At 37.4% G+C, this 72,089-nt stretch overlaps 4 protein-coding genes and 3 non-coding genes across 9 annotated transcripts in view; 6 read left to right on the top strand and 1 right to left on the bottom strand.

Annotated features, from left to right (window-relative positions):
- The window catches only part of LOC121426421 (proteinase-activated receptor 2-like), a 27,821-nt gene extending 1,808 nt beyond the window's left edge, over positions 1-26,013 (top strand). The window contains exons 2-3 of the mRNA XM_041622720.1: positions 23,201-23,584; positions 25,667-26,013. Of these exons, the coding sequence (XP_041478654.1) occupies positions 23,201-23,584; positions 25,667-26,011 (729 nt within the window). The 3' untranslated portion in view covers positions 26,012-26,013. The remainder of the gene's footprint in view (positions 1-23,200; positions 23,585-25,666) is intronic.
- Positions 26,014-37,347: 11,334 nt separating this feature from the next.
- Positions 37,348-47,782, top strand: LOC121426136 (60S ribosomal protein L27-like). Of its 3 annotated transcripts, none has more exons than XM_041622307.1 (5): positions 37,348-37,429; positions 39,965-40,053; positions 40,609-40,778; positions 41,436-41,546; positions 47,614-47,782. In XM_041622307.1, exons 2-5 carry the CDS (start codon positions 39,973-39,975, stop codon positions 47,660-47,662), a joined length of 411 nt encoding a protein of 136 aa, XP_041478241.1. In that variant the 5' UTR covers positions 37,348-37,429; positions 39,965-39,972; the 3' UTR covers positions 47,663-47,782. The 3 variants fall into 3 exon arrangements, with proteins under 3 accessions (XP_041478241.1, XP_041478238.1, XP_041478239.1); XM_041622304.1 differs by having other exon boundaries at positions 37,417-37,462; XM_041622305.1 differs by lacking the exon at positions 37,348-37,429 and adding an exon at positions 37,662-37,685.
- On the top strand, positions 42,549-46,799 carry LOC121426135. Its single transcript, XM_041622303.1, has 2 exons — positions 42,549-44,172; positions 46,125-46,799. The coding sequence occupies exon 1, from the start codon at positions 42,797-42,799 to the stop codon at positions 44,150-44,152; it is 1,356 nt and encodes a 451-aa protein (XP_041478237.1). The 5' UTR covers positions 42,549-42,796; the 3' UTR covers positions 44,153-44,172; positions 46,125-46,799.
- A 5,651-nt stretch (positions 47,783-53,433) lies between the features above and the next one.
- LOC121426716 (dynactin subunit 2-like) lies at positions 53,434-66,815 on the bottom strand. Its single transcript, XM_041623090.1, has 13 exons — positions 66,711-66,815; positions 65,776-65,838; positions 65,019-65,115; positions 64,138-64,205; positions 61,811-61,909; positions 60,717-60,877; positions 59,703-59,853; positions 59,055-59,120; positions 58,084-58,122; positions 57,266-57,415; positions 56,895-56,997; positions 54,851-54,942; positions 53,434-53,892 (listed from the first exon to the last, which is right to left on the bottom strand). Exons 1-13 carry the CDS (start codon positions 66,744-66,746, stop codon positions 53,806-53,808), a joined length of 1,212 nt encoding a protein of 403 aa, XP_041479024.1. The 5' UTR covers positions 66,747-66,815; the 3' UTR covers positions 53,434-53,805.
- A 739-nt stretch (positions 66,816-67,554) lies between these two features.
- On the top strand, positions 67,555-67,626 carry TRNAQ-CUG. The gene has a single exon. It is a non-coding gene; the product is annotated as a tRNA-Gln (tRNA).
- Positions 67,627-69,401: 1,775 nt separating this feature from the next.
- On the top strand, positions 69,402-69,473 carry TRNAQ-CUG. Its single transcript has one exon. It is a non-coding gene; the product is annotated as a tRNA-Gln (tRNA).
- A 1,699-nt stretch (positions 69,474-71,172) lies between these two features.
- TRNAQ-CUG lies at positions 71,173-71,244 on the top strand. The gene has a single exon. It is a non-coding gene; the product is annotated as a tRNA-Gln (tRNA).
- Positions 71,245-72,089: the final 845 nt, after the last annotated feature.

The raw sequence follows: 72,089 nt of genomic DNA, 5'->3' as shown, positions 1-72,089 counted from the left end.
TCTAATGCATATATCCATAATCATTAATTTTGTATGTAAATTTCTTCGAATCAGTGTATATACAGAGGTATGACGCATCCCCACATGCATTGCATGGATAACTGGTATAAAATAGTAACACCGTAAAAAATATTAGGTGATAATACAGAATCTGTCAATATTAATGGTGACCTTCTTTGGGGCTCACAGGCCTAATTCATTTCCCATAGACTCGTGTGTTAAAGTGGCACTAATGGAAAAGAATTCATAAAAAATAAGGAGGAAATGCGAGGGTTGAATGTTTACTACCAATGGATAGGATAAATGACTGACATTCCATATCTCACCAGAAAAGGGTACCTCGACCGGCTCATTTTTAAAATAAATCAGCATTTATGGAGACTACACCCGACGGGATCAAATTCATCATTTGAGAGAGTAAAATGGCCCTAATTCTTCCGCCAGAAAAAAAATAGTTCCACAGTGGTGATATATCTTTCCAATTTGGAAAAAGGAAGTTCAGTAGGTACCCTCCCTAGAATCAGTGTTAGAGTGTCAGTCATATTCATTCATTTTTGTCAATCAGCAATATCAAATTTAAAAATTGAGCAATGGGTTGGGTCGAATGAATATCTTTTGCCTGCCAGTTGTGATTAGGCCCGTGCAACCTGGCCAGGGGCCCGTTGCAGAAAGAGTTGCGTTTAAACGCAAGTCAAAAAATCAATCGCAAGTCCAAAATGCGCGCTGTTGATTGGTTAAAAATCAAGTTGCGCTTGATTTTTAGAGTTGCGATTGATTGCAACTCTTTCTGCAACGGGCCTCAGATCATAGAGCGTCCGGAAATAACGAAAAGCGAATTATTCACATGTGACATTTGGAGACCAATATAAGCCACAAAGCAGCCAAAATGTATTTAGCAGTAATTAGGTGAGGGGTTGTGTGTAGATCAATAATATAAGCAAAGCACCATATGCCAATTACCACCTCAGACGACATCAAGACATCTCCTTAAAGTAAACAAATAAAATCTTTCTTAAAAAAATCATTATCAAAATGCTATTATTTGGGATTTGTCATAAAATATTTTTTTTCGGCATTCATCTTTAAGACCAGGAGATGAAAATTGGTCAATTTCTAATAGTGTGTGATTTGATTAAAAGCATATGTGAATCTTGCTTTTTGCTCGCATTAAGGATATGTTGGGGGTTCACATGGTCCCACTTCTATTTGTGTAATGTATGTTATTGTACATTGAATTACCCTTCAGTAAACATCCAACACGTCCGATATTTCTTTGAAAATTGTCAAAGTAAAAATTATAGAAGTGACGGATAAGGTAAGTGTTTGTATGGTGTGATGACGACTTGACACAATTTTTTTTCTCTCTCTCTCCTTTTTTAACTGTATGTAGCAATTTCATGGCAGGTCTTTCTAATTTTATTACACCGATTTTTTTTTTTATAACAGTTCATTGAAAGAAAAAAATCAAGCAATTTCATAATTTTGAAGAAATTTTAATTTCCATTGGACTTCTTGAGGTAGATCAGTTGCTTGGTTATTATCTAGTTTTCAAGTGCAACCTTTTCCTTTTTTATCGCCCTTTTCTTTCTTTCATTTTTTTGTTGGCTAAAAAAATGAAATGTTAAAATCAACATTTGAAAGGTTAAAGGGGTGACAACCTTTAATTTTCCAGTCAGTTCGGATTAGATTTGTGTAGCTTAAGAATCTAGAGCAAGTGCGAAGGGCAAATGGCGCAGACGAAATTAGATTATGAAAATGAAAAATCGAAATCTGCTTAGCAGTTCAAAACGCGATGAAATCCAAATGGAAAAGGAAAGAAAGATCCGATATAAATGACTCCAAACTAGACGAAGCTGGCAACGTCTAAGTGCCTTTTCACACGTGAATTTTGAATCACCATTTAATGATAATAGCAGGCGTTCGTGATTCTAATTATGTTCTAGTTTGATTTCACACGTGCTTAAAGTTCGTAATCAACCTCATTTTTTTTACTGGAATCATCGCAATACTGTGAAAGGGCGGTAAGTCGTATCAGGGAATAATAATGGATACTTGTTTTATTGCTATGATTTTTCTCAGGGAATGATGTTTTTGTTATTCATATGGCTCTATAATGAAGATGATGATGATTGTAGATGAAGATGATGAAGATTGTAGAGGTGTTGTGGCTCAGTGGATAAGTCTCCGGACTGTGAACCACAAGGACCGGGGTTCAAATCCCACCGCAGCACTAGCGTCCTTTGACAAGGCGTTTATCTACATTTGTCACTCTCGACCCAGGTGTAGTAAATGGGTACCCGGTAGGAAGAAATTCCTTGGAATGCTCGATGCGCCCGATCAGGGTAGCCGTGCTAAAGCCGGGGTAATAGTATGCAGCGCTTAGAAACATTTGTATTAAGCGCTATATAAATGTTGCATATTATCATTATTATTATGATTGGTCTTCATAATGAAAGCGTAGGATGACATCATTTAAGTTATCTAATTATGTGCAAATTAAAAAAAATCACATCAATAACACACAGAGAAATGCACAAGCAGAAAAGCGATATGACGATGGTGATTATAATCTGAAAGACGTTATATATTGCACTTAAGGGAGAAAGAAAAGAATGTCAGAGTAGTGAAAATACAGAGAAAGAGATGAGTCACATCAGAGATTGAAAGAGAGATAAGAATAAATCCATGGGCGTATATTGAGTGGTAATGAGTAAGGGGTGGTGGTGATTTTTTTTACCTGATTGCTAAGAAAGCATGAATGCTTGTAAGCAAGCAACCAGAGGACCGACGGCTTAAAGTCCCCTCCGAAGGACCTGGTACGGAGGATAAATGCCTTACCAAAGGGCACTAGCGCACCAAGAGTGGGAATCGAACCCGGGTCACCGGAATACGAATTCCCGCTCTACCGACTGAGCTATCGCGCCTCATCAACTTTGAATGTAGGTTCCTTGTCAGAGGGGCATGTAATATCGATCATGTCAGTTAAAAAAATACAACAATCTTGTCATTTTTATCCAATTTGCCTTCCTGTTGAAAGGAATCTACTGATTTTCAGAGAAATTCTGTTAAGTACCCCTTGTGACAAGGTATCTCTTCAAATCTGAAAAGATGGACTTTTCGAGCGTGAAGGAGAAATGAGATTAATTACCAACTTCTTGGAGGGGATGCCGGGAAATCAACAAAATATATGAGATTGCATTGGTATGTTGTGTGTGTTTGAGTGGGGGTGTGCGAGGGTGTGTGTGTGTGTGACTGTGTGTGAGAGAGAAACAGAAGGGGCAGAGAGGGGAGAGAAATAGTTCGATAGATAGCGTTGAAAAAAATAAGTTTGGAGCACTCAGCCCATTTATACAATCGTTATTCAACTGTAATTACAAATCCACAAGCTCAGTCTTGAATGCATAATATATTTTTACCCTGAAATCGGTGTACTTGTTTTTAAATTGATTTCCATATTTACGGTTTATTAATGCCACAATCGGCTTACCTGTAATACAGTTTTTTAATTGCATGTAAGTTAACAAAGATATAACTATAGCAAAAGAAAAGAACACATACAAATTGATGGTTTCTGGCCCGGTCACATTATTTTCCAAATAAGCCAAAATATATGTTTTTGGTTCTTGCCTAACTGCAAAGTTTTCACTGATTTTGTTAAATGTAGTTCTAATTGAATTGTACAAGACAAAAAACATATCGAGCGCAATGATGAGAAATTTTCAATGTGCAACAGTCAAAATCTTACTTGGTCAACGTATTAAAAAATGTTTAAAGGTCAAGTCCATCCAGAAAAATGTTAATTTGAATAAATAGAGAAAAATCAAACAAGTGTACCGCTGAAAATTTCATCAAAATCGGATGCAAAATGAATAAGGTTTGGCATTTTAAAGTTTTTCTCGTTTTTCACAAAGCAGTGATAAACAAAACTCAGTGACATGCAAATGAAACAGTCGATGATGTCCCTCACTCACTATTTCTTTTAATTTTTTATTTATTGAATTATACAATATTTCATATTTTATAGATTTGACAATAAACACCAACTTGACTGAACCATATTGTATTAACAATGCCACATGTTCAGGGAGGAATTAATTGTTGTTTCACTTGACAATGGAAGAAAATCAGAATATTTCATATTTCATATACATGTAATTAAATACAAAAGAAATAGTGAGTGGATGACGTCATCAGTCTCCTCATTTGCAAACCGATATTACCGACCAGGATATGCATATAACTGTTGTGTGAAGTTAAGCAAAACTTTAAAATACCATAACTTTCTTATTTTACATCCGATTTTTATAAGATTTTCAATCTTATGCTTGTTCGATTTTTCTCTTTTAATTCTAATCAACTTTCTGTTGGGGTGGAATCATCCTTTAAAGGTGTTCCCTTTGTTGTCCCTCTCATTGCTCGTTGGAATTTATGACATATTTTTCCCCCGACGCGCCGTGTCATACTTCAACATTGCTGTAAGAGAGTTATATAGCAAAAATGAAGTCAATTCATCATTCTTTCTCTCGCGTATGATGAAAAAAAAAGTCAGCATCTTGAAAAATTAAGTTATATTTTCAGCATTGATTTTGAGCCTCTTTTCAACACTTGCATGGCGAAAGCGATGCCATTATACTGGACCTCTTTAGCAAAAAGGAATCAAGTCGCATTCCATTTTTGAAGGGGGCGATTTATTTTACCGGGGTAGTGTGTTACAAAGAGTTGCCTTAGATTCAATTCAAACATAAATTGCGATTTATCAATATTTGTTGAGTTAAAGCGCTATTGTATTGCTGCCAGTGTTATGGAATGCATTGGATTTTTGCTCCCTCATAATTATATGGGAAATGTCACCACTAGCTCTTATTTCCTTTTATTTCATAGTCCTATGGTTTTTCCTGACGGCTTTCATTTCTCAAATGGTTATTCATTGGTTGGCTGACGTTCCGATTTCGTGTTCAATTTAGATTATTGCTTGATGCACATTTTGTTGAGTAGCTAACAATTAATCAAAATTGCTCTTTCATTTTTGCAATCCAGCGTAAACCTTTTGTTTCACCATTTCCTTACCCTCTACTGTAATTTAGTATGTTTTTGGTAGTTATGTCTTTATATTTCATGAGTAATAGTCAGACGAATGATAGGGAATTATAAGTGATTGAAATGGGGAGAATGTTATTCAAAAGAAAAAAAGTCAGTTCCCCTTTTTTCTGTATAATATAGGATATTAATAATACAGGATATTTATATTGCGCACATTTCCACCTTGTTAGGTGCTCAAGGCGCTCCTATTACCCGGCTAAGCTAGGCGTTCATAGCGCACACAGCTTCTTAAGGAATTACTTCCTACCGGTACCCATTTACCTCACCTGGGTCGAGTGCAGCACATCGTGGATCAGTTTCTAGCTGAAGGAAATTACGCCATGGCTGGGATTCGAACCCACGACCCTCTGTTTCAAAGTCCGAAGACTAATCCACTGGGCCACAACGCTCCACATACCAAGAATCCATGCAGCTCTAATCCAAATTTCTCAAGGTCGATAATTTGTGACATTTGTGAAATGAAAGAAAATAAATGTCTATACACTAAAAAAAATGAAGTGCTAATTACAGTGCTTGTATAGTGACTGCACTACGAGTGCTGATTTTTTAGTTTAAATTTGAACTAGAAAAATCACCACTCGTAGTGCAGTCATTACACAAGCACTGTAAGTGCTAAATTAGCACTTAATTTTTTTTTACAGTGTATGCATGAGAGCAAAGTAGTGAAAACAGTGTGTTTCTCTGTAATTGCCTGTATGTGGTCTGTATTCTTTGGCGATTAGCCATGATTTTTTTTAAATATAGAAATAGCAATGACGATGATGGTGATGATGATGATGGCGATGGTGATGGTGGTAATGATGATGATGATAATGATGATAGTTATTTTGGCCATTACTGTCAATATTATTATAATTTTTATACAGGCAACACATACTGATTAACGAGCCCAATATGTTTCCATCTATCTAACCATGTTAATTCACATCATTTTTTTTTTACAAAATTGAACTATTTAGAAAAGCATTAGTAGTTTTTCTCTAAATGTTATTTGATATGTTATATTTCCCGATAGAAATCAAATAATAACATCCAAACTAAAGGCTGTCACTTCCGAAATTGTAGGCCTATATTAATTCGAATTTAATTGGATATTATTATCAAAATAGTATTCTCCAATGCAATCAGATAATGAAAACACCAGAATTCAATAACTGAAATGCGAGAAGCATAATATTCTAGATCTGAATGAAGACTGAAAGTGTAAAAAAGTTTTGTAATAATAGCGATCACTGGTGGATCCAGGGGGGGCACAGCCGGCCCGTGCCCCCCCCCCCCCCCCTTGAGAAGCAAATTTAAAATTTGTAATGTAAAAATGCCATTAAAATGGAGGTGTGCCCCCTCTTTTGAAATTTACGGAATACTTTTTCTTTTCTTTTTGCTTTTCATTTTTGAGAAGCAAATTTAAAATTTGTAATGTAAAAATGCCATTAAGACAGAGGTATGCCCCTTCTTTTGAAATTTACGGAAGACTTTTTCTTTTTTTTTGCTTGTCATTTTTCGGGTACGAAATATCCTTAATTTGTGGTTAAAAACATTTTTTTTTTGGGGGGGGCTTGTCAAAATTTCCCCTCTTAAAAAATCTTGGATCCGCCCCTGATAGCGATGAAAATAAAAATGAATCGGTGCAAACAATAATCAAAGCAAGGTTCTGTAATAAATGCTAGACTTCACTGCGACACTTTGGTGTACTGGTGGATTTGTTAGGGAAATGGGTAACATTTTCACCAAAATATAGTATTTTTTCGATTCAAATCTTTACAGCAGTATACATCATCACTTATTGCGATTGAATTTCCTTCGTTTCGGGAACAATTATACCATGTTTCATGACAAAACCATGGATACTTGTCGGTTTTCACACGAAATGTTGAGCCTCGTCCATAAAATCATATTGTAAAATCACTACTCCAGTTTTACGAAAATATACAGTACTTTTTTTCCTCGGATCGCTTATGAAATATTTGCGGGTACATTTTGAACAGTTGAATAAGAAATAACAGATGCTACTTTCTATGAATATATAATCATAATTTATTGATATGACGTGGTAGAGGAAATAGAGACACCATCCAACTTTTTGTCCTAAATACCTCTGCAATGATTACAATTTAAAATTTACAGTAATTCTAGTTTGTATTCATTTAAAGATTCCATGATTATGATCAGCCGCGAATCCAGAAATTTTTGAAGGGCATTCTTTTTACTTCCAGAAAATTTTAGAAAGAAAAAAGGGAAGGAGTCATTAATACCAAATGAATTTTTGGTGTCCAGACTAAAATATAATTTCACAAGCAAAATAGGAGGTCATTACTCCCAAATGAAGGGATCTACGGGTTCTTTTTTGTTTGTGGATTCCATGGAGTGCGCGCGCACCTTCCACGCCCCCCGCCCCCTTCCTCCCTGGATATGCGCCTGAGTTTGCATATCTTCATACAAAACAGTAATTCAAGTTTACTTTAATCAGCGAACAATCACACCAAATCAACAACACAAACGACAGACATGAGCAGGTAGCTTAACCATGTGTCCTCAATGGTAACTTTTAATAATAAAGATGATATATATATACATATAATGCCAAAGATAATGCTTTGATTGCCAATATTGTTCACTCTAATTTTCGACAGTCCTCCGTCTTCTTCAGGATTTTTCAATGAAAAATTCGAGTGAACAATAAAAACTTTATTGGCAATCAAAGCATTATTTTCAGCATTATTTTGTTATCTTACAGAAGCCAGTAGTGAAACTTTAAGATATATATATAAATGTGTGAAATTATACATGTACAATAGCTTTGGCAATTCGTTTATTTTAATATATTGTGAAAGAAATGTATGAAGAGAACAATCGTAGACGTAGGTTAAATATATATATATTTCTTTCTTTATTTCGTTTCATTCATTCATTGACTTATCGATTTCGTTTTATCTCAGCAGGGTAGCCCCATCAGTAATTATTGAAATACCGTTTTACATTGGGGCCTTGCATAACAAATGAATTAGAAGTTTATATATTTACATGGAAAAAAAATACCACATGACTTTAATTTAGGCGCGCCAGACCAAAAACAAAACATATTTTGATCGAGCTCGTGATTAGCTCGACAGTGAGAACCAGTCCTGCAACGAGGATTATCAATTAAAAGACAAGTCCACCCCAACAAAAAATGAATTGGAAAAAAAAAGAGAAAAATCCAACGAGCATAACACTGAAAATTTCATCAAAATCGGATGTAAAATAAGAAAGTTATGACATTTTTAAGTTTTTCTTAATTTCACAAAACAGTTATATGCACATCCTGGTGGACTTTACCTTTAAGGGGTTCGATTTTATACCCCCTTTGCCTGAAAAATTTGTCGAGCAAAAAAAAGTCATGAAATTGTTGGGCATTTCGTTCCCGTTAAATTGTTACCCCCCCCCCCCCCCTCCTCTGCTACGGACTTGGTAATCTTAGAATGCGCGTATACATGATCCGAAATTCTCTTATTCGCCACCAGTAAATACAAGCATTTGCTAGCGGGTTAAACGTTTGTACTAGCAACCACGTTGAAAAGAAACAATTATTATAAGGACTTAGATGAAAAAGATGAACCAAGAACGCAATATCGGGAACCAAAATAAAAAGCATATTCGTCAGCAAAATGAGAGAGTAATTATTGAGGACTCGCTTAGTTCTTTCTCTACGCACTTGCAACTGAGAATCAGCAATGCCAAGAGGTGTCTTTGCAATATGAATGTATGCCAGGATGTAGCACAATCCCGTGACAATGATGAACAAGTCGCACATGACAACTCTCACAACACAGACGAGGTCCAATAGTAAACCAAAAATATAGACTCCTGTCATGATCACCCAAGTCACAAAGCACATGAAGATTCGAGTGAACTTGGTAAGGAGATTCCTTCTACCGAACGGGTCGAACTTGAATGTAATGACTTGATCGACGGCAACGAAGAAGACACTGCAGGTTGATACCAAACTTGGAACTTGCCATATCATCCATGCTGACCAATAAGGGGGTGGAACGTCTTTCTGCAGAGATAAAGAAATAACTCATTATCATACAGTATCATGATTTTTAATGGCATTTCAAAGGGATGGGACATGTGCCCCCTTTCATCAATTTCGGCGTGCGAAAAGGTGCCATAAGAATTAGTTATTCTTATATCTTATTATCTATAAAATAATTATCAGTATCAATGGTGTATGAATGAAATCGTAATTCACAGAAAATAACATGAAATTGTCGTATTGCTCCTACGATTAATCTAGCGTGCAAAGAGTTAATTTCAGGGACGATTTTTTTTTCCCGTCAGTACTAATTGTGCATCCGGCTATTTTGGAGGCTTTGAACAAGACTACAAATCTTGCATGGACTTGTATTTTTCAGAGTCTTGACTAAGTTTTGTATTTTTTTTTTGGGGGGGTGGGCCTTGAAAAATCGTTCTAGGCGAGACTCGAACCTTCGTCCAAGAACTCGACTGCATGATATGCTTACTTATCAAGCCACGGGGGGTTAATATCATGTAGGACCATGCACCAAAACAATCTGCATGTACCTACCAGCATTTGTCTCACATACTGGGCCAGGACGATGGCATCGAGCACTAAGTCAGCGAGAATGATGTTAAAGGCGAAGATAAAGCGTTTCTTCCAAAATCGACGCCGGCAGGCGATAGAAAGTAGCAGGAAAGTAGTGACGATGGTGCCAACGATCGATGTGATCCCGTAGACATGGTTGAGTCCTTTGGTTACATATCCCGTGCTATCTGTCCACCAACCATACTCAGGGCCGCAGGCTGTCTCATTGAGTGTGTTTGTCCACGAATAACTACTATTATGCATAACGATTGGGAATTTAGTAGTATTAATGACGGTCACCATCTTCTAAATGATATTCTTAATGATATTCCACTGCAGTGCGTAAATGAGGAGCGACGTCACCGACCACTCTACAGTTACCACTTCGCTGGATCCTGGCTTGTCCACACAATATATATGCGCTTTCTCCACTCCCTGTGGAGTATTCAAACAGGAATGTTCCAAACGCGATTAACCGTTTATCTGAAAATCATATCGTGCTCTTGCTCCCGAAGAGCGAAAATCTGGTATCCGGCATGGATTGCCGGTTCTATGAACAAAGTAATATCAATCCCTATATTACTGGGTGCAAGAAGAAAATGATTGGAAATTATACTAATGGTGCTAAATTACAGTTCATAATACCCTTTATTTTGCTGGTACATATTTTCCTTGTATATTGCAATCACTAAAAATGCATCAATCATGTCAATATAGGACATACATGCAGTTTGAAATTGATATTAACCATATAAGATTTGATATGATAAATATATATATATTATAAATGCCTCCCAGTGTTGCCATATAGTCAAGCTATTAAAGCTTGTTATGGCAACTCTTGCAACCTTGTTTAATCGCTATACATCATAGAAAATACAACTTTCTTCTTTATTCATTTTTCACATATTTTAATACATCCTCTGTTTGTTGTTTGTTTGCTTGTTGATGGAAAAGTTGAAGAAATCATTAAATGAAACTAAAATTGTACAGAGTTCCGGTTAAACACTCTCACTCCAACAGAAATGTACCCACCGACTTGGGTGTAGCTTATGTGGAACTTTATTAATCCGCCATCCCACTGTCCAAAATCCGAGATAAAATACTGAAAACAAAACAGATATAATAAATTTTGAGTTACACTACACATTCAAACAATCCACGAAAGGTTATACTCTACTTGTAAAAACTATCCAAAGATTAGAACCATATAATTATTTGAATAATGACTAGAAATACATTATTATTATCATCATCATCATCATTTTTAGTATTATTACATTTCACTATTAATCGTATAATTAATTTGAACCAAGAATAAATGCGATAAACGATGCTTTTCTCTCCTAATTTCAGAAAACCAGCGAAATGTTATTTGTTCCAAAATCAGATCTTGGTCCGGACATCCCGGACGTAAGGTGTGCGGTGGCCTTTAATATTTGAACATACGTATTTCTACGATGATCTAGAACATTACACAGTAAGATAGTCTATGCCTCAATATTAACATCAAACTCTATTACAATTTATGGAACATTTGCCGCTAGCAGCTGCAGATCACCAACGCATGTAAGACAGTGACTTCAGCCTCTAAGATTGTGTCACATAAAGGTCTATCAGCTCGGCCCCGTTCTCTTCATTATTTACATTTATGATCTCCCCGAGGTTATATCTGGTAACTCATCGACAGTCAAAATGTTTGCAGATGATACCAAACTCTACTCTTCTGTTAACAATAACAATGATGGTGAGGTGTTGCAGCAAGACTTGGACAGTCTTTCAAAGTTGTCCAAAACATGGCAACTCCCCTTTAATACATCAAAATGTAAAGAAATGCACCTAGGTAGAAAAAGTTCAGACAGGATTTATAAAGTGCAGAAAGATGGTATGATTTCCGACATTGCATCAGTATCGGAGGAGAAGGACTTGGGAGTTACTTTCGATGATAAACTCAAGTTTAATCAGCAAGTCGGAAGAGTTGTCGCTGCAGCAAACAGGAAACTTGGAATGATCAGACGTGCCTTTTCATCTTTTGATCGATTCCTACTTCTGTACAAGACACTAATAAGGCCTGTCTTAGAATATTCCTCATGTGTATGGCATCCTATCTACAAAAAAAGATATTGAGAAGCTTGAAAAGGTGCAACGAAGAGCAACTAAACTTCTGACTTCATTAAGGGACCTCATATGCTACCCTGCACGCCTCCAAAGCCTGAAACTGCCTACACTTGCCTATAGGAGACACCGATCAGACATGTTGCAGATCTTCAAATTACTGACTGGTATTGACGACTTCTGTGCATACCAATTCTTTACACTGTCTAGATCAGAGAGAACACGTGGACACAAATTGAAAAAATTCAGAAGAATCGGGTTCGTTCAAGGCTGAGACAAGGTGTATTCTCTCAGAGAGTTGTCACACAATGGAACAATCTACCAGATGAAGTTGTGAACAGTCAAACTGTCAACATGTTCAAATCACGTTTGGAAAAGGTGTGGAAAAGGTCCCTGAACATGTACAATCTAGATGAATTTTTTTTTTGTCCATGCTCTACCCATGCCACTCAACGCCAAATAAGTTTTAGGTACCAACGTTTGGATACAGAGGGGCAAATAAGTTGTGTATAACTTTATGCCTACTTCCAAGGTAAATTCCAAGGTAAAAACTCTCCAGAATTGGTGTTTCGATGTGGGCCAAGTCCTGGGGACCGTTTCATCAACATTTTTGTCTGATAAGTTGTCAGATCTGACATCTTTCCTTGATTCTGTTGGCTGGGAGCCACTGTTACTATGATAACTGTTGGATAAAATGGGACTAGTTAACTTTGAAACTGTCTAAGCATCCTCGGCTATATGCCTCGAGCGTGTTAACCTATCCAAGAGTACCTCGATTCATGTAAATATTACTCTAACGAACGAGCAAGATGATATGCTTGATAACGTTTGATAAGACTGTGATGTGGATCCAAGCTATTTGATAAACCATCCCAATCTCGAATTAAGGATCAGTCAATATAATCATTATTGCCAGCCGTAAACAAATTTTCCTGTCAGCCGAAATACATAATTGGTCATGTGATAGCTTTCAGCCAATCATTCGATTAGAATCCATATGCATATCTCCATTTTACCATACACCCCCGGTGGTTGTTTCATAAAGCTGCTCGTAAAGTTACGCACAACTTTACGAACGACTGGAACATGTTCTTCTGTCCTAAATAAATGACATAGGGTATATCATTTAGCTCAAGAAGGGGTCACCAGTCGTGCTTAAAGGTCAAGTCCGCCCCAGAAAAATGTTGAATTGAATAAATAGAGAAAAATCAAACGAGCATAATTCTGAAAAATTCATCAAAATCGGATGTAAAATAAGGTTATGACATTTTAAAGTTTCACTTATTTTTCACAAAACTGTGATACGCACAACTTTAAAAATCTGTAATACATGCCCTCCTATAGAAAGAACAAAATGATCTACTGATAGGTGTGATAAAATAGGCAATTTAAGTCAAGTAATGGGGAAAGTTGTTCACAAGTGATATCACACATCTTTGTCACATTGCCAATTGGAGGATCTCCATAACATTAGTGATCGCAATAATCAAATGCTCATAATTTTCTCATTATTTGTCCGATTTTTTTAAAACTTTCGTTGATCTCCTTCTTTGACTTTTCTGTTTTCACACAAGCTATCTTGTTCCAAATGAAACTAAATGAAAAAGGGAGAACACAAGTGATTATGTTGACTGGTTTGACATAGGTCTTGCCTAATTGGTTCAATGAATCTTGCTCCAGCCACAACTGCGCCGACGGAAAATCTGCACTGTGGCTGCCACCCTTTATCCTCGATAAACGGACGGAGGTTCGGTTAAATGCTTTCACTACAACAAAAATATAGGTATATCATTTTGCTCAAGAAGGGGTCACCAGTCGTGCTTAAAGGTCAAGTCCACCACCAGAAAAATGTTGAATTAAATAAATTGAGAAAAATCAAACGAGCATAATTCTGAAAATTTCATCAAAATCGGATGTAAAATAAGAAAGTTATGACATTTTAAACTTTCGCTTATTTTTCACAAAACTTAGTGATATGCAAATGAGACAGTCGATGATGTGTATCACTTACTATTTCTTTTGATTTTTATTGTTTGAATTATACAATAATTTCCTTTTTTACAGGTTCAGTTTGACAATAAGGACATCGTTGTTTCACTTGACAATGATGAGAAAATTTGAATATTTCATATAATAAAGCACAAAAGAAATAGTGAGTGGATGACGTCATCGGTCGCCTCATTTGCATACCGACCAGGATGTGCATATAACTGTTTTGTGAAATTAAGCAAAACTTTAAAATGTCATAACTTTTTTAATGGAAATCCGATTTTGATTAAATTTTCAGTTTTATGCTTGGAGGATTTTTATCTTTTTATTCAAATCAACTTATTGTTAGGGTGGACTTGTCCTTTTAAGTTATGAGTATCTTACGAACTGCTTTATGAAACACCCACCCGGCCCTTCCCATTAATGTACCCTGGCACTGCATCTGTTGTAGGGTAAGAAATTGCGTGAGGTGTGCACTCAGCTAGCACCTTAGACCTTTCTGGTATCTTCAGTTCTCTTTTCCAGCCAATATTGTTTCACACTTTATTAGCGTTTATTCCGATGATGCACACTCTGCCATCATTTACCCGCGAAATGAGGTGCAATTTCCGAGTCAATTCTTACGATAAGTGTTTTTTGGCTGGTTTTCGATTTCTGTTAGTGATGTTGTTTCCGTTTCGGTGAAACAGCCAGAAACGCATTTTCCTGAAAGCATTTCTTGAAAAAAAAACTTATTATCGATATATTTGTTGCAAGAGGGAACTTACAGGCATATTTGTGCGAATTTTGATGATGCGGTCCCACCCACGTAACCGATTTCAGACCGATCAAAGCAAGTCCCGGGGGCACTTACATTGACGAGTGGATACCATGAGCGACCAAAAAACACGTAAAAATTATGTCTTTTCAAGATCGGACACGTTACGAACAAGGGTGTCAAAACACTAAGATGAAGAAAATAAAGGTTATCTATTTCGCTAAGAAAGCTACGGGTTAAAAGTCAAATTTGTGAGGGTAAAAAGACAAAAAAAAAAATAAAGGATATACTTTTAGCCCCGATAGTCAACATTGTACGTGCTTAGAGTCCGACTTGTGGGAGGTGGGGCCGTACTAAACCCAATGATGGTAGAGGTAAATCCGACGTCCGTGGCATATAACAACTAAAATATCGCTGTACTTGTTTAGGGGTTCATTTCAGGGAATACTTGCCAAGGTTATAGTTTTGTTTCCAATACTGGTTAAGGGTAGGGTTTCACACGCCAATACTTGTTAAGGGGAGCATTTTCAGAATATGAAAATACTTCTTTTGGGTGCCTTTCGAGACCCAAAGGTCGCGCATGGTATCCACTCGTCAACATGGTCAATGGAAGTGCCAAGGCCTCCTCCCCCGGCAAGCAAGTACGCTATTTCGGATGACATAAATCGGTCAGTTTAGAGTTTGTTTTGTTGAAGTTACTGTAGCATTACAATTACTCACCTCCATGTGTACTGTGTGAGCTTAAAGGACAAGTCCACCCCAACAAAAACTTGATTTGAATAAAAAGAGAAAAATTCAACAAGCATAACACTAAAAGTTTCATCAAAATCGGATGTAAAATAAGAAAGTTATGGCAATTTAAAATTTCGCTTATTTTCAACAAAATAATTATATGAACGAGCCAGTTACATCCAAATGAGAGAGTTGATGACATCACTCACTCACTAATTCTTTTGTATTTTATTATATTGTTATTTTCTCGTCATTGTCAGGTGAAATGAAGTTTCATTCCTCCCTTAACACGTGGAATTCCATTATTTTAACATTTTGTGCTTCAGGCAAGGCGGGTCCTAATCGTCAAATTCGTAAAAATTGAAATATTGTATAATTCAAACAATAAAAAACAAAAGAAATAGTGAGTGAGTGAGTGACATCATCGACTCTCTCATTTGGATGTAACTGGGTCGTTCATATAACTATTTTGTTGAAAATAAGCGAAACTTTGAAATGTCATAACTTTCTTATTTTACATCCGATTTTGATGAAATTTTCAGTGTAATGCTTGTTGATTTTTTCTCTTTTTATTAAAATCAAGGTTTTGTTGGGGTGGACTTGTCCTTTAACGAACGACTGGTGATCCTTTCCATGGAACTGTATCAACAGCTACATGTATGAAAAATTGGTGCGTATATAATTACCACAAGATAGGATACCAGTCAGTTGTAAAATCGCTCTTAACCCGGCCTTATGAAACACCTACCAGTCATAATCCAAAGACTCGGGTTCATCTTTTTTGGAATGTTTACTTAAAAGCGTCATGAGAAAAATAAAAGTTCTGTTTTTCATTTCTCATGAATGTTGTTTTAATTCAATTTATCATCGAAGGGTGAAGACAGATTTTGTGTATGCCATGTATGTGATATTGTCGGTAGTCTTTAATAGGATAATGTATGATTCAATTCAATCCCATTTAATCTATTTTTTCCACAGTGTGAAAAATGCTTTTGTTCACATTCTATAACATTCCATAATCATCATTATCACATAAGCTTAATTTACACTGTATTAACGTACATAAATCACACGAGGCCTGTGCAATACAAAAGAGTGACAAATATAAAAGTAAACAAGCAGAAGAGACATGCAAATGTTGCACATACAGTGAAACACTACGAAAGCGATTACCCGGGAAAAAAAAATTTAAAAGAGAAAGAACTTATTATGACATAAGGTGTACTTTATCATGGACAAAGTGAATCGTCATATAATTTAGAACAAAATATCCAAAAAATTATGAAAATGATAACTTCACTTGGAGATCAAGCGCTCTCTATAATTAACAACTTCTAAGGTGAAAGACGGAAAAATTATTGTTTTACAAATTTCATCGAAAATTAAACATCGTCATGAGATAATGGTTGACAATGACAACCTGTCGTACGTTGAGTTTGGTCTCAAATACAGGCCTGTTGTTCCAATTATTGATTCATTACAGCAAATGGAGTGTGAGAAGAACGAGAACTTCGCTCGATTTCATCTAATTAGGAAAAGAAACGTTGCTCAATAACGTAAATAAGTGATCATTTCACGACTGCCATCATTGTGCGATAAAAACACTCTCTTTTCATGACAGAAATTCAATCTTAACAAGGTGAAAAGGGAATATGTACGTGAAATTTGCGATTCGATTATTGATGGTGGTAGACAAAAAATAATATTGCGTTTGATGAAAGCAAGCTTGCCTGCGTTTCATTTCCTCTTTATAGCTTTTCTCTTGATAACCCAAAAAACTCTCCGTGTGCTTTTCTTTTATCAAATAAAATAAATTTATTTCCGCTTTCTCTACTGCCCAACTGATCATTGTGCTATAAATCTATGAAAATTTTGATCGTTAATATATACTAGTTTTGACATAAAGTTATGAAATAATAACATCGACATAGATGATGATTTGATAATAAAGTGAACTCTATGCTTTCAGTTAACAAATAGTTGTTATTCGTATAGTTATCCAAGTTCATGATGAAACGATAATTGTTTTTCTCATAAAAATATAATGTATTATACGTAAGTTATGACTGATATGTTGAGTCTTTTGTCCACGGTCCAAGGGCACCGTTCTAAAAACAAGATGCAATCAATTACAACAGAGAAAATCAATCTCACTTGATATCAGACCAATCAGAAGCGTGCGATCGACCACGTCATCATCATTTAAATCAATATTGATATCGTCTTCATTATCATTATTACCATTATCGTCAGTATCACCATTCAATTCAAATTCAATTTATTCTTGATAATAGTAAAAAATATTATCAAATTGTACATTCGTATGAAGAAATATCATTACAAGAAAAGGAGGCCAACAAAAAGTTTACACTTGAAAAGAAGAAGCCTCCAAAGAATACAATAATTGATATATGTGCACATCAGATGAAGAGGGGGAAAACGAAATATGCTCATTCACACACAGACACACCCACCGAGAAACATCGTCATCATAACACACAAAAGCACACCCGCATATCCACCATCTTGGTTCATTCATTAGCAATAATAATACATGATTATGATGATAGTAGTAATAAAAATCATCATCGTCATGAAAAATAATAATTATCACCACAATCACAATCATCCTCGTTTTCATCCCCATTATCATGATATCGTGATTATTTCCACCACCAACGCCGCCATCATCATCGTCGTCATCATCATCATCGTCGTCATAATCACCATCAGCAGCAGCATGTAACAGCATTCATCACCACCATCTTATTGTCAATATCTTTATCTTTATTACCCTTTTCATGATGAATACTGTTGTTGTCATTCGCTACCATCGCCATAATCATCTTCATCCCATTATCACTTACATATCTCGGGCTGGGGTTTCAACATAAAAAACAGTAAAAAAAAAAAAAGGCCGATTTCAACTCCTTTCAATCTCTTGCCCCCCCCCCCCCCGTCTTTGGAACAAACTCCCTCCATCTCTTCGAAACCTCTCTTCTCTTAACCTCTTCAAAACATCTCAAAACACACTTATAACCATAAACCTTAACTTGTCTTATGCAATTTACAGCGCTTTGCATCCTCTGGAAAAGCGCTATATAAATCCAATTATTATTATACAAATACCCAGAGTATTCATGTTGTATTATTTTGAACTTCATAAGCAGAGATGAGTGTTCATAAGAAACACATTAATAATTTCACTCGTGTAAATGGGCCCTTCGGTAGGCCTAATAGGTTGAGGAGACCAACCCCCCGTTCACACAGGAATCAATAAATTACCCCGCAGTATATACGTGCACGAACAAACAATATGATAGATTATCCTGTCATCTGCAGTAGATGTGAAGTTATAGGAATAAAACAAATATTGAATAATCCTATTACTGTTCGCTTCATGTATGTCATTCAATCGTATTTGTTTTATTGTGTATAAGGTTATCGTTTTATAACAAAGGAAATTTATTTTTTGAGGAGCATTATCGACGAAGACCTACCTCGCCTGGTTTGTGTTCAAGAGAAGATGTCTTTCGAGTTTCGATTGTGTTATCTAGTAAGCCGAAGAAGGGCATTTGCAGTAGCAAGAGAATAGTCTGATCTCACTCATTATTCTCAGATCTGAATCATATTCAGAAAGATGTGAAAACAGTTACAAACTCACTTGTATGTGGCATATCTGATGTAGTATTCCATTATTCTTAATTTGAATGTATATTTATTGTTATAACATCATAATCAACACCTGTAGATTCCCCTCAGCTTTTTTTTGTTTATGTGCATTGAGGCCGTTTGAAACAGTTCTATTAATAACATTATCATTACACAGTAACAATTAGAAAGCACGTTGTTTCAGCCTGTCCCTCTTACAAGTTATTTAAACTTTTTTTGTATTTGTTTACAGTAACTTTTTAAACAACTTGTTAAAATAGTTTAAACAGTTGTTCAAAAAGTTCAAACATTATTTGTTAGAGCAGTGGATAATCGGGATTAAATTTTTTAACAGCGTTTTTACAGTGTATTATTATTATCATTTTAGTATTATTATCATTATTATTATTATTGCATTAATAATGATTGATATTATCATTATCATTATTTAGTAGTAGTAGTAGTAGTAGTAGTAGTAGTAGTACACTCTAAAAAATGAAGTGCTAATTCAGCTCTTAAAGAGCGTGTATAGTGACAGCACTGGAGTGCTGATTTGTCTAGTTCAAATTTGAACGAGAAAAATCAGCACTCCGAAGTGCAGTCGCTATACACGCTCTTTAAGAGCTGAATTAGCACTTCATTTTTTAGAGTGTAGTAGTAGTAATAATAATAATAATAATAATAATAATAGTAGTAGTAGTAGTATTGGTAGTAGTAGTAGTAGTACACTCTAAAAAATGAAGTGCTAATTCAGCTCTTAAAGAGCGTGTATAGTGACTGCACTTTGGAGTGCTGATTTGTCTAGTTCAAATTTGAACGAGAAAAATCAGCACTTCGAAGTGCAGTCGCTATACACGCTCTCTAAGAGCTGAATTAGCACTTCATTTTTTAGAGTGTAGTAGTATTAGTATTGGTAGTAGTAGTAGTAGTAGTAGTAGTAGTAGTAGTATTGGTAGTAGTAGTAGTAGTAGTAGTAGTAGTAGTAGTAGTAGTGGTAGTAGTAGTAGTAGTAGTAGTAGTAGTAGTAGTAGTAGTAGTAGTAGTAGTAGTAGTAGTAGTAGTAGTAGTGGTAATAGTAGTAGTAGTAGTAGTGTAAAATGTAATTGAAAAGTATCTTTTTATTTGAGGTTCAAATTGGCCGAAATAACATTAATATAATCATTTTGGACGATTGCAAGTCAATATTTTGGAGTAAAGGCCAAGTTAGTTTTAAATCGTATCCAATCGTACAATTGAAATGGCGTCATTACGACTAGATATTAAATTCGTTATTCTGAAGGGTGATAGCATAGTTACAGATTTAAACATAGGCATTCGTACGATGATTCAGAACATTACATCGAAAGATATTCCATGTTTCAATATTATCGTCAAATTCTACTTCGTTTTATTCTGATATTGGGTCGCAGAACAATCGTAATGTGTGCGTTGGTCTTTATACCTCGTTCCGACTGTACTGCGATCTTTTACGAACGTCCCAATTGGCCTTTCGTAAATGAACGCGAAAATTTTTGAACCATTTAAGAAAGATTACGATGAATTCGATTGCAAAGACTAATCTGATACGATCTAATACGATCGCTACGATTACACCACGATTAAGACCACCGTTTCATTCGTGGCAGTGTCGTAACTACGGGGGGGGGCATGGGGGCACGTGCCCCCCCAATCGGCTGGCCAAAAAAAAAAAAAGGGGGAAAAGAGAAAAAGAGGGAGAAAGTGAAAGAAACATAGTTGGAAGGAAGAAATTATTGTTAATTATGTTATAGTATAATTATGTTACGTTATATTACATAAAAATATATATAACTTTATGAAACATAATTTGCTCAGGGCCTATGTCTTCATTGTTCCTTATACTCGCATTGCCTGTTTAACGAGATATAGAATCCTGTTGTACTAAAACCTCCCGTTTTCAAGTCAACATGCACCAAATATATTTCCTCGCACTTCGAATTATTATTGTTTTATGTAGTGACATATCATTTTAAGGTCTTAATATAAAACATTTCCCGTCCGTGCTTACGTTCGCATTAGTGGATTAGTGAGATATGTCTGCTCTTCATGATTTCCTAAAATCAGTCCATAAAAATGTCCCTTTTTCTGATCTGAATATCAAAATTTCAGCTTGCGCTCGCATCATTTGGTTAGTGAAATACGCATGGTCTACGTGAATTCCTACAAACAAGCCTTAGAATGCCCCTGTTCAGGTGTGAATTTCCTAATTTTTCAGCTCGCGCTTCGCGCTTGCAATATTTGACTAGTGAGATGCGTATGATAATCATGACTACAAAAAGTATGTCTTTAGGTGTAAATATAACAAAACCAGCATGCGCTTGGCACTGGCAATAGATGACTATGGTGAGATATGTGTACTCATAATGGATTCTTTTTAAAAATAGTCCTTAAAATATCCATTTAATCAACCCCAAATTGCTTATTGCGCAGAGATCCATAAGACACCATGGTCCTGATTTGTGGAACTCTCTACCAGAATCTATAAAAAGATCCACGTCTCTTTACTCATTTAAGGCAAACGTTAAATCTATGTTGATATCAGAATATTTGAAGTAAAATTTCTGTGTCGATGTGTCATCATTAAAGCATCATCACCATCATCATCCTCTCCATCGCCTTCATCTTCACCATTTCACCATCATCTTCATCCTTATCATCTCCATCTTCATTGCTGAAATTACATTACTGCTGTTTTTCATGAAATGTACTGTATATCGATTCTGCTGTATTGCCCCGTCCTATTTACTCGATTTAGTTTCATATTACCAGCCATCCCGAAATCTTAGATCAAGCTCAAAAGCATTATTTGTTGTTCCCTCTGTCTTTACAAAGTCATATGGTGAGCGTGCTTTTACTTATGCCTCTGCTGTCCTCTGGAATGCTTTACCGAATTCAATGAGATATCAAAGTGATTTATGTACATTCAGGAGATCCCTCAAAACATATCTTTTCAATGCATAAAAAACTAACTTTGAACTAATGGTCCAATCTAAATATCTCGATTACTTTATTCTTATATACCTTTCACTATTTCTTCTTTAAGCGCATAGGGACATGCTATGCTATGTGTGATGCGCTATACAAGAATTGAGCATTATTATTATTATTATTATTATTAATGTATTATATTAATCAATGAGTTTTAACCTGGGGTTGTCATTTTTTCAAGCAATCTGCTTATGATGACAATCCTTCTCCTGCAAATTGTAAATGTTAACTAATTTGGTATGAGATCAGTTTTGTTTGTAATGATAATTTTAGTACACGTAGTTATGATTCATGCCAAAATCAATCAATATTTGGGGTCAATATATACAAAAATTTCAGCTTCGCGCTCGCAATATTTGATTAGTGAGATGCACATGTCAATCATGATTACAATGACTACATATGCTTTATGTGTTTGGATGCATATAATTCTAAGAAAATCAGCAAGCGCTTGGCACTCGCATTAGATTACTATGGTGAGATATGTATACTCTTAATAGATTCCTAAAATATAGTCCTTAAATGTCCGTTTGGGGTCAATATGATACGAAAATTTCTGCTCGCGCTTCGCGCTCGCATTGTTTGTTTAGCGAGACAGGTACTTATCATGATTACAAAAATTTGCTTTTAATGTCCCTTTTTAGGTCTGAATATCAAAAATTTTCAGCTCGCGCTTCGCGCTCGCATAATGTGATCAGTGACATACATATCCGTTTAATGACACTGTCCTTAAAATGTCTCTATTAGGTCAGTATACCTAGCAACTAGGCGCGCTTCGGGCGGTGCCCCCCCCCCATGCCGTGACCCACGGTACGCCACCGATTCGTGGCTCAGATCGTGACAATGGGAAATAGGTATTAAATGACACAACCTTGCTGATCAGCGGCGTAATTTTGAGGGCCAGACACTGTTTTATTATGTAGCCTACCACTCCATTCTACCTCTACAGCAATCTAAAGCCCCTTTCAAAATTGGTCTGCAACCACTTGCGATCTATTGGTCACACGACAGGCTGTCGTACGACAGAAGCGATCAGTAAGTCGCATTTACTCGCATAATGCTAGTGTGAGTGGCATTGAGTTCACAAGGGAGTGTTGCACGAGTTACTACGAGTGGTTTTACACCGATCCCAATAGTTTCACGACCGACTGCATAGTCGTGAGGGGTCGTGTGAGTCGACGCGAAGCAATGAGATTAATCTTACGATTAAATCAAACCAGAGTGACTGGTCGTCACTATCTATTTCTCTTCTCATACATGCACAGGCATCATACGAAGTGAAGACGGGGTTAAAGGTCATCTTTCACTGCGCCATCCTCGTCTCCGTCCTAAGTGTCCTGGCCGTCGCTTGCTACCGCTTCATCGCCATCGCCTTCGACCCCTTCGGAAGTCGTAACCTGATCACCGCGCCCCGCTGCATCGTCGGTAGCGTACTGATGTGGGTCCTGCTGGCCGTGCCGATGCTGGTGCTGAAATACTGCTCGAGCGTCTACAGCATGTTCCTCCTCCTCATCAACCCCATCATCATGTTCACCAGTCTGGCGATCACGGCCTTTTGTTACGTCATGACCTACAAGGATATCTCGGCAGCGGGCAGGGATGCGGGAGGCATCGACCAAATCAAGAGTCGCCTCAAAGAAAATCGAAAGGTATACACACTCCTGAAATTTTCCTCTGCCATTTACACCTCTCCTATTTTCACCACTTACATTTTTTCCTCTGCCATTTATATCTCTACCGTTTTTGCCTCTCTACCATTTTTGCCCACCCCCCCCCCCCCCGTTTTACCTCTGCAATTTTTGCCTCTGCCATTTTTACCTCCGTCGCTTTACCCCTATCATTTTTACTCCCACCATTACCTGGAACCGCGATGCTACGGAGGGTTGTTTTTATCAGTGCCCCCCCCCAAAAAAAAAAAAAATCTAAATCAGGAAGGAGAAAAGAAAAAAGAATGGCAAATGAAAGTAAAATTTCTTGTACATCATTTTCTTTTTCTTTCGCAAAAAAGTAAAGATTACCATTCTGAATTTACTTTCTCTGAAATTTTGATCATATTTTGAAAGGGATAAAAAATTTGTTGCTGTTGTTGTTGTTGCTGCTGCTGCATATGCACATATTGGCATGGAGGTATTAACAATACCTGTAGCTTTTTTTATTTCATTTGATATAGGACAGAAAGTTTAAAGTGCTAACCATTGTTTGGTCTCTTACGCGATTTGATAAATAAAGTAGGTCTCATTCAAGATTAGATAACGAAAGTACAATGTTAACGTAGTTCTGTCTCTTTTTTTCACAAGCTGACTCCGTTTTCGAAATACATATTTTTTAACATACCTGTAAAGTTTTGTTGTTGTTTTTTGCATAATGTAGATATTTGGGACATATGGCAAGTTATTACTTGTGTCAAATGACCGCAGCTATATGGGTATATATTTTGTTGCCCATAATCTTTCAAGGAGAAATCGTTCTTGATAAAAACTATGAATGCATCAACTGACGGAGAAGATTTTATCTCCAATATTTCGTTTCTTGTTCATTTCTATTTTGATCGGGGATGAGAGGATTTTAAAATGAAAGGCATCTATGAAATGGATCGTCATCCTCCTTTATTAAATCTATTTTACATGTCTCTTCGAAAATAGATATGTTCTTGTTATGCTTATTGTTAAGAGCATATTAAACCTTCTTGCATTTTCGCATTGAAAGCTTTCAACAATAATGCGATAGATATTACTTGCGCCATAATTGGTTTGCTTGGTTGATCTACAGAGAGAGGCAGAGTGAATCTCTTTATGCTGACAAGCACTTTTAGTTTTCTATTCTTACATTTTATCCATTCGGAGGGGTTAAGTCTCCTTTTTATCAGTCTGTTCAATTAAGTTTAACATTAAATTGTCGGACAAAGATCAGTTTGTATGAAAAAAAGAACTATTAACGTAAATCTCACGGAGAGGTACTTTTTCGCTTATCGGATAGTATTAACTCCAGAAGCAGAAATGTCGAAATTTCAGGAATGTCGTTCTCGAGGATCTATATTATCTACAATGTTGATATAATATTTTATCTTTTTTTTAAGAGGATGTTTTAAAGCGACACTTCAAATGGCCTAGGTCATGCAAGTAAGTTACAAATGCAGTGCGATTTTATGTAGGTGAACTGGATGTTGAAGCATTTGTCGATTTCTGCGGTCACTCTTCATACATGGTGTACCCTTGCTGGCTCATCAAGGTTTTATTCAGTTCAATAATGTTCATTAGGCCTGCGTATAATTATAATAATGATAGTAATAATAGTAGCGTTATATTTACCCAGGGTAGCCACTTCAGTTCCGAAAACTGATCTCCCAGCGGGCCCTGCTATTATTACCCCGGCTTTAGCTGGGCTGCCTAGGCGCTCTAGCATTCGATGACCTAATCCTGTCGGGTACCCATTCTCTTCACCTGTGGATAAATTTCTTGCTGAAGGAACACGCCATGGCTAGGATTCGAACCCACGACCCTCTGTTTGAAAGGCAAGAGTCAGAACCATGCACTAGACCACGACGCCTACTTGCTGTGTTTATTCAGATATGCCTAGCAGGGGCCTTTTATGTTTGCATTCCTTTGCAATGACTTGCTACGATTTGAATGTTAGATAAAGTGACTATCAATGTATATATTTCATATTTTTCATTCATTTCCATTCAGTTGAAATAATGAAAATACCGTATTTCTATATTTTTTTTACTATAGGTTCTGGCCACGTTCGCTGTCATTACCTTGACCAGTTGCATCTGCTGGATCGTGCACTGCTTCCACGATATCCTCCAGATCTACGCCATCTACTACGACAACATCGACGCCGTCAGCAACATCCTCGTCGCCCTCAACTTCGTCATCGACCCGGTCATCTACTGGTGGCGACTGGACGAGTTCCGCGCCGTCCTCGTCAAGCTGGTGTGCCGAAGCGCGCTCGCTCGTCGTGTCCGTCGTCTACGCGGGAAGGTGGAAGATAGCTCGACGTCGGGTTCATCCAAGGTGTTCAGTGTTTCTGATACGACCAAGGTTGTCAATATGCCGATGGAATCAGATGCCTGAACCACCCCCCCCCCCCCCCCCCGTTACTCTCCACATGGAATGCTATCCACTCGTTTCCGACCATCTCAGAAATGCACCCTAAATGGCTCAATTACATTGGCTAAATTTGCAATCCTAAATCATGTAAATGGCGTAACCCATGAGAAAAGCCACCCCAAGTGGCGTGAACAGGGAAATTCCCTAATTTGATACCCTTAGTGGCGTAAAGGTCGAAATCAATTAATTTGATACCTGTGGGCGTGCGGTATATTTAACGCGTGCTGCCTAGTATAGAGCCAGATATAAGAGACTAATAATAATAATAATAATAATAATAATAATAACAATAGATGCTTATATATTGTGCATAATGTTCTACAGAATCTCTATGCACTTTACAAAATAGAGGTAATTACTATAATACAGGTTTACTTAGAATCAAATACATAAAGAATAAATGAAATATTAACAAAACATTGTAACATACCTTTCCTAAACCAAATAATCTAACATGAGAACAAGTATGTTTTTAAACGTACTGGCCGGCGTGTGCGAGGATTATTTTCCTTTATTGTGTTTATGGCTTAGGTCTGCTCCCAGGTCTCCTCCCAGGGTCTCCTCATATTTTCCCAAATAAAAGTTGCACCCTAAAAGGCGTAATCTTTATAATCAAATTAGCAGCCCTAAAAGGCTACTCTAATAGGCGATTTACCAGCGAATGGTGCTGAAATGCAACCTGTGCCCTTTTTGCCAAAGACGACGTCTGAGTGCCTCAAACGGGACCATTCGACGCTTTTTCTGGACGCAGGTGCGTAGCAGGTCATGTGGGGAGTGACCCCCCCCTCCTCCTCTGGGAAAATCTACCAAAAATCAATCAACGTCCGAAAGTAGCATAAAAGTTATAGAGTATTTATGAAGTTATAAATAGCGATCATTTGTTCTAGATTTAATACTAGTATCACAAAAGAGACTCTATATGTTCCAAAATTGCAAAGTGTAATTCAACAACAAGGAAAGGTTATAAACTAGATTATATCAATGAACATTGTTTGGGTTCTTTTATAATAGAATGTTTACTGATGGGAAATGCACTTTAATATCCGTATCTCTTTTTTTTTGTTAATCATCATCGTTGTCGTCATCAATCCATTGCTTGAAAAGTGGTACAATTAACTAGGATTATTTCCGATTCATTAAAAAGATCCATGACATTATAGCTAAGGCTATGTGCGCCATAAATTTGTGGCCCTCTATTCAAATCGGTCAAAGTATTTATTTTTGTAAAATGTATTAGATCGTAAATACTATTGTCAATTCAGCTTCATTATGAAATTGTGTGCTGTTAACTTATTGCAATATTTGTATTAACCTATCATAATTTTGGCATTCGTTAATGTCAATATCTAGTCTAATGTTTATTTTTCACTGTTGATATTAATTGTTAATATCATACACCTATTGTAAACGTTGTAAACCCACTAGATAATGAGATCTATTAACCTAGCCGATAATCACCACAGAATAGGCAACTAAATGTGTCGTTTGTTTTTTTTTAGAAATTGTGTGTACAACAATTTCTAAAATTATTTTTGTGAACAATGTAGAATGAACTAACTGCCAATAATTATACATCATGTCTACACAGTACTAGAAGAAGGTGTTGGCGTCAGATTACGTCGGGGAGGGGCAAAAGGGCCCGAATGTGATATTTTATCTTAGAATATTGTACATGTATGTGGGTATATTTATATAGTTACACAATTAAGTCATCTTGTTTCCTCACTCTCTTCTCTTTTCCTCGGTAAATTTCCAATTCGTCTACTGCCATCTCGTTCATATACCTTCATTAAGTCCAATGACATTCCGTCCATTAACACTTCGTCTAACAACCATTTAGTCCAATAACCATTTGGTCCAATCATCACTTCGTCTAGTTGCTAGTTCGTCTATAACCATTTCGTCCCTTGACCAGTTCAATTGGTCTATTATCCATTTTATTTGCGTTCATTTCGCCCAATTAACACTTACATGGACTGAATGGCTATTGGACCAACTGGTTATTAGACGAAATGGTGATAGGACTAAATGGCAGTTACACCATGCGGATAGAGGACGAACTGATGGTAGACCAAATGATAGTAGACGAGTTGGCACTTGGACGAATCGGCAGTAGACCAATAAAATTGAAAATAAACCTTTTCCTCTACCATATTTACTTATATTTTTCCTCTTTTCATCACTAAAAACTTGAATGAATTCATCCCCACCCAGTCTCTGCTATCATGGCTATTATGCATGGCATTTGATATATTGTTACTAACCATACATCAATATCACTGTAAATATTGAAATATATTTTAGTATCATTATTAATAGATGACTGGAGGGGAGATTTTTGAGCCCTGATAATTTGATGTCTGTAATCATATGTATTTCGCAAAAATGGGCCTATGATATTGTATGTATGTAGTAATTTAGTTTTTAAAAAACTGCTCGTTATTGCACCACATATTTTACCAAAAAAATATAATCATTTATTACAACAGTGTATAGAAACGCCTTGCTCAAGTTGCCTTAATTGGTCATGTTGGTCGGGGATCGAATCCCGGACCTATGCGTCTAGTCAGGCTAAGTCACCTCTCAGGTTTGTATTCTGTTTCATACCTCGATCACACCCCCATCCCTTTGTCCCCCCCCCCCCCCCCCCCTCTCTCTTATACCCTCTCTCGTCTTTACCCCCTATCATAATTCTTTTACCCCCTCTCCAATTCTGTATATATTTCACTTAACATTTTAAGCGTGGTCTCTATTTCTCTTCACTTGCTCTTAAAAAATATGAAGGAAACAATTCAACATTGAATTTAAATTAATTAAAGATAGCAGAGTAGGTTAGGCACCAAAAGTTCAGTATTAAAAAGCATATTGTACAAAGTCAGGTACGATGTAGAGGGTCAATATCAATGTTTTCTTACAAGGGCCGAAATCTGTCCCTAAAGGTAGGGTGGGCCAGAGGCTGGAAATCTGACAAGCAAAAAAAAAGTTATCACCCAAAATTTAAGGTACATTCGACCAAAAGATATTTGACAAGCAAAAAAAAAGAGATGAAAAGAAAGGTAATCACCAAAAAACAAAAAGTAAGGTAATTTCGTCTAAAATACATCTTGCGTTATATATCGATTTCGAATGATGCATTTATTTATGTATTATATATGTATTATTATTTCCATCAAACACCAAAATAGTAGAGGGACATTTGTGTCCCCCGTACTATTTTGGGTAGGGGGTGCGTCCCCCTGTCCCCCTGGGATTTCCGCCCATGGTTCCTTCTTAGTTTTCTTTACAGCATAACATTAATGATGTATGAATTATCCAGTTATATGAAATACAGTGTCCTAGCGTATTACTGCCCCTGTTATACTTTTTTTTAATTGTCTATAAAATAGCATCCTCTATTTGCATTAAACAGACATTGAAATGATTGAAGAGCATGCAATACGGAGAACAGGGTAAAGTAAATACATATATATACTATTTATAAGACAATTTTTAATTGGAGACTCATACCAGGTGGGTGTTTCATAAAGCTGTTCGTAAGATACGACTGACTTTACGCACGACTGGTGATCCTTTCTTGTGATATGTGATATCCCTATGTAATTGAGTTATGACCTAAGAACTTGTGTATAAGAACATGTTCCAGTCGTTCGTAAAGTTGTGCGTAACTTTACGAACAGCTTTATGAAACGTCACCCTGCTTCCCCTTTTTTGCAGCCTCCTTCATTTAAAACCAGGCGGGTGTTTCATAAAGCTGTTCACAAGTTAAGAGCGACTGGTGATCCTTTCTTGTGGTAAATGGTGTATACATTGGCGATGGTTTAGCGCGTAAGAAATGATCACCAGTCGTTCGTAAAGTCGCTTTGAACTTACGAACAGCTTCATGAAACGGCCCCCTGTTTGTATAATAATCTTCACTGTTATCATTTCTGTTCGTAGATATATATGCGATATTATTGCCAATATCAAGATGTACAATGTCACACATATTGTGTGACAACTGGGCGTTGTGGCGTGCGCCTGTTATCCAAGCTGTGGGGAAGTTACAAATTGATGCGGAGGTTCGAGGTTCGAGCCCTGATCACGTATTTCGGATGGTGACGTTAAAGGTCGGTCCCAGACGTAAATAATCATACCTGATTGATACACGTCTGACAAAACTCAAATACACACACATATTGTAATCGTTGGAAATGGGAATGAACGAAATGAAATGTAATTGAATTGGATTAAACTAGATTATATCAAAGTGAAATGAAATGAAATTCAATGAAATTCAATTTAATTTGTTTCAGTTCAATTTGATTTAATTTGACCTCCAGGATATTACTTTAAATTTATACGCCCTGCCTATATTGTAATTTTAAACTCATTATTTAATTAATTTGATTGCCTCACATTGTTTCACAGCGCATACTATGTAACTTGAATGTTTGTTTGATATGGAAATAAATGGAATGAATTAAAATAAAATGAAATGTTTCAATCGCTGCCAGGATTGGGCGTTGGATCGATTCCCCGGGTAAACCGTCAACCCCTTCCAACATGCCATTGCCGTTGCGTCTGATGCGTTAGTCGTGTCAGCCGGTCGGAAAGGGTCGTTCATCTGTTGCAAAACGGTGGGAAGGTGCAATTATTGAGATAATTGGTGTTAATTTAAAACACTGGAACATTTTCTCTCGTTAACGCGGAACGTCTAATGAGAACTTATTGTGTGGTCTCATGAGTTAAGACCTACATAATGATTGCCTCTCAGTGTCAATTTTATTAACCCCCATCTCCCCCCCCCCCCTCATTCTCTCTCTATCTCCCTTTTTATATTTCTTTCCTCCGTTTCCGCTTCACCCACACCCACGTAAGAAACCCGCTCTAAGTGAGGTACAAGAATTATTAGCTGCAGTAATAATAATGATAGCACGTTAAGTATCACATTATTAAACATCGCAATTATTTCCCACGCATAATTCACCCTCTTCATTTACCTTGAGGGAAAACCGACTATGTGAATTGTGGACAGATAATTGATCTCGCCTCACGCTTAATTTGTCCTCAGTATTTCCGCGAGTAAATTATTGCATCTGGACGACATCATTCTCACGAAGCGATACAATAAAATAATTATAAATATTCTTTTAGCCTGATTATTTAGACTAACCAAAATAAAACGATGAAGGTTTTTTTTTCCGTGAGCAGATAATGAGCTCAGAGGTACTCGTTTATGCATCTGCATGGACGACATCATAATCAACGCACATAGCCTTCCGTGGAAGTCTCTCCAATATTAATTCTCATCCAGTTGTTTTCCAAGTGTCATGTGTATTTGTATTTATTTAGACAAGTACAACATACAAAGAAAAAACATGTCAAGGGATACAAAAAAGGGTTTGACAAACCCGTACAAGTTTGAATCCCGATAAGATTACAATAAAGTAGCATCAAGATAAAAACATAAGTTTAACAATCGGGAAATATAAAACAATGTATATTACCATATAGGAAAGGACATAAATAACATTTATATATTTATGTAACATTTCTAAAGATTAAAAACGTGATATAAGAACAAAATTATAAAACATGCATAAGATAACATAATATAACAAAATATAATGAATTGATGACAGATTTTTATAAGTTGTGGTGTGGTTCAAAATAATACATAACATGACAAGAATGATCATAAATTACGCACGTAGTTATGATAATTCCTCCTTTTTGGTTTATTTATGCACGTACTTCTATATTCCCTCTTTTTGAAGTATGCCAAGATGATATCAACACTGAATATTCTTGCAAATAAAAATTTTGTGCGCTACGCCTGCGTAACCAGAAAACCATTTAAGAAAATGCTAATGTCGTCGGAAGTCATGAGAAATCTCCAAAACAGGGAAACATAACTCTTTTTTTGAATTAAGGTTTGAGGCAAAAGTGGGGGAGGCTGAACCTTCAAAAATCACAATTGTCATTTTCACGTTTTTATTGAAATCTGGAGGGGCTAATGCCCCATAGCCCCCCCCCCCCTTTCAGTGGCTACTGTTACATTAGTCGGAGTCAAATGACATCAGGACCCCGTCTTACAAAGAGTTACGATTGATCCGATCAATCTCAACTGCATGGAAATCCATCCATACCATAATTTATTTTTCCGGATATTTGCACAATGTCCTTAGCAAACAAAAAGAATCACATTGAATCTTCAAGAGAATGATGAATGTATGAATATACATCATATCTAGTAAATATTTTGAACAAATTTGAATTTTAGATATTGACGTCGCTGGCCGTCCATATTTTCGATTGATCGGATCAATCGTAACTGTTTGTAAGACAGGGCCCTGGGCCCGTCTTACGAAGAGTTACGATTGATCCATTCAACCGTAACTCAATGGAAATCCATCAATGTCATATAATTTTTTCTTTAGGAAATTGGCACATTATCCTTAGTCTGTAAACAAAGAGAAGCACAATGATTTTTTTTGATAATGAATGCAGGAATACACTAGTACATAATAGTTGGAAAATATTTTGAACAAACATCAGCATAATAAATGTTGACGTTTCTGGCCGTCCATAGTTGTGATTGATCGGATAAATCGTTACTCTTTGTAAAACGGGGCCCTGAATTGAATTTTGAACATCATCAAAACCATCCTCCTAATAAGGGTTCCATGACATTTGCTCCGGCGACAATTGCTCCGATGGAAAATCTGCTCAACGGTTAGGCCAAACAAAAAAAAAGTTAACCCCCAAACTATGAACCCTTACCATAATTTACATCGTTCTGAATCAAAACTCTATTACAATCCTATTTCTCTATTATACGCCATCTGAAATATCGGGAAAAAAATTGGTCGTGTCACCCCTCACGAGTTCATTCAGAAACCAGATCCAAACCGAATGTCAATGGATTTGAAAATAACGTATAGATCTACAACAGGGGCGGATCCAGGATTTTCCAAAGGGGGTAGGGGGCACATTTTTGGGGAGGGAAAATTTGACAAGCAAAAAAAAGGGTTTTTTTACCCAAAATGAAGGATATTTCGTACCGAAAAAAATTTGACAAGCAAAAAACAAAAACAAAACGGTCTTCACTTTCGGGCACTCCTGAAGACGGACAGTCAACCTGCCCGAAACGTACGTCGAGTCTCTCTACTGCTTCTACTTATCATCTCTACTCGCCGACTCAAGCCAGCATCTCCTCATCAGCTCCACTACTCAAGCTGTTCTCACTCAACATTCCATCTGGTTTACAGTCCTTTTCAGGACTACTTTCAAAAAAGAATACTCTACTCTCAAATCTCCACTTTCTCGCCTATCCATTTCTTCTCTTCTTCTATCCACTGTTTCTATAACACTCCACATGGTGTACCGTAAACTACATCAGCGATTGTACGTGCCACCATGCAAACCTTCAAACAACATCAAAGCTCTTTTTTTTCAGTAAAAACATTTTCTTAAAACTTAACAACTTGTTGCTAGAATAATGGGCTGAAGCAACTTTCATGAAATTTGTAATTAGCGTTTTGACCGTGAAAAAATAGCATAAGCACCACCAAAATGAAATAGGAGGTGATTCAGAAAGGGAGAAGGCGTGTGTTTCTAGAGTCTTTTGTTAATTTGGGTTGAAGTATATTTTTCTCCTGTAGGAATATCGATCTCATTTTTCAATCCACGTAAAATACGTTGGCACAATAATCATAATTACGGGGGGGTCATGCATGGTAAACAGGGGCCGCGGAACGGTTTTCAAAGTGGGGAAGGGAGGCAGAGCCAAAAATGGGGGCTGACCATTCAAAAAGTCACAATCATCTGGTACTTTTAACGTTTTTACCTTTTTTAAAGGTTTTTATACACCGTTTTGGAAAAAAAAGTGGGAGCTGAAGCCACCCCCCGCTTCCGCGGCCCCTGGGAAAGGCACACAAAAGGTTATTATTTAACAAACATTCTTTAAATTTGCATGTTCGGTAATCTAGCTAGTGCCTGGGAATTATTTTTTTAACTGATGTTGCTGATGTAAATATGAAAAGAAAAACGTGGTTTTCACTACAAAATGGAGGTTTTGTATAGTGAAAACCTTTCTCCGTTTCGGTCCCGAGAAATTTGAAAAGCAAAAAAAAAGTTATCACTACAAAATGAAGGTCACTTTTGTTACATTTCTCAATTTTATCACACCTTCCAGAATTCCAGGGGGTGCTGCCTCTATGGAAAATAATACACACTTAATAGCACCCCAAAGAAAATCTGATTATAGGGTGCTTCAGCACCCCCGCTTCCCAGGCAGTGGCGTAGCTACGGGGGGCCTGGGGGCACGTGCCCCCCCCCCCCAGGTGCCCCCTGGAAAAATTGGCAGAGCAAAAAAAAGAGAAAGGAGAAAAGAAAAGAAAAAAAGGAAAAAGAAGGGGAAAGACAGAAGGAAAAAAGAAGAAGAAAATAAAAGGAGGAAGACGAGTGAATAAAATAATGTTGTGGGAAGACTTGCACTTGCAAAAAAAAAGAATCTCTCATGTTACTAAATAAAATTTTCACTCGCACTTCGCGCTCGAATTGCCTGTTCGATGAGATTCCTAATCCTATCTTGCTCAATGCTAATAGGCTGATATGGAGCTTAAAATATCAAGATTTGAATTCAATATACAAAACATATTTCATCTCGGACATCAAGCTTTCATTGTTTTTTCCATTTACAAATTTGATGCACTCTGCAAAATGTCTGTTAATATGGTCTACATATCAACATTTTAAAGTCACGCTTTATACGTAGTCGCATTATTTGATTTTCCCAGTTTACATTGTCTTCGTGTATTCCATAAATTTCTCAAAATATCCATTTACAGATTTGACTGTCAAAACGTAGGCCTGTAAATTAGCGCTGCGCGCTCGCATTTGATTGGTGAGTATAAGCAAGCAGAAACCCTAACCTTTTCATTACATTTTATTTAAAAGTATTCAGCTCGCGATTTGCGCTCGCCTTTATTCTTAAAAATGAATTGACCACTGTAATGTGTATTCATAATTACAAAATGCTTGAAATTTCTAGTTTTCAAGTCTTAAAAACAACCACTTCCACGCTGTCATTACGCATATTAATAACATTTTCATGAATTCCTGATCACTAAATTGGGTCTTTTCAGAATGGAATATCGACAAGCTTAGGAATAATAGGAAGATAATCACCATTTTCATATGATGACAAAATGTCCCGCCTAGAACGTCCCGGTCCTTTGTTAAAATTAATTTTAAAAAATATAAGATCGCGCTTCGCGCTTTCATCATTCATTTAGTGTGATCCACATCCACTTCACAATTTTCCTACACAGTACTTGAAATAGTTTTGAGATTGACCCTTTTCAGATCGTAATATCAAATATTTTCAGCTCGCGCTTGCATTATTGATCTTCATGATTAAAAAACATGTATTCAGAATGCCCAGATTCTAGGTCTAAATCTAAAAAATGCGCCCGCATGTTTATTTTGATATCCTGCATGTTCTTTATTTCAAATATGCTTATCCAGTTTCAGATCAGAATATCAATAATTATCTGCTCGCGCTTCACACTCGTATTATCAATGATACCCAATTAACCAAATCCTATTCATAATTTACAAAATATGAATAGAGTGGCCCGCTTTTAGGTCTAAAATCTAAATTTTATTCCGCATCGCGCTTCGCGCTCGCTTCAATTGTTTAGTTATAGACACCTATCCCATTATTGAAATATGTACCGTATTCGTGGGTAGCTGTAAACAGTCCTTAACAGGTCCGATTCCGATCATGCTAGAACATTTATTAAAAATGTCTGCTCGCGCTTCGCGTTTGCAATAATAATTGTCTAGTTACATACGCATCTTGTTCAAGATCACAAACAGTGCCCAGAATGTTCCGAATTATCTTCAGGACAAAATACATGAAAGATTAAAAAAAATCAATAATTAGAGCGCGAAGCGCGAGCTGAAAAATGGTCAATCTAAGCACTAAGCCTATTTCAAGCACTGTGTAGGAAAATTGTGAAGTGGATATGGATTGCACTAAAAAAATGATGCGAGTGCAATTCGCAAGCTGATACGTTTTGACAATCAGACCTGAATGGGATAGGTACTTGACACAAATAATGTAAGCGCGCAGCTCGAGCAGAAAATGTTGATATTTTAAGACCATAAAACAGACAATTTACAAAGCACTTTTTTTCAAATTAGTTTGTAAATCAAACAAAATATTGAAAGCTTGTCTGAGTTGAAATATTTTTTGTATATTGACTTCCCTTCCTTTCCTTTTCTTTTTCTCCTCTCTTCAACCCCTTCCCAGCTTTTTTTTTGCTCCGCCAATAGGGGAGGGGGCGCGGGCCCCCTGGATCTGCCTATGCCGTGTTTTTTTGTGTGTGTGTTAACGAGTTACCCCCTTTGCCTTCTCATAGGTGCCGGTTCGTAGAGGTGCCCGATGAGTGCCCGGATTCTTTATTCAGCTTTCTGCTTCTGCAAGTTAGTGCATCCTAGTCGCATAATCCCTTTCAAATGATATGCCCCTTTCGTTTCTTCTTTTTCTTTTGATAATAGAAACTCATCCCTTTTGACCTCAGTCTTATTAAATGCCCTATTTTGATATGCCCTTATTTACTTTTAATAAATGCCCCTTTTCTTTGTTCAACATGTTTAGTCTGCCAATTAATGTTCCAATGGCGTCAGAACCGCCATTGCGTTTGCAATGATATACTTATCATAAAGAAACGGCATCATTCGTAAGAAAAGTTCATTCAATCCAATTTCATTTGCATGGTCGTTCTGCTCACTTATTAGAAACATTAAATATTATTGCATACATCACATACATTATAGATACAATTATACAAATTTGCAATAGAAAGCGACATGAATACAAGCTAGGGAAATTCTCCAGACGGTTTCCAATAAAGATGTAAAAGTAAAGACGAACAGTAAAGAAGATCGTCCGGTAGAAAAGATCAGACGAGAAAATTCAGGTGGGGAGATTATTTTATGTGCGGATGGAGGGAACTAAGGAATTTAAAACACATTGAGTGCGCCAGTGACCGAAGTCGTTTACTTGATTTAAACGCATGAAGGAATTAAAAAAACTTGTAAATTTCATGAGTTATGTGAGTGGGGTAGATAAGTCTTTTTTTCGAAAGAAAATGTGTCATTTCTTCCCTGACCCCACCCCCCTACTTCCAACTTCGCTCCGCCGACCCTGCTCCTGGTGAAAAGTAGAAATTGGCTCATTATTTTTACCCAAATTAACCCAGTGGAAGCGCACTCTGAAGCGAAGATGGAAATTACTTTTGAACAGGGCTTTGTCTAATGAGGGACACCATCCCATATCCCACAATGCATTTCAATTGTATCTTCCTCTTTAGTTTGGCTCTCCGTGAGTAGGTATGAGTGAAAATACAGCCCCTCAAAATCTATGTAAATCGTAGAAAGTGTTGATTTTTTGCAAAAAAATATTAATTATTAGTTAACTACATTATATCATGAAAGAGTGTTGGAATGTCATTTACATGAGAGGTTACTGAATTCGATACAATAACCATCCGAATTTCCTCGGCCCCCGTTGAATGACTGTCTTTGCCTCTGACGGCTTGTTCAATACACAACCCTTAATTTTTGTGCGGTGTTTATAACTTTATACGTGAGTGGCAACAGATTTTTTAATGTTTTCTCATCTTCATCGGATAGTGGTAATTTGGGGAATGATGAAGCAGTGAGAGATAATATACTGTGACTAGAGTGATTTGATTTTAGGCCGTTGTCAACGCACCCATGGCGGCCCTGCTTAAATTAAGATTCTCGAATCTCGTGCACAAACCCGGCTGGCGCGCCCGCGACGGGAGGCTGGTTGTGACTTGTGTTGTGGAATAGGCCTATGTCATCATGGTCATTGGGGGTGACATTTAGTCGCGCTGGGCGGTGCGAAAGTGCACTAACCATACCGCAAGCGCCTGTGAAATGAACATTCAACAAGTGTCAATTATTGGGCACACTGTCATTGGGGGGTCGATGCCTTGGGCTGGCTCGGGTTAGGCCTACACGAGGAAGTCGACAAAATAGAGCGAGGTCAGATTGGGGTGCTAGACTCTGATGCAGTTACACCGGCTGATTAATTACAAGCATACCTTACCACCAATGTCATCTAGTCTGGAGTCAAGTCTCACTCTCAGTTGTATTTCGAGGTCATCCACCATTTGAGTTTTCCAATAAATATTGCGATCAGTACTAATCATGCATGCCTAGAAGATCTTCAATTGTTCAAATCCTCAGACATCACTTCGCTCACCGTAACATTGATATGGACAGAAATTAGTGACCAAAAATTCACCTGTTGCATGCCGGCTGGTCGTTCACCGCATGATTTGGTTGCTTACTTCGGTCCATTCCAACATTACTGTGCATGGCCACGGCCCAGCGAATCCAAGCAAAGCGATTTCTGACTTGGATTTGAATGTTTGATGTCGTCAAGATTGAAGCCGGAATACATTACAGCCATTACTGATTGCGATATTGAAAAAAGCAGTGGGTATTTTGACCTTGAACTGTGACCAAGTCTAAGAGACTTATAATGACATTGGTGGTGAGGTATGCTGGGAATCGGCCAGTGCGAAACTGCATTAGCACCCAGTCAGTAGAGGCGCACGTCCAATATTGGAGACTCTCCAATGTGGGAGATTATCTCCAATTATCAGAGACTTTTGTAAAGAATTTGGGTATCCAAGTAATTCAGAGACAGTCTCCAGTTTTGGAGACCAATTTCCTTTGTTTACATTTGCAGCAAAAGGATTACCTTGGTGGCAAATAAAAATTTTGGGTGGAAAAAAATCATGCTTTTGTTGGTGTTTCTTTTGTCCTTTTGCAAAGCAAGTCTCCAATATGGGAGATTGTGTCCCATATTGACCGTGCGCCTCTACTGCCAGTATAACCTTGCACAATAAACCACGTTTGGCAGTGGATTTTTAACTAGTGGGTCACGTGCTGCGATGTCACTTCTAGTATCCACAACACATGACTACTGTGGCTTGATTTTTCTGTGTGCGGTTGCATGTAATGAAGCCTTGAGTGGCTTGGGATGACATTGTTGGTATGGTGAGGTCCATCAACTTCAAGTCTGCTCAGTCATGTCAGTCCCCCTTTGTCTACGCACACGGGTCAAACTAATGAAGATAAGCCACGACCACGAACTTTACACATGCAATATAGTGAGACCATCACGTATTGACCACCTTGCACGCATTAAAATTATTGCGTATTACAAACGATATGCGCGGGAGAGTAGGCGCAGTGTCTATAGGAACGGTAAGAATCGATTTTACGAGAGAAAGAGAAGGATAAAAGGGTGAAAATTTAGTAGAATTTATCAAAATGGTATTGATCAGACCTGGGGCCCGTTTCACAAAGGACTTGCAACTGTTGTAACTTTGCCATAATGGCAACTACCATGGTAACAGGGCTCAGCAACCAATCATAATCAAGATAACCATGGTAGTTGCCATAATGGCAAAGTTACAACAGTAGCAAGTCCTATATGAAACGGGCCCCTGAACCCCGCCGAAAAACAGTTTTACCATGAAATCTGATAGGAAACGGCTTTAGAACAAATATCCATCAATCGTCGAACCATTTGCTGCAGCTAGCAGTGGAACATTTTTCTTAACTTACCTTATACCTTATTGTGGCCAAGGTAATCCCTTTGCTGCAAATGTAAATGAAGAAGGAAAATTGGTCTCCCAAACTAACGGTTTGACTCTGAAATTGGGATCCAAAACGTGACAAGTCTGCCATTGGAAGGTTGGAAACAATTGCCCTATTTAGCTGTGCCTGTGAGCCTCTACTACTCATTACCAGTTTGAAACCCGCATTTTTATTCCCGACCTGCAATAATAATATTCATGTTCTAATGTTTTGTTTTTGCTGTAGACATAGCCATGGGGAAGTTCATGAAGTCGGGCCGTGTGGTCCTTGTCCTATCTGGACGATATGCTGGACGCAAGGCAGTCATTGTCAAGGTAAGCAGTTTGAAGTACCATATAGAAAATTTGTACAAGTGCCAGAACGTAAAATTTGACCTTATGACTATTTGACTTTTTTCAGTAGACAATTTTGGAATGGTACTGAAAAAAGGATTCTCCCCCCCCCCCCCCCCCCCCCCCCCCCGTCCCCATTGTATGCAGTTCCATATTTAAAATGATCAACCTTTTTGTACGTCTAACCCCATATTTTTCAAGCCTTACTTCGCTTCGTAGACTGACCAAGTCAATGTCAACTAGAGAACATTACAGACTGTCAAAAGAAGGAGAAATCAGACAAAAAAAAATTATGAGGGTCCTACAAATAGGGGGTCAGACGAATATATTTTATGGAATTGCCCACCTGTGTTCTGGGCTTGAAAATATCAATTTTATCTTTAAATTTCAAAAAGATATAAAGTGATTGCCCTGGACATTCACTGATGGCAGGGCTGGAATCACCTCTCAGTGTCTTGACATCCTTACAGTGACTTGATTCGACCCGCTGAAGCACAGCAATTTCAGAATTAAATCCTGTATTTTTTTTCCTCCCAGAATCATGATGATGGGAGCTCTGATCGCCCATACAGCCACGCCCTTGTGGCCGGTATCGACCGTTACCCACGCAAGGTGACGAAAGACATGAGCAAGAAGAAGATCAAGAGACGATCAAGGATCAAGACCTTCATCAAGCTCTTTAACTACAACCATCTCATGCCAACCAGGTTGGTAACATTTGATTTTAACTGGCACAATTTCATTGGTTAGTGATGTTGGTTTGAGTCAACCTGTTCCACTATAACCATTTTATGTCAAAAATGAAGGAAAAGGAGAGCCACAAACTTTACATGACACAATTTTCCTCTCTTCACCTTACACCTCTTTATCTTGTTAAATTATATATTTTCACATTTTTTTTTTGTAAACATGAAAATAACTTTGGATAGTAACCCCACCCTCTCTAATCTCATTCAGTGTTAAGAAAAGAGATTCAATGAAGGTAAAAAGTAATAGGCTGTTGATGTGGAAATCTCCATAGCCAAGTTTAGTTGGATACATTACTAAATTGGTATTCAAAATTGATGTCTGCTACTCTGCATCCTTTCCATCTACTCAGAGTCTTAATTTGAAGGAAAAAAATGCACTGCCTTGAGAGTGATGAGGTTTGAACACACAGCAATGTCCTGTGAACCGAAGTGATGTTAGAGAACACTTTAATGCAAATAAAAAACTTATGCTGTATCACAGATTATGAACCAACAGTAATAAATTGGTATTAAATGACCAAAGAGCTCTCATTAGAGTGCATTAGTGCCTCTTATTCTCCATTGTGTGTTTGCTGAATTTGGTATTGACTGAATGATTCGTGTCTTTTCTTCAAGGTACTCTGTTGATGTAAACATTGACAAGCAAGTGGTGAACAAGGAATCATTCAAGGACCCCACCCTCAAGCGCAAAGCCAAGAGGGAAATCAAAGGAAAGTTTGTCGAAAGGTAAGCATTGTCAGGTTTGCCTTTATAATTTGGTCAAATATAGTTCATTACACTGAATGCATATATTAATAAACGACCCCCCAAAAAGATGTCAAAATTTGTACAATTTGCATGCTAACTAAAATATTGGAAGAGGGTTGAACATTGGCTTTTTCTTCTTCTTTTTTTCTTTCTTTATTAACTTGGTTTGGACTTAACTCGGCGTGTGAAAATGAAGATTATCGCACTTTTCAATAAATCTTAATATTTTTAGGGCATTTCTTCTGGAGTTCATACTTTATTACAGCACAATTTTTTTTTGGGGGGGGGTGATAAAAAGGGGACCATAAACTTCCAAAGGCCAAACAAGAGGATCACTGTTGCTGTTAGTTGGAAATCCATGACCACAGCTTTGACCATGACTTTGGCTTATTTTATTGCCCTGGATTTGTACTCTTCATATGATTGTTCAGGGAGCATGAAAACGACTTATAGTGCAGAAATATCTTATAAGATTGTCCCTTAGATTATCATTTTGATTACTTTGTTCCTTTGTAAGGGTTCCCAGCCCATCAGAGAAATTTTTTTGTTTTTCCAGTCAGGGTGAAAATCAAAGAATTTGGGAAAATGCCTCAAAATAGGGGAAAAATCAGGGAATTTTGATCAGCCCAAAACTCGAAAGCACGGTCGTTAGACTTATATTTTGTTGTATATCAAGACAACATCACTGTAATTTAATAATATAATCAAGGATTGATTTGAATCAATTTCTTTCTGTATAAGGTGAGGAAAGGATGGCTGTATGGGGAAAAACGAGGCCATTACATGTACATGCCTGCATAATATTACTAATTTTACATTATTGTTTTTATACTGAAAATACTTGTAATTCACTTCAACAAATTAGAAAGCATGCGAAACTGGGAATGGGTTTAAATTATTATCAGGGCATTTTTAAACAAAATCAGGGAATTTGTTTTCTTGAAAAGCTTGGAACCCGAATGTACAACCTTATCCATGAATGTGAATTTTATTTCGTTCGTCTCGAGAGGAGACTAATTGAGATCCCGCCTCGCACATGCGCACTCATTATCGCTTCATCGCAAAATAGCAGGTTCAAACACCTGCCGCACTCTTACAGAAAAAACGATTTTTCTTCGGAAATACGACGCATTTTTACTCAAAAGACTATTCATATCTATTTTCAGAAGTTATTCAAGGCAAGGTGATAATTTCTTGCACTTCAGAATCGTATTTTTACGTTTTCTATCATGAGTTCGAGCAACGCTCGCGATCAAGATTCGGCGGATTTGAGTCCGTCTCCGACCGGACCGAGAGCCTCCTCGGCCCCCGAAACTCCGGCGGCGATGCTCCACCATGGGTCTAAGCACCCCGCGAGCACATCCACCTCCAAAAGCCTCACAAGTCATGAGCCCAAGAGCTCCGTGAGCGGGAAGAAGATCGATAAACGGTATGTTAAGAAACCAGAGAAAGATAAGAAGAAGCAAAGCAATGTTAAAGACGGCAATAGCGGACCCCCAGCTTCAGTTTCATCTTCAAAAAAGGAGCAGTCGTCCCACTCACGGGATGAAAATAAAAACTTGGCTGATGTTGACAGTCGTTTAACAAAACTGGAATCCATGCTTAACCGTGTCATTGGTGCTCTCCCATTGCCGGAGGAAGATTATGACCAACATTACGCTGAACATGCTCATAATGAGGACTCAGCTGATGATCATGATGACATCAATCCGTACCAATCATGCCAAAGGCTGTACACGCAACCAGTTGATGTTGATTACGATGACATCACATGTACTTCCCAAGAGGAATCCACATTGCCAAAAATGATTCCCACATTCGCAGCTAAGTTTGCTGCCCAATCTGATGAGGGGCCTCCTCTTGAAGAAGAAATGGCTAGCTCAACAATGTTCATGATGAACAATAAATTGGAGGAGAAAGTCCTCGAAGAGACTGGAATAAAATATTTGCCACCAAGCAACTGCCCCTACTTGGATGTACCTAAAGTGAACCCTGTTATTTGGGAGAATCTGTCTCCTTCAACAAGAAGCAGAGACCTCAAGCTAGCTAGGGTACAGAAATCCCTCACTAGGGGCTTGACTGCCTTCACTCGCTCAATCTCGTCAGGCAACCTTTCTCCATCTCAACAAGATGCATTGGCCTTGCTGTCTAATGCAAATTACGAAATGAATGCTCTACGCAAGGAACAAATAAAGCCTGACATGAATGCTGCATACAGCCACCTGTGCAAACCAACTATTCCGGTCACAAAGTTCCTTTTTGGGGACGATTTGGGAAAGCGAGTTAAGGACATGACCGAAGAGCAGAAAGCTACTGGACGAGTTGTAAAAACTTCAGAGCCAGGCCGTGGCCGTTATCGAGCTCACGCCAATTACCATCCTTACAGAGCTGGAGATTACTCCCGCCAAGGTTACAGAGCTGCAGGTTGGTCTACTCCTAACCATCGACCACAATCAGGTGCTCCTTACAGGCCTTTTTTGGACAGAAAGGCCCCTATCAGGGGCCGCAGACAGCCACAAGCCCCCATGGTGAAAAAACCACCAGCATCTCAGGGCAGATACCGAGAGAATCCCCAGCGGAAGTAGCTACCAGTATACCCCAAGAGGTAGGTAGCAATAATTCTTTGTTTTATACAAACGATCATGAAATTGCATGCACAAATAATTCTGACCAAGCATCCCCTGTTGGAGGTCGACTGAAACAATATTATAATAATTGGAAGAAAATCACATCTGATCATACAATACTGCAAGCTGTCAGGGGTTTTAAGATAGAATTTGATACAAGTTTACCACATCCAGAAAGGTTGATATGTCATCAATTTAAACGTAACAGATCAGAAACAGATAAGATATCAGCTGAACTGAGAAATCTTGAAGGAAAGAATGTAATAGAAAGAAGTTCACCCTTTATCAAGGGTGGTTATTTTTCCAACATATTTACAAGGCCAAAGAAAAATGGCAGTCTAAGATTGATCTTGGATCTATCAGACCTAAATGAATTTGTGGTTAAACAACACTTTAAGATGGATAATATCCATTCTGTGATTTGCCTCTTGGCGGAAAATTTTTACATGGCTTCAGTAGACCTCCAAGATGCATACTACTCTATTCCGATTCATTCTGAATTCCGGAAATACTTGCAATTTAATTGGCAAGGACAACAGTGGCAATACAAGGCACTGCCAAATGGGTTAACCTCTGCACCCAGGTTATTCACTAAGATGTTGAAACCAGTATTCTCTTCACTACGTGAAAAGGGTCATATTGTACTTGGATATCTTGATGATACAATTCTTATTGGGGACACAAAAGAAAAAGTTGAGTCTGCAATTAATGCCACTTTGCAGGCATTTTCAGAATTAGGGTTTAAAGTTCACCCAGAAAAATCAGTACTAAAACCAGTACAGGAGCTCCAGTTCTTGGGCTTTACCCTCAATACAGTAGACATGACCATTAAACTCCCAGTAGAGAGAGCTCAGAATGTCAGGGAAGAATGTGAAAAGTTACTCCTGCAACCAAAACCCACAATTCGACATGTCGCACATGTTATCGGAAAGATAATCTCCACCTTCCCTGCTGTCCAGCATGGACCATTGTTTTATAGGAATATGGAGAAAGAAAAAATAGAAGCCTTGAAAAAGAATAAAGGGCATTATGACAGAATTATGGAGCTATCATGCGAGTCGAAGCAGGAACTAGAATGGTGGATAAGTCATGCAGATAGTGCATTTGCTCCTATCAAAAGGGAAAACCCTAAATTTGAAATCCGCACGGATGCTAGTGGCTATGGATGGGGTGCCACAAATATGCAAGTTCATACAGGGGGAAGGTGGAATCAGTCTGAAAATGAAAAGGCACAAAATAATGAAATTAATTATCTAGAAATCTTGGCCATCGATCTAGGGCTGAGATCCTTTCATGGTAGTACATCCAATGCTCATATCTTAATTAGATCTGATAACACAACAGCAGTGTGCTATGTAAATAACATGGGAGGCATTTAATGCCCCCCATGTTGTAACAAGCTTTCCATAAAAATTTGGAAATGGTGCATGGAACGAAATATCTGGCTTAGTGCTGCACACCTTCCAGGCAGCCAGAATATTGAAGCAGATTATGAATCACGCAATTTCAATGATAGAACTGAATGGATGCTCAGCAAAAGAGCATACAGAAAAGTCATCCAAAGATTTGGCAGCCCAAAAATTGATATTTTTGCCTCCAGGTTGAATGCACAAACACAAAGATATGTTTCATGGTTACCAGATCCAAATGCAGAATCAGTTGATGCATTCACACTAGACTGGGGAAAGCTAGATTTTTATGCATTTCCTCCCTTCTGCTTATTGGCTAAATGCATTCAAAAGATCAAGTCTGATAGGGCATCGGGCATTTTGGTCGTTCCAAACTGGCCAACACAATCATGGTTCCCATGCCTTAATAGCATCCTTGTGGAGGAACCGTTGCTCCTTAGGAGAGACATTAACCTCCTTAGACAACCTGTAACAAACTTACCTCACCCACTTTATGATCGCCTTGACCTTTTGTGTTGCAGGGTAACAGGGGACCCTTCGAGAATATAGGCTTAGATGAAGGGATCACCGACGTGTTGACAGCATCATTGAGGAAGTCTACTCAACGTCAGTACCGAGTATATTGGACAAAATGGACAAAATTTTGTGAAAGCAGGAAGAAAAGTCCTCTTCGTTCTTCAGTTAACTTTGTGTTAGAATTTTTAGCAGAACTGTTTCATAGAGAGAAGGCTAGTTATAGTACAATGAATGCAGCAAGAAGTGCATTATCCTTGTATGTAACGCTGGAGAATAGTGTTCATTCTGTGGGGACACAACCTCTTATCTGTAGGTTTCTTAAAGGGACCTTTAACCTCAGACCTCCACAAGCACGTTATCAAGACACTTGGGATGTCAGCGTAGCATTGAAATTTCTACGTAGGCTTTCGCCAGCTAAGACTTTAAGTTTAAAGCAGCTTACACATAAACTTTGCTTATTGTTAGCCTTAGTCTCTGCACAAAGGGTGCAGACGTTACATTTGTTAAACTTAGATAAGATGGAACTGAAACAAAGTTCAGTGAGTTTTCATGTAGATGAACTGCTCAAGCATAGCAGACCAGGTCACCATGGTTTCACTATGAAGTTGAAGGCATATCCATCAGACAGGAGGTTGTGTATTGTTAAATATTTACGAGCATATATGGAAAGGACTAATCAGAGGACTAGAGCGACGCTTGTTCATTAGCTATACCAAGCCATATGGCAAAGTTTCATCACAGACCATATCAAGATGGATCAAAGTGACATTAGCAGGCGCCGGGATTGATACTTCAGTGTATAAATCACATTCTACAAGATCGGCTGCAACGTCGGCAGCAATCAGAGCAAGTGTGCCTATTTCTAGCATCATGAATCAAGCTGGATGGTCAAGAGAAAAAACCTTCCAGCAATATTACAATAAACCTCTTGCTGATAGTGAAGCAACTGAATTTTCGCAAGCAATTCTACAACAGTAGTAAAGTTGAAATAAGGTATATACAAATTTGCTTTGTACATGTTCCATACTGTATATTCTTTGTATCTGCACAAACATGTCTTTTGCAGACAGTGCAACTCAAAATGTGTTCGCTGAGCTACAAAATCTCAATTAGTCTCCTCTCGAGACGAACGAAATAAAATTGAAAGCTCAAACGATAACTTACCAGTTTGAAGTTTGAGCAGAATTTTATGAGGGAGTTGAGTGAGGAGATTAATTGCCCTCCTCTCCCTCCCTCTTGAGAGAAATTAATTTTAATAGTCTGTGGTGACTTAAAGCTAATGTTCGTTCGTATCAGCTGCATTAGGAAGCTGATATTTTAAACAGCGACCACATTTTGATGCTCCGAAGAACGAGTGCGCATGTGCGAGGCGGGATCTCAATTAATCTCCTCACTCAACTCCCTCATAAAATTCTGCTCAAACTTCAAACTGGTAAGTTATCGTTTGAGCTTTGAATTATTTACCCAATACTTTTCATTTGTCTCTTCCCTTAGGTACAAGACCGGCAAGAACAAGTGGTTCTTCCAGAAGCTACGATTCTAAGCAAGAACTCTCAAACATCCCCGCTCATCATGAACATGATATGGACTGCTCACATAATTTCCACACACTCGTCAAATAGGCCTGCAATAAATAAATGAAATCTGGCTGATGCCAACCCAAGATCTCGTCTCTGAAGGAATTTGATTTGTTTGTTGTGGTTCGAGAAGGAAGCCGTGCTGGAGTTGTGATGTATGATCGAAAAATGATGTAGATTGTGAGATTATGGACTTCTGTGAAAGGTCAATTTGTGCATTTCATACTACAAGCCCACAATTTATGCCATTATTGGGATGTCACGCAGTGCTTCACGTTAATCCTGAGAGATTGGTAAAATGGATGACTACAGTATGCTCAATACCATGAATTAATCACCATTTCACATCCCAAGTGATTACAAAAAACCTCATTGCAAAATTAGTTTCCTCGGACTTTACTACATTTCGAGTGGGAGGGGCTAAGAGTAACCACGTAAAGACCCAGACCGGAGCTAAAGGTGAAATTGACAAATGGAAAATATATCAGCTGCATAGTTCAAAAATGTATATCACTGCTTGACAGCTGAGTATTTTCTTAAGAAAAAGACAAGTTTCAATACAAGGCTTTATTGTGCTTTTTCACTGGCCTGAAGACTGTCGCGTCATGTGTGTTCAATTAGAGCTCGTTGGTGATCCCATAGGTTTGTACACAGAAAAACTGGGTGATTTTCAGTATATAATTTCATTTTTTTTTTCAATTTGCAGAAGAAATGGCACTGACAAATATTGCCGAAATGCATGGAAACCTATCTATACATTTGTATTGGGGTTTTTTGTGTGTGTTTTTTTTTGCGATTTCTTTCGTTGGCTCATATTTTGACTAGATTGCTATATCAGGAAAATTTGTTACACGTAATCTGAATGCAGATAGAATTGGAAAGCTGCGGCAATAAGCGAGAAATAAAATATGGCAAAAACTAGTCCAAAACTAGATTTCATCAATCTAAGCTTGCAAGGAAAAGATATTTATGATTTCATAATCAACCAACTCTGTTTACAGACCTGTGGAATCACAACGCTTCTAACACAACATGACGTCACGTTCTTGAGGCCTGCGAAAAGCCAAAGAAAACCTATTTTCAAAGCCTGATAATTTGAACTATTTGTAAGCAAAATACTCGGCAGGTATGCTTTGAAAATGCCTAAAGCTTGCATTGCTGTGTTTTAGCTTTTCGATTGATATATGATTTGTCAATTTCATATTTGGCTCTGGTCTGGGTCTTTAAAGGGGAAGTTCACCCTGACAAAAACTTTATTGTAAAAATAGCAGAAAAAATAATAAAAAATATTGCAGGTTTGAGAAAAATTCATCAAATTATTAAAAAGTTATTAGAATTTCAATTATTTGATTTGTGACGTCATATGCGAGCAGCATTCCTACATAGCGAATGGTAAATAATCAATGAAATGTCATTTTCTCAGAAAATTGAAAATGGTTTTCACTGTACCTTTTGTATATCAATAGACAAATCATTTCACACCCGACCTTGAATAGAAAACAAAATTAAGTCATCCGGAACCATGCAAAATTTGAAATTCATGCATTTTATATTACATAACAGATGGGGCAGCTGCTCGTTTATGACGTCACAAATCCAAAACTGTGAACTCTAATAACTTTCTTACTCTAACGGATTTTCATCAAACCTTCACCAATATTTTATACTATTTTTTCTGCTATTTTTGCAACAAAGTTTTCTTCAGGGTGAACTTCCCCTTTAATTGCCTAATGCACATATCAAGCACAGAATGCCATTCTTGCAGTCGCACTGTGATTGAATTTCATTGAGAAATAGAGACCGAAGCGACGCGAGTTGCAACGGTGTCATGGCGGGCCTGGTTCTAAACAAATGAACCCGAAATTAAAGTGTGTTTCTCAGGAGAAAGTGGCTGCTATTAGAACGATTACTTGCAACCTGTTTTTCAGACGAGCCTAAATGGGTACAGACGGTTGTCAGGTGCGACTCTTTAGAACCAGCCTACCATAACACCATGGCAACCGACGTCACACTTATGAACTCCATTACAATAAGGTACCTTGTAAAAAGTCAGCAAGTGGCCTTTTTTTACCAATTGTTACACTTCATCAGACAAAACGGGTAATGCAGGAAAGACGCGTATGTGCCTTAATGGCAGGATTCCTGCTGTGAGAAGTAGGATGGACTTCTGACTAGGTGGTAAGTTGCCAATTCGTCTGCCAACTCGTCCACTCACCACATGGTCTACCTTCATCTAGTCTAATGCCATTCTGTCCAACATTTCCTCTAACAACCAGTTGGTCAAATCATTACCTCGTCTAATCATCATTTTGTCTCATAACCAGTTGGTCTAATGTCCATTTCATTTGTTTTGCACAATCAAATTAAACCAAATGGTATATGGACTAAATGGCTATTGGGCCAACTGCTTATTAGACGAAGTGGTGAGTGGATGAAATGGCAATTAAATCATGTGGATATTGGACGAAATGATGGTAGACCAGATGATAGTATACGAGTTGGCAATTGGACGAATTGGCATTAGACCAATCGGAAATGAACGGACTACTAGGTATGTTGAGTTTCAAATTGTAAAAGAAAATTTGATGAAGTCTCAGAATGGTCATTTAATAAATACATCCAAATTACTTTTAAAATTGAGCAATCGAATCAATACCATGCGCAACCATGACGGGGTACTTATAAGCACCCTAAACAAGTATTTTCCACATTCTGAAAATGCACCCCTTTACAAGTATTGTAAACAAAAACGATACTCTTGGCAAGTATTCCCTGAATTGAACCCCTAAACAAGTACAGCGATATTTTGATCATGTCACAGAGGTCAGTTGTACCTTTACCTACATCAATGGGTTTAGTACAGCCCCACCTCGTGCAAATCATACTTTAAACACGTAGTGTTGACTGGTGGGGCAAAAAGTATATCTTTGATAAAACATTTGTCTTTTTTATACACTCGCAAATTTGACCCTAAACACGTAGCTTTCTTAGCGAAACAGATACCCTTTTAATTTTAGTGTTTTTTACACCCTTATTCCATTACTTGCATAATGTGCCCTTGAAAAAGACATCCTTTTTACATGTTTTTTTTTGGTCGCGGATGGTATCCACTCGTCAATGTAAAAGGCCCCCCACCCTCGGGCTTTCCGCTGAAATAAAATACGAATGCAAAAATGTGACAACTAAATATCAAGTCTGTTTGCACAATTTATTAAATCATTTAATATTTGTAATTTGACTTTTTTCCAGACAAACATGATCTCTTAATATGACATTCATGACAATACCCATGTTTTGTTACAACAGATAGGACAAAAAAAATGCTCAGTATTTCTGTATTCCATAAAACATGACAGAAAGAAAAGCAAATTTAGTAAATGTCAACATTGATCTTCGGTAGTTTCTATCAGCAGGTTGAACAGTTTCTTTTCACTTCGTTATTAGTAAGTTTCTAAAGAGTGGGGCCATGTCATCTATATACATAACCCCTCATCTCATTGGTCAACGGTCATTCTTATGATCAATAAAAACAAGATATAAAGATCTGACTGGCTATCATTTGCGCCATTGAAATAGTCAAACCACTGAACTATTTCATAAATTCATCAGGACTGTTATAAACCTACTGAAATAATGGTCTTCCATTGGTTGAAATAAAATTTGTCAATGTAATTCCACAGTTCTCATAGATATAAAGTTACATGAAACAGCACCGATTGCCATTACATTTACAGGGATGCCAGTTGGAATTGATCAGAGGGCCTGAAAATCCCCTAGAATACAATATTTTGTACACAAAAATGCTAAAACTATGGCCTGAAAATAAATTGCCAGAGCCTGAATTCAGGCTTTTGCCTGAAAACTGGCATCCCTGCATTTACTAAACAACTTAGATTTGCAGCAAATCAGCTTAAGCAAAAGGGGGAAGGATTGCACTTGCAGAAAAAAAGAATAATATAATCAAGAGTCTACACTACTGATCTAACTTCATAGTATCTAGCTAACCATCTTGAAATTTCATTTTTAGAATACATTAGTTGACTTTCCATATTAAGTCGCATAATCGCCAAGTCAAAGACATTTTTGATCAAGTTGAATGGATTGCTATGGTCGCAAGTAAAACAACTTATGCGGCATTGCAAGAGACTTGCAATCAATTCGACAGATTCACAATATTGTGCGTCATCTGTCAGTCGCAGCAAACAGGCCAAATTTCTAACTCGCATGCAGGCAGCACACCGTGCTAGTCACTGTATCATGTGACTGTGATGCTTCGATAATGAAAAACATATTGCAATTAAGCGGATGAAGAATTCACCGAAAACGATCTAATTTCAAAGTAATTTTTCTCCCACCTGAAGCCTATTAAAAAGCATTTAAGCCTACTTATGCAAGCCGGTCAAACTGCGTTGGCCATTACTGAATTATCACATGCATCCATACACTAAAGAACTAGCACGCGCAACAGATGTTGACTTTTTCCCATGAGGCATTGTAAATTTCGGCCTGTCCGCTGCAACCCACAGATGGCGCATTGTATTGGGAATCCACCGATTGTATGTCTCGATAGACATTCCTTTCTTCTACTTCATGATTCATTCTTCAAATGCAACTATGAAACCTTCTGCTCACAAGAGCCTCATGAAATGAGATGATTTTACCTAATAAAACTTTCATATTTAATAGAAAATGCAATTTTTAAAAAAAGAATTGTCAGTTAGATTGTAATTCATATAGTTGGAACGAGCTGAACAGTCCAATGAATCAATGGTTTCAAAGAACTCTAAACAGATCAGATAAAAGGTAACCAAAAACAAGCATAAAAAGGAAAATGATAAATCCAGTTTTACTCAACAGAAAGTGAAGTAGACGGGCCATTTCAGACAGAACCGTTCACAGTTTCACACCCTTAAAATTCTGTACATGAAATAAAATTATAAATAATACTAACACTACTATACAATAATACATCTTGTTATTTACAGTTTAACATAAGCATCCAATAACGCTGAGTGCAACGGGACATTAATATAAACAAAAAATCATTGATTCATATCATAGGTGATACATTACAATTATCTCTTAAATACTAAAGGCCTGGTCACACCGCCCGAGCGTTGTTGGAGCGGTAGGGAGTTAAGGTCAAATTTCGCTCACAAATTTGGGCAAAAATTGAAAAAAAAAAACCCATCAAAATTGAAAATGGTGAACGGTAGCGAGCGGTGATGAGTTTTTCTCTCCACGACCGCTCCAACAACGCTCGGGCGGTGTGACCAGGCCTTTAAGTGGAAACTTGGTATAAAGAGAACGGGGTCGTGTTTCACAAAAAGTTGAAATGTGCCAGAAAATCGCTTTCAATTCCCAATTGTATGTGACATATGCTCAGAGGATGCACACAACTGCACTGCTATATCAATGAGGTTATGCGTAAGATACTGTGTGTTCTTGACGTTGAAGCAGGACATTAAGTCGCACCTAACTCTGTGTGAAACACCCCAAAGTCAAGTCTTGTAAATAACAAGTTTACTATTATAATTTAGTGACAAAATAATCTTTTACTGAAAAGATGCTTTACAAAAAGACTTCCTGCAGGACCAATTTTAAACATTAAAGGAGAATATTCCATTTTATTCATTGTCAATGCACATCGAATGCAAAGACTCTTTTTTCATTTTCATTTTATTAGATCCCATGATCAAGTTGCTGAAATAAATTGGTGTTTTTTCAGATAGATCTGACAATGGCAAGCTTAAATAGCAATTTATCAATTCTAAGTTTTACTTTCCAAAGTCAGCGGGCATATGCTGCAATTGAAGACCTTGACCTAAGCCTAAATTTGTATTTTTTTGCTGCAACAAGCGCAGCAATATGTGAAGGCCTATAGTGAGTTGGGTAGCGTGAGCCTTAAAGTCAGACATTGTTGTGACGACAGGAAATAGCTTATGCCTGCAAACTAAGCAAGCCATTCTAGATTATAACCAGGTGGTTCTTGTTCAAATGTTATGGGGATGACAAAATTGGGAGTTAAGCAATAATACAGGGGGAATGCATTATCTTTTAAGTGGAAGTTTATTACTCTTAATTCAACAGCTTAGTTCTGAGTATATTCCTATTTTTTGACGGCTTTCATTCTACTTTCTAATGATTCACAATTGGCCTGGATGGCGGCTAGGTTGGCGGCAAAGGAGTCCTTCAGCTGTAAATGAAAGAGAAAATAAGTGAAAGGGTGTGATATCAATGATATGATGCAGAAAGTAGTGGTGGTAGTGTCTAGTAAGTATGTAGATTATTGTCTACCTAGAGTTTGAATATACTATTTCATTTCCCCCAAAAGGGAGTTATATTTTCTTAAGGGATTATATTTTGCCCGAAGCACGTAGCACTGAGGTAAATATTTTTTGCGGGGAAAAATATAGCTTCGGAGAGGAATCTAAATTCTATTTATTAAACTGACAAATCAAGCAATATCTGTTATATTATAAAGTCTATGTAGATTCACCATCAGAGTCAGCATTTATGAAATGGCACTATGATAAATTAATATTTGGTGCAGCTCTGACCCGTCTACGTCGAATACAACAGTACACACTAGAGCGTACATAAAGTAAATTACCCGATTACACAACTTGCAAGCGATATCACCTCAGTGAATATATTGCCACCGTTTTACATACATCACTGGTTTGCTTGAGCGTCCAATGTCAATTTTCGTTACACACCTTTTGCACTGCCGTGCAGTGCACCCAAAAAAGTTGGATGTCATGTGACGCGTATTGGCCAATCATGATGCTTGAAATAATACACCTAATTTATAATTCAATATATTCACCGATGTTCTAAAGGACATACAAAAATGTCACTTTACTAAAACTACATCCTGGAGTAGGCATGCACACATATCGTCAGTGATTTTACACATTTGAAATTTGGAAAGTCGATCAAGTTTTAAGACAAGCTTTCAAAATATGTAAAAAATAAATAACAAATTTTGAGAATATGACCCCAAATTAGGTTAAGGCCAGTTCGTAAAATTGGCGATGACATAAGAAGTAACGCAAGACCTTCCCAGGGTATATGTCAATATATTCACTGATAGAAAGGACACACATTAATATCACTTGACAATGGAATAAGTCAATGGTAGTAAATATTACCTGTTTGATTGATGTATCTTGGCTTCCCATGCTGGAAGTGAGTTGCTGCTGGGCAATGTCTAACTGACTAAGTGCTTGGCTGAATTGTAAAGCTGTCAATAACAACAACAAAAATAAAACAATTCAATTAGGTAAATCTAGATAAATAGCGATGCAGCAACAGCAACCACTGATATATTTCAACAAGAATTGAATGAAGTAGAGATGATCAGATTCAACTCAATTAAGATCCATTTAATCAAGCAATGCAGAATGGAACTGGATATTCCCTACAAAAAGAGCTAACATTGAGGACTCTCTCAAGGGCTTGAATTCACCAAGGTGGTTTTTATAACCGTTGGTTGAACCCATGGCTTATGCAGTTTTTCCTGTATAAATTACGCTTATTTACCTGTATATTAAAAATCATCAAATGCTGATGTGTGCCAAATTGATGCATGTTGCCATGGTTATCCATGCTATTTTATTCATGAGTCCACTGTTTTGAATTAATGAGTCCACTCTTCAAACAGTGGACCCATGAATACTTAACCTTTGGAACAGGCATCAATTTGGCACGCTGTTACAAAAGCGTGTATCAGCATTGGACTTTTTTAAATAAACGGGGCAAATAGACCAGTTCGTAGTTACTTCATGGGCAATTTTGGTCAAATGACCTTTCATTTCTTTCATCATGATAGGCAGATTTCAAAGCAAGATATTACGTAAGCTTGCCTTACATAGCAGGATGAAGAAATTGAATAGCCAGGTGACTAGAATAGCACACCAATGAACACTTAATGAAGGTATTTGTTGCATTCCTACTTTGAATGCATATCTTAGCATGTTGCACAATGTACTTGACAAACTGTGAAATACCAGTCGTTCGTGGAAGCATTGTTGTTTTTGTGGATGTAAATGAAAACGACAATTCAAAAGAATATATGAATAATCAAGACATCAAAGTTGGTGCTTATCTCATTAGATTTTAAAGCACCATGTCACTTTAGTACAAATGACCTTCTTCTGATCATGCGTAGAATCTTTTGATCATGCGCAGAAAGGAAATACGAACTGGCTTATAAGCATGATTTACACAGGAAATCTGCATAAACCATGGGTTCAACCGATGGTTTCATAAACCACCTTTGTGAATTCTGGCCAATGAGTCTCCACAATCCGACTTATGGCAATCTAATGCATAATAATAATACCTGCATATATTTCACTTAAAGAGAAACTCTGGTAACAACAGAAAATAAAATGCACACAGAATTATGATAACTATAATGGATATCTGCAATACAATTTTTTAGAAAAATATATAATCACGGAGTAATGAGCAAAAATGACTGTCTGTTTAAAGTGTGGTCCCACATGTTGTTTCCTGTGTTAGCTACTCCAGGAAACGATGTGGTGATGAAATGAATATAATATCAAGCAAGCATGAATTATTTTTAGTTAAACATATTTGTTCTACATATTAAGGATTCTGGCATATGATAAACACTTTTGGATTTCGTCCAACCATTTCCTTTTGAAATAAGAACTCAAAACTTATCAACACCTACTTTGTCAGAAGTCCCTCGTGTTTCAATATAATAACATTATCCTGGCCTTAGCAGAGCAGTTCATTTTGATGGAGACACAACATATGCTCCTGTGACATTTGTTCCCATCTTAATATCTCAAGAGGGCATAAGACTAGAGTTAGAATTGTAATATAGTTTTTGGTTCAGAATACTATAAAGATTAGGATTATGATTTATTTAGTTTTTGAGGTTGGGTTTTATGTCTGACTTAACTTGTAGATTTTCCATCAGAGCAAATAGAGTACCAAAGTGTGACGTCCTTACAACAAACCGGTTGGTTCTTAACAGAGTCCCAGCTGACAATCGTCTATTCACATTTGTATTTGCAAGAATAATTATCATTCTGAGGTTGCAAGTGATGAAATTCTGCTAGCAGCCATTTTCTCCTCTGAGAAACACACTCCGGGTATCGATATCACTGGGATCATGGAATCATGTTGACAGTGGGTTGAGACGTCCACAGCCATACATACCTTGTTCATGTAGCTCTTTCAACGCCTGAAGTCTGTCTACTACTTTAGGTAAGGTGTCCGCTATACTATCCCATTTCTGAACCATTTCATACAGTGCAGATATCTGTTAAGAACACCAAATAAAATGTCAAGGTCATAAAACTTTGAATATTAAATAATTCTTACAATGTTGCAATAAAATAATTATTCATAATGGAAAATGCAAAGGTCTGATTGGTACAGTAGTCATTGCACCATCACAACACTTGTTCTTTGCAAAGAGAAAAAGTCCAAATAATAATCAACAATTTTGTACGTCAAAACACAACACACAAGTCCCTTACAGGACACCTAATGCACAATAGGAGACAGTTCCCATTATTGTGGCCTACCTTGCTATCCTTTCCTGCATCTTCCACAGCTGACTTCTTTTCCGAGACCTGGTCCAGCCGCTGGAGTAGACCCTGGATCCTGGCCTCAATGTGGTCCACTTGACCAATGTCCAAGATGGCTACCTTGGCTTGAAGTTGACTCACAGATTCCTAAAATAAACAATCCATACCAAGTTCACATTCAATGACTTTAGTGAAACCAATCCCAGGGGAGGGGGAGGGGTCCCAAAGACACAAGGAAACTTAAATTCTGAACTGTGTGCTGTAAGAAGCAGACTACCATATTCATCAGATCATGCACATGAAACCGTTTGGTATCCACCAATGAGATTTACAGTTTATACATACTACAAATCATATGGGCATTTACATACAGTAATATACTTTTTGTATATCAGACCCCTAGTTCTCTCCATTCTTACTTCACTTTCTGAGCTACTCAAGCCAAATATCGCTACGTATAAAACATTGCTCTGAGGTGAATGGGTACCTAGCAGGAAAGGCTGCTTTAGCTACAGCTGGGGTAATAATATCCAAGTCCTTTGGAAGCGCATAGAGACGTTATTCATTATGTGTTATACGCTATACAAGAACTATTATGAAAATTGTGAAACTTATGAAAATTTGATATAATTTACAACTTTACATATGAACTAGATAATCAGAAGACTAATCACTATAGGAAGTTCTAAATATAGGGAGTTGGACAAACATACTATAGAAAATGGCTCATTAATCATTTAGACAGTCAGTGATCTATTTTCTACAATTTACTTTACTTTTAAATATACATAGTTATAAAAGATATGTGTACTTACCACAAGACTCTTTGAACTAGAATCGGCCGTCAGTGATGCCTACAATCAAATCAAAACAGAATTGTAAGGTTCATGTAATATAATAATAATAGGCATTTATATAGCGCCATCTATCTAGAAATATTCTATTCCGAGGCGCGTTGTTATTATTAACCCGGCTTTAGCTCGAGCTGCCTTTCAGCGCTCATGCATGCAAGGAATTAATCCTTCCGGGTACCCATTCACCTCACCTGGGTCGAGTGCAGCACGATGTGGATAAATTTCTTGCTGAAGGAAATATCGCCATGGCTGGGATTCGAACCCACGACCCTCTGTTTCAAAGTCAGAAGACTTACCACTGGGCCACAATGCTCCACGATAATTTCATTTAATGACAGGTTCATTCATCCAGATAAGATTTTTATTTATAGTAGTGATCGCTTGCCAGTCAGGATGAAAATCATCAATATAATTCAAGTAACGTGGTAATAACTAAAGAAACTCATCGACATTCCGCTTTACTTGACCCAAGTGTAGTGATGTGTACCAGGCAGAGGTATTCATTTGATGTACCAAGATAGTGGCTAGGCAACTGCCAGTGTAAAGACAACAGTAAGCTCCATAAAGACTTGGCAGCGTGGATAGGTGCGTTTCGTGGAGTGCATTGATATCATCATTACAAATGGTACTTTTCAGTACAACTGATAATGTAACATGAAGGAAGCTTGCAAAGTACAATGTAGTTGGTAGGCCCAATCACTTGGCACCAAACTTCTTCTAGTATTGAGCACCTGCCACTTCCTACCTCAACCCCCCAAAACTCCCTCCACCCCCCCCCCCTTCAACACACACACAATAAATGTGGGAAACATAGTTTGCCCAGGTGTTTGATATTAATACAGGAAAATGTACAAATACATACTTTGCGAATTGTATTAGACGGTTGTAAAAAATTCATTATTCATGCTAGAATGAAACTGAAATAAACTTACAAGCTTTTGTGGATCTTGACCAAGCATGGCCTCCAATCGATTCAATCTCTGCTCAAGTTCAGCTCCCTACATACATGTAAAGAGACAGAGAAAAGGATAAAATACATGCAACACTAAGTAGACAGTATCAGCAGTACACAAATGAAGTGAGTCATCGTCATCATCATCACCATCATCACCATCATCGTCACCAGCATCATCATCATCGTCACAATCATCATCATCACCATCATCACCACCAACATCATCACTATCATCATCTTTTTCCTCTTCTTCTCCACCATTTTTACCATCTGCTTCACCATTATAATGATCAACTCCATTATCATCATCAACATCACCACATCACCATCATTTATATGTTAGTATTATTATCATATTTCTCCTTTTCTTCATCCTCATCACAAATTCACCATTATCATCATCTTTATCACCATCACCATTATCATCATCTTTATCACCATCATCATCAACACCATCATCTTCACCATCATCATCATCATCTTCATCACCATCATCACCATCTTCACCATCATCATCACCACCAACATCATAACTATCATCATCTTTTTCTTCTTCTGCACTATATTCACCACCATCATCATTATCATCTTTGCCTTTTCAATCTTGGCACCAGCAAACACACACCTTTGATACTTGATTGAACTTGTTTTGTTCAGGTCTATAGTAGAGTTCATATGTGACATGCCCATCTTTGCTCTCCTGTGTTCCCTTCTTAGGAGGGGTCAACGGTTGGCTTGCTTCTTTCTTGAAAGCATCCAGCTGGTTGAACAGTTTCCTGTTAAAATAACAAAGTTACAATAAGCTTTTAAGGAGGCCATTTCTTATAGAAATAGCATTTTAACTTTAGCTGATGGGATTAAGATGATTGAGAATCTAATTTAGAACAGAAGGAAGGGCTACCAGTCACACAACAGATGTGCGCAACGTTAAGGCCACCGCAAACCTTACGACTGGTCCACGATCTGATTTGGAACAAGTCACATTTTTGGTTATTTTCTGAAAATGTGATTGAAAAGGATCTTTTCATTTGAGCTTCAAATTAACTGAAAGAATACTAAAATAACAATTTTGGATGATTGGAAGCATTTAATTTGGAGTAAAGGCCAAGTAGATTTCATATCGTAGCCAATCGTACGATTGCTATGACGTCATTACGACTAGATATCAAATTCAAATTTTATTCTAATAACGATAATAGCATAGTAACATATTTGAACATATGTATTCGTACGATGATTTAGAACATTACACAGTGTGATATTCCATATCTCAACATCAGCATTAAAATTCGACGAAATTGCCGCCTAGATAATGTAGTCATAGATTACTAGTTACACGCTGACCTGGGCACCGTAACACAAAGGTTTGCGATGGATTGCAAATATGAAATAACCGCACTGATTGGTTCCTGGTCAGTATTTTAAACCAAATGCGTGTGTAACATTGGTATTGATTGGTCAGTTCATTTAGCGATTGATCGCTAATCTTTGTGTTACGGAGCCCTGGGGTATGTTTCACGGAGCATCAGCCGGTGGTTTTCACTGACAAATTTAGTCTGAGCCAATCAGATGCAAGGATTTCAGTAACTTATAACATGACATTCATGAAATGGTCCCCAGGTAAAAGAAATGAACATACTTTGGAAGTGAGCCTTGAGGATCAGCAGCTTCTATGACAGACTCGTTCCCCAGGATTTTCTCCAGATGAAGTCCATAGAGTTGCTGCTGTAGCACACCAATGTCTTGCATCAAAGCGGCTGGGGATGCCCCTACTCCCGAAGATGCTTCCTTGGCTGTTGTCTATTGAAGTTGGTTCAATAAAAATACATGAATACATAGATACATGTTTAACTCGATTCTCTAGAGCTGAAAAAAATCCTGTGATTAAATACAACTGGTGACTTAAATGCCTTTGTAGATAAGGTAGGAATATGGCCCAATATGATTGCTATTTTCCATCATGATTATCCTCATGCCCCCTCCCCCCCTCCCCACAAAAAAATAGATAGGAAGAGGGATTCACCCAAAAAATTCCAAAACATTCCTTGTAAATTCCAAATAGCCCCCATGAATATGCTACTAAGCTGATATAAAGTGAAAATGACCCCAGTCATATATTATTTTCCTCGTAGTTATCATCGTCAGCTTCATCATCAGACATTACCACAATAATCACATCAACATCAATCTTTATCATCACTATCGTCATAACCAAAATCATTTCAACTAATTAATCGGCATCTTTCTTTATACTCCTCCTCCTCATCACTGCCATTATAATCATACTCATCGTTATCATGATATTCATCCCAGGGGCGGATCCAGGTTTTTCCAAAGTGGGGGGGGTTACATCTTTCCAAGGAAAAATTTGACAAGCAAAAAAAAAAAAATTTTAACAAAAAAATAAGGACATTTTGTCCCCCAAAAAAATTGACAAGCTAAAAAATAGGGGTCTTCACTTTCAAAGGGGGGGGGCATGCTTCTGTTTTTAACACAATTTTTACATTACAAATTTTAATTTTGCTTCTCAAAAGGGGGGCACTGGCTGGCTGTGCCCCCCCCCCCCCCCTGGATCCACCAGTGACTCATCCTCCTCAATAACACTAAGGTTCATCCACAATGTATAAAGGCTTATCCCCAAGAGATAATGACAGTTTCATGCAGAAAATACAATGAAACTGAATCGAAGCCAGCAATAGAAATGAAGTTGCTTCATGATGGGGACATACTGACCTGTAGTTTCTCTACATCTTGACTTAATTCTCTGATTTCATGTTGTAATCTTTGAAACCTCTGCACTGGTGTCTCCCTGGCTTGATACCCATCTTCCAACTAAACAAAAGAAAATGACAGAAAAAATATATGCTTTTTTCACTGGAATTTCTTAATCCCTTACTATCCCTAAACTTTTATTTCACATGTCCAATTTTCTGCCTAACCCTGGCTAAGGAAATGCTTCCTTATCTCAAACATATGATCGAAACTTTCTGCAACAGTAATAAGTAGAATTAGTATTGAATTTGTTGTACAATATTGAGATTTAGTTAAATTTATTGTTTAAACTATGATAATGACATTATTTGGGGCTAACCTACATGTACATTAGCATCTTGCTATTATGTAAGCTCCAATTACCTCATGTTTTTTTTTATATGTGATGTACTATTCCTTGTAATTGTACCTGACAGTGATATTTGGTAATAAATTCAATTCAATTCAATATTTCTAGTAATCCTTGACTAGTGGTAGTTATTCCTGAATCCTTATCTCTGATTTGACAACAGCATTGGCTCCATTGCCCCAAGGGCGTGCATCAAGCAACATCCTTGGCTTGACTGGGTTTCTTTTTACACTAGCAATCTTAACACCGGACTATCACTCTGAGCACTGCAAGTACTCGGCTAGCCATGCTAATTTGCAGGGCCAAAATAATCCTGTACTATAGGTGAAGTTAGGGTATTTTGATAAAGTGCTGTGTAAAAAGAAAGTGGGCTAAGCTTTTACCCCGTACATACTATATGTGGGGCTAAATGGCAATTTAGCTCTACCTGTAATGGGGGGGGGGGGGATTTTGCTAGTGTAAAAAGCATAATTAAGTGCGTAAAGAAACAAGTGGAATGCCTCTGGCCGTCTCACCTGCATCACGCGGTTCAATTTAGCAGCAGTGCTGACTTTGAATACTACTCTAACTCGCACAAGATGTTCAGTCATACATGGTTACTCTTATGTCCACTTTTTATGAACTAGACCAATAACCTTACAGAGATACGATGGTTATTCAACAAAAAACCCCAACATGGCCAAAGTTCATTGACCTTACATGACCTTTGATCTTGATCATGTGACCTGAAACTCGAACAGGACGTTCAGTGATACTTGATTACTCTTATGTACAAGTTTCATGAATCAGATCCATAAACATTCAAAGTTATGATGGTAATTCAACAGATACACCCAATTCGGCCAAAGTTCATTGACCTTTGACCTTGGTCATGTGACCTGAAACGCGCACAGGATGTTCAGTGATACTTGATTACTCTAATGTCCAAGTTTAATGAACTAGGCCAATAAATTAAGTTATGATGGTAATTCAACAGATACCCCCGATTCGGCCAAAGTTCATTGACCCTAAATGACCTTTGACCTTAATCATGAGACCTGAAACTTGCACAAAATTTTCAGTGATGCTTGATTACTATTATGTCCAAGTTTCATGAATCAGATCCATAAATTTTCAAAGTTATGATGGGAATTCAACAGATATCCCCAATTCGGCCAAAGTTCATTGACCCTAAATGACCTTTGACCTTGGTCATGTGACGTGAAACTCATGCAGGATGTTCAGTGATACTTGATTAACCTTATGTCCAAGTTTCATGAACTAGGTCCATATATTTTCTAAGTTATGATGACACTTCAAAAACTTAACCTCAGGTTAAGATTTCGATGTTGATTCCTCCAACATGGTCTAAGTTCATTGACCCTAAATGACCTTTGACCTTGGTCATGTGACATGAAACTCTACTAGGATGTTCAGTAATACTTGATTAACCTTATGGCCAAGTTTTATTAACTAGGTCCATACACTTTCTAAGTTATGACGTCATTTCAAAAACTTAACCTCAGGTTAAGATTTGATGTTGACGCCTCAGCTTTTCCGACGGCGGCGGCGCCGCCGTCGGAAAAGCGGCGCCTATAGTCTCACTTTGCTTCGCAGGTGAGACAAAAACTGATGGACAGGGAAAAAACTACACGAGGGCACAAACAACTTTGTCAATGTGATGTAGGGTATGGACTACTCCTCCATTTGCTCTAATACACAAAAGTTTCAATACCATATTCAAAAAACGGTTTTATACAGATATTTTGCTTTTTTCAAGGATATACAAAATGAGATGTATGTCATACTTTCCCATTCCAATTTTGAAGGAAAGAGATGTTTACAAGAAAACCATTAATGCATGGTAAGTAAATACTCAATAGGATTTCTGTTTTACTGAACAAAGTGTTCAAAGACATGTTGTTTGATCTACTACTCAATGGTCCCAGATGATACTTACAATTTCATACTCGTTCTTATCAGCAATGTATCCTGTGCGTCTTGCCTGGCTAATTCGATCTGAAAAATCTAGAGAAAAGAAAAACATGAACCTGTTAGTTTTCCTATCTCCTTCATTGATCACGCTAAATCACTTTAGGGTCTCTAATACATCTTGTATCATGAATTTAGTATGGTATAATCAAAACTACCATTAAATTTAGTTTTCATTATAGAAATCTGTCTTGGCAGTCAACTCTCTGTGATGATTACATCATTAAAGTCAGTGTGTCATGCCATTATGGTCTGCTTTTTTTTCAGGGCATACAAAGTCGGTGGAATGAAGCATCGCGATACACAGAGTATGTGCAAGCACACACTATCCTGGTGATGAAAGACATTGGGTGATTTCAAGTAGGATGTTCGATGTTAGTGTTGATATACGCTGCTGAACCGAGCTCCAACAACAAGCTGAGTTCAGAAGAACGATACCAATTGCATGATCGATAGCTAATGACGTCACATGTACCTGCTGATCACCACAATTTACCAGAATAGGAGTGTCACGTGGGAAGTGACTTTTTTTTTATTTACCTACTGCTGATTGACACCAAATAAGGATATTTCTAACACCTGTACAAAATATGAAGTCAAGATTTGGTGTTAGTGTATGGGTAAAGTACACATAGATCAACACTAGCTGTAATGCTCGGTTCAGCAGATGACGTGCAAAAACAGTGCTCAACACGAACTGCCAGGAACATGTCATATATTCCTAGGTCAATCCCACCACCAGCCTAGCCCCTAGTAACAGAATTTCATCACTACAGTGAAAAGGCCTTATTTGTACACTCTTTACAAGACATTAATAAAGAGTGTAGGCCTAATGTTATTTCTACTTACCAACTTGTCCAGCAAGAATCTTCTTGTCCTGGAATTTGTTGAAAGCCTCTTTAGTATTGATGGTCAACTTTTCAACGGATTCACTGCTTAATTCCGCCTGCAAGAGATTCAATATTTTTATTCAAAATAATGAAACATCCGTGATATGTTCATCAAAGCTACTAATCATGTTTATTACTTTGTGAAATAAAGTATTTCATTACATTTCAGATTAAAATATGTTATTCCCCAAGACAAAAGAAACTTCCCAACAGGCATATCATGCCCCAACCTAAAACTATTCTGCTTTGTAAAGCTACAAATATTTGATAACTATCCTGCTTCAAATATTTGATTTTATGAGTAATTGAGTAATATGAGTAGGGGGGGGGTGATGCATTACCTCCAATAAAATTCATTCAGTGAGAGGCCAGAATGAAAAGAGAGCTTTATGTGTATTTGTGAAACTTGGAATGACAACTATTAGTATGAAAAAGGCAAAATATAAAAGTATAAATTAATTCTGAGTGAACCATGTTTGACTAGAGCTTCAAGTTTTCTCAATGATAGGACCGAGCATTCTCTGTTACAGATCTAAACAAAAATTGTACACTTTTCATACCTTTTGGCCAATGGGATGGGGGGGGTGAATTGTGAACATATTTTCGAAAATTACATTGAATTGAATTGTACATACTACATGTCTGGGGTTGATCAGCACAATTATAATAATATGAGTAAGCAAGTATTTATTTAAATATTATGGGAACAAACTTACAATTTCTCGCTGTTGGTCATCTTCTGGTAGATCACTCGTCTCATATAGATCTGGCTGGGTGTCCTAAAGAAAGGAAAACGTAGAATTCTCATTTTAATGTCTTAATGAACTCTTACAACATGTACAACCTGTACTGTAGTGTATGACTAGAATGACATGTAGTTTAATCAATCTGGATTCCTAGTCCAGAATAATCACTTCCTTGGTTTCAAATGATTGTTTTCTTGAGCTGCTATTCCTGCTAACTGATGTGTAACTTTACAACAGATTCTGCCCAATCTTATTTTAAAGGTCCTTCCTAGTCCTTACAATTTCAATCTAAATCTAGGTCTGTAGGTATATAACATTGATTTACTCATAAAAAAAACACTTAACTTAGTCCAAAGACAGTTTGAATTTACTGAAACTTATCAAAGATTTTATTCAAAGTAACTACATTCACTCATATATAAGTCTTCCCATATTTCAAATTAAATCATGATCAATCTCAAACTGGGCTCCAATTGAACCCCATCATGAATTTCTAATAAAGAATAAAGCTGCTAAAAAGTGCTATGCACAAATGTTTATCAAATATCATTTATCATCCACTCTCACGTTTGGCCTAACACTAACAATTTAATTCAAGCTCAGCTCATTAACGTGTAACTGGATGAAGGCGTGCCCGTGATCGAGTTCCAGCGAGCGCCAAGCCATGGAGCCCCCGTCCTTCCCCGTACGATTCATCCAGTCATCCCCCACCAGTCCTACTCTCGCCCCGCTACCGGGTTTCAATAACCCAAACCGAGAAAATATCGAAGCAAATATATTTGTATTCAATAATATCTATGATACAAATCATATATTAGCACATACTTATCAGACATAAAATTAACAAAATATAACAAACTTTGCCTAAAACTATACGAAAACGCAATAAATGCAGTTATACTTACGATTCCAGGAAGGTTGGCATATTTCGGATCCGCCATTTTTCAGCAATATGTTAATATTCCGCGCGTGAGAGCAATTTTGATAGTGGATTTTCATACGTGCGCTCTTGTATCATTCTCATATGTCATGGAGGTTTGTCTCATCAGGGAGTCTCATTACCCCCTTTCACCTTGGCCCATGCATTAGTACACTTTGCCTCTTATAATTTTTCTGGAGGGGGGCACGGGCTGAAGCACCACAAAATTTTCTGAGGGTGCTATATCATCCCTCCATGGAAACTATGATTTTAGAGCGAAAGCTTTTTGGTTAATATTGTCAAACTATTTAAGTTCTGTCCAAAACATAGAGATATATACATCTCTATGGTCCAAAATTATCTTCACTTTTGGAGCGACAACATTTTTTTTTGCTTGCAAAATTCACTTCAGCATAAAAAATAAGGTTTCACTAGTAAAATGAAGGTCATTTTATGTCAAAAGTTCTCCAAGCAAAAAAAAGGGTTTCAACACAAAATACTATTTCTCCAAGTTTACACATTACCAGAATTCCAGGAGGTGCAACTTGTGGAAAATAATACACGCAACACCCTTGGGAAAACCTAGCTTTGGGGAGCACCCCAGCTTCTCCGGGCAATGCATCTTTACATAAAATTCATAAATATCATTGGAAAACTCTTAATTTGTTTTTAATTCCTGTAATTATCTTCTAAAACTCGTAAGAGGTGGACTCAATAACCAACCTGGATCTTCAAAAGCTCAAACTCACTCATAGTCTCCTTATCTTTCTTCACGCTTCACCAATCCTTATAACGTCAAGAGTCTCCATGTTCAAGAAGATGTAAGTCAAGGTTCCATGGTGTAATGGTTAGCACTCGAGACTCTGAATCTCGCGATCCGAGTTCAAATCTCGGTGGGACCTCATTTTTATCTTGGACTTTTTTTTCAATTAATGAGGTAATCACCGGATAGTCATGCAAAAATGCTCTTCACTTATTTTTATACGAAAAAATAATTGTACACTGTAAAATACTCACGTTGTTTAAGCCCGTCACTCTAGCAACTATATTGTTTAAACTTTTTAAACAACTATTCAAACTTTTTAAAAGTTGTTTAAAAAAGTTAAAACAACTTTTTTGTTAGAGTGACAGACTTCAACAACGTGCTATTTTTTTTCAATTTGTTTCATACTGTGTATAAGTCTCCGACGTAAAGCATGCTTGTCCATAGGTGTATATTTCTTGCAGCATGCACACTGTCTAGAATCTTCACTTGGAAAATCAGAAAATTCAGTTGATAAAAATAATCGGATACATTCGTATTTTCGTTTGCGATTATTATGATCATCATTAGTATTCTTTTTATTTTTATTACCAGCAGAAGCTCTTTTTAAAAATGACATCCCCTCCAATACAAATCATATTATCTCGAGGTTACTCGCAAACGACCAAGACACTTAATCCCCTGCATCTTTAAACCATTGCTTGGGCAGCATTTGCTCAGATAAAATCGAAATTAAGCGTATGTTCGATCCGGGCGCCTATTCTTAAATCAATACATGCTTTGGCCACAACACACACATAATCGTTCGTTAGTTTATCATTGCATAATTTCCTGTTATCTTGCAAGAACAGCACCGTTCTTGTTACCAAACTTAATTTCATTTTCGGAAATACGAACCTTATTTAATTTTCGGATTAACGAACCTTATTTCATTTTCGGACTAATAAACCTCCGGAATTACGAACCTCATTTCGTTTTCGGATCAACGAACATTCGGAATAACGAACCCTGTTTCGTTTTCGGATTAACGAACCTTATATAGTTTTCGGATTATTGAACCTTCGGAACAACAAACCTTATTTCGTTTTCGGATTAACGAACCTTCGGAATAACGAACCTTATTTTGTTTTCGGATTATCGAACCTTCGGAACAACGAACCTTATTTCGTTTTCGGAATAACGCCACAAATGTTCGGATTAACGAACCCTTTTCCGTTATCGGATTAACGAACAACGAGGTATAGGCAATTTACGTGTTTCGGAATTACGAACCTTCGGAATTAAGAAGTGTAACCGAAAATAATATTTTGCTATTTGTTTGTTTTCTTTTGGGGGATATTTTCTAGTATTTGGTTTTGTTTTATTATTTGTTTTACCGGCCCGTTCTTTGGATTCTGTCTCCCTTTCTACAATGGGACCATTTTAGGATGCTCTTTCAAGGCCTTTCGTGTTTCCGCAGGTTTTGAGAAAGCAGTTTATATTCTATTTTATAAAATACAACCCAAGGGCATGACAGAGAGATAAAGGGGTGAATGTAAAAGATGAAAAGGAGTTCAAGAAAAAGGGATAGAATGGGGTATCAAATTCCTGAGGGAGAGGGGGAAATAAAAGCAAAGAAAAAAAAATGAAATCCGAAAAGAAGAAGGGAAAAGGTATCATGTAGTAGGGGAAACTGTACCAAATTTCCTTCGATGATTATAAACTTATTTTTTATTTGAAATTATTCTTGAAAACGTTTCTTTTTAAGGGCGTCCGAAAAGTCTTCGGAAATTAGGAGAAGTGAAATCATGTACTGCCCAATGATCTCTTCGTATGTTCATACTCTTACTCTTTACAATCTCATTATCTTTCTCCATAAAACCTTCACCAATCCTCATGTCATGGGTCTTTGTGTAATGAGTTATTGTAAGTCAAGGTCCCATGGTGTAATGGTTAGCACTCGAGACTCTGAATCTCGCGATCCGAGTTCAAATCTCGGTGGGACCTCATTTTTGTATTTTTTTTTTCAATAATTCAGGTAAACACCGGGTAATCATGCAAAACATGATCTTCACTTCTTATATTAAATAATAATTGTATCAATCTCCGACCGTATAGTAACGTACGTTGACCTATGCATCAGCTTGCAATATATATGTATACCTATAGCGTATTTAATTAAAAAAATACGAAAATCGATTTAGTTCTTGCAGCACACCATCTAGAATCTTCACTTGGGAAATTAAAAAAAGCACTTGATGAAAATAATATTATGCTATTTGTTTGGATTTTTTAAGGAGATATTTTCTAGTATTCGATTTTGTTTCATTATTTGTTTTATTGGCCTACTCTTCGGTCTTTTTCTCCCCTTTTCTTAATGGGGTCTATTTCAGGATGTCATTTTAAAGGAGAATGAAACCATTGGAACAAGATAGCTTGTGTGAAAACAGAAAAATCAAAGAAACAGATCAACGAAAGTTTGAGAAAAATCGGACAAATAATGAGAAAGTTATGAGCATTTGAATATTGCGATCACTAATGCTATGGAGATAGCAAATTGGCAATGCGACAAAGATGTGTGATGTCACTTGTGAACAACTCTCCCCATTACTTTAGTATATATTTCACTAGAATTGCCTCTTTTATAACATCTATCCATAAATCATGTGTTCTGTCTACATTAGGGCATGTAATACATATTTTTTAAGAATACATCATGGATAAAGAGTTTGTATCATCATAAGAAAAAGCAAAAAGAGACATTTTGAGGGTATTTTATAGTCCACCAAAGTGAAAGTTGTTCATCAGTGACATCACACATCCTTGTCGCATTGCCAATGTGAGGATCTCCATAGCATTAGTGATTGCAATATTCAAATGCTCATAACTTTCTCACTATTTGTCTGATTTTTCTCAAACTTTCTTTATTCTTATTCTTTGATTTTTCTGTTTCTACACAAGCCTATTTGTTCCAAAGGTTTCATTCCCCTTTAAGGTATTTCGTGTTTCAAGTTTTGAGAGAGCAGTTTATATTCTACTTTATACAGTGGCGTACCTGGGATTTTCCACAGAGGGGGCAAAACCGGTCGAAAATTTTGACAACCAAAAAAAAAAAAAGTTTTCAAGCTCGTCAGGGGGGGGGGGGCAAAATAGGTTTTCAAGTTCGTCAGGGGGGCAGGGATATGTCTTTTGTATGGGTTCGTGACTCGTCAGGGGGGCAGACTGCCCCCTCTGCCCCCCCCCCCCGTAGGTACGCTAGTGACTTTATAAATGAAAAACTCACAAACCCAAGGGCATATGACAGAGAGACTAGATGGAAAATGTGAAAGAGATGAAAAGGAGTCTGGAAAAGGGATAGAATGGGGGAGGGGCCATACCTGAGGAAGGGGAAATAAAAGCAATAAAACGAAAAGAAGAAGGAAAAGGGTATCATAGTCCCCCATAGTCCCCCGGATCATAGAAGAGGAAACTACCAAATTTCCTTCGAGGATTATATACTTATTATTTTAAATGTTGAATTTGCCCTATCCCTTAAAACGTTTCTTTACGGGCTCCCGAAAACTCTTGGGGAAATTAGGAGAAGTGAAATCATGAACTGCCCAATGATCTCTTCGGATGTTCAGACTCCGATATACAATCCCGTTATCTTTCACCAAGCTTCACCAATCCTTATGTTATGGGTCTTGTGAGATTTGTTGTAAGTCAAGGTCCCATGGTGTAATGGTTAGCACTCGAGACTCTGAATCTCGCGATCCGAGTTCAAATCTCGGTGGGACCTACTTCAGTGTGCTTCTTTTTAATGCATGAAATACCCTTTTAAAAAATTTTCTAAGCGTTGTTGACACCCTTGTTACATATAGGTAACTTGCCCTATCTTGAAAACAATTTTTTCTTACGTTTTTTTGGGGGGAGGGGTCACACATGGTATCGATTCGTCAACGTAAGTGCCCCCCCCCCCCCTATTACAAGCAGAGGCTTGAACCCCAGTGCTGTATTGTTGTGATTCCATTCTTGTCTTTAAATAGGCCCTAGTATAGAAAACTGGGTCGTCACTCCTCAGCCTCCATGCGACAGTACCGAGCTACAATATTGTGTTATCGCGGGTGCTATCGTTAGAAGCAATAATAGTCATTCCAAACACATTTGTGTGTTAGGAAGAGTGTTCTGACATCGTATTTTAAAAAGGCAAATAATCATCTTGTTTTTTATTTTTGTAAACTGTGGGACTGGCCCCTAGGTCATGTAAACGGTTTTTTTAATATAAAGTCCTTCTTAATTTTACAAACAACTGCATGATCTGCTTTTTGTGCTAAATGAGATACCAAGACATGCCAGAGTTGCCAGCCCTTTCAAGGGAGTACGTATAGCTGCATGTGAACTTCCGATGACTTATGAAAATTGTGGCCAATCATAAATTTTCCATACAATAAACTAGCCCCAAAAAATAATACGTGGCGTCGTCGGCTACCTCATTTGCATACTACGTCCGTTGTGGATTACTGTTTTGTGAAGCAAGCGAAACTATTACCTTCGATTTTGACGAAATCTTCAGTCTCAAAATAATGCCCTCTTTTCAGTCTCTATTTTTCTTTCCTGCTGCAAACATTTTGGCCTTCATATTAC

Source organism: Lytechinus variegatus, chromosome 13, assembly GCF_018143015.1.
Source record: "Lytechinus variegatus isolate NC3 chromosome 13, Lvar_3.0, whole genome shotgun sequence".
NCBI lineage: Eukaryota > Metazoa > Echinodermata > Echinoidea > Temnopleuroida > Toxopneustidae > Lytechinus > Lytechinus variegatus.
The sequence above is the reverse complement of the archived record's forward strand: the minus strand, read 5'-3'. Positions and strand labels throughout refer to the sequence as shown.

Bases quoted from the DNA above. Each gene is read 5' to 3' on its own strand.
- LOC121426135 (XM_041622303.1), top strand. From the start codon at position 42,797: ATGAGTTCGAGCAACGCTCGCGATCAAGATTCGGCGGATTTGAGTCCG.
- LOC121426136 (XM_041622304.1), top strand. From the start codon at position 37,432: ATGAGTGAAAATACAGCCCCTCAAAATCTAT. The intron at 37,463-39,964 runs GTAAATCGTAGA...TTTTTGCTGTAG, and splicing joins TACAGCCCCTCAAAATCTAT to ACATAGCCATGGGGAAGTTC. The intron at 40,779-41,435 runs GTTGGTAACATT...CTTTTCTTCAAG, and splicing joins AACCATCTCATGCCAACCAG to GTACTCTGTTGATGTAAACA.
- LOC121426716 (XM_041623090.1), bottom strand. From the start codon at position 66,746: ATGGCGGATCCGAAATATGCCAACCTTCCTGGAATC. The intron at 64,206-65,018 runs GTAAGTAGAAAT...TCTTTTCTCTAG, and splicing joins GATTCTTGCTGGACAAGTTG to ATTTTTCAGATCGAATTAGC. The intron at 54,943-56,894 runs GTATGTATGGCT...TGTTATTGACAG, and splicing joins GAAAGAGCTACATGAACAAG to CTTTACAATTCAGCCAAGCA.